Raw genomic sequence first — 72,089 nt, forward strand, 5'->3', positions numbered from 1 at the left:
CAGAAATTTGGAATAGGGTTAAACTTTATAGATTAGGTACAAATATTAAATTGCAACCCTGGGGCTTGGATAAGGGTGAATGGGTATTTGTCATTAGTCATCATTTAAAATGAGAAAACACAGTAGATTGACAATAAATGGCTTCACCCAACCACTAACCATGAGTGTAGAAAAAGTTTTGGTGTTTTCATTCGCATTCTCCGAAAAAGGCCAAGAAAGCAAAAAATTCTGCCGAGGTATGTAAATTTTTGAGCACAACTGTATCTATCAATCTATCTATCTATTATATATATATATATACTAGCTGAAGAGCCCGGCGCTGCCCGGGCATAGTAACTAACTGTGGTTAGTTATAGAAAATTATAATTATCCTCCATCCCATAGTCCCGTGCCCATATACCCATCATACATATCCACGATCCCATAGGCCCATGCCCATATACCCATCATACATATTCTCCATCCCATAGTCCCATGCCCATATACCCATCATACATATCCACGATCCCATAGGCCCATGCCCATATACCAATCACACATCCTTCATCTCATAGTCCCATGCCCATATACCCATCATACATATCCTCCATCCCATAGTCCCGTGCCCATATACCCATCATACATATCCGCCATCTCATAGTCCCGTGCCCATATACCCGTCATACATATCCTACATCCTATAGTCCAGTGCCCATATACCCATCACTAGAGTTGAGCGAAACGGGTCGAAAAAATTCAAAAGTCGCCGACTTTTGGCAAAGTCGGGTTTCATGAAACGAAACCCGACCCTAGGATGAGGTCGGCCACGAGGTCGGCGACTTACGCGCCAAAGTCGCATTTCAAAAGTTTGTTTTGCGCTCTTTTTCAGCCAATCAGGATCCACGGACACTGTGGGCAACGTGATGACATAGGCACGGGTCACCACCATTTTTCAGAAGGGCATGCAAGTGATTGGCTTGCTTTGGGGGGCGTCACAGGTGGTATAAAAGGGCGTGCACGCCGACCGCCATGTTACTCATGCTGATCTCAGAATAGGGAGAGCTGCTGCTGCTGCTGATTTTGTAGGGAGAGCGTTAGGCAGGGAAGAAGACACCAAAAACTGCTTCTGCTGCTAGCGATTTTGCCTGTACAACACACCAGTCACTGTGCAGTGCAAGGGGAGGCTATATAGTGGTGTATCAGTGGTGTTGGTTGTTGGGCTGCCTTCTAAGGCTTCCTGACATTCCTGCATTGCTGTTTACCCACTGCTCCGCAAACTGCTTTTTTAAAAGCAATCACAATTTTTTTTTTTGTCCTGCTGAGAAGAAGAACAAAAAACTGCTTCTGCTGCTAGCGATTTTGCCTGTACAACACACCAGTCACTGTGCAGTGCAAGGGGAGGCTATATAGTGGTGTATCAGTGGTGTTGGTTGTTGGGCTGCCTTCTAAGGCTTCCTGACATTCCTGCATTGCTGTTTACCCACTGCTCCGCAAACTGCTTTTTTAAAAGCAATCACAATTTTTTTTTTTGTCCTGCTGAGGTACTGAGCGTGCATTTTTTCACACCATACAGCGGTGTACGCTCCTCACACAGTACCGTGTAACGGCTGTTATCACAGCCACAGTGAAGCTATCAGTGAGTCACTCTGTGAGAATAAGTCGAGGACATGTTCCGTTCTTACAGACGTGCACTCTAGGGAGATTCCAATTCTGCCCAATTCTACATACACCTTGTAGTTTGTGATACACTAGCCAATTTCTGCCTGTGATATAGCGCTCAGATATTCAGTGGGCCTCACACAATCCATAAGTGTCCAGTGTCCACAAGTGTGTGCAGAAATTCAAAATCTCCCTTATCCTCTAGTCACTTTGGTCACAGCTCTGCCATCGAGCCTGTGACAGAGCGCTCAGATACTAGTCAGTGGGCCTCACACAATCCATAAGTGTCCACAAGTGTGTGCAGAAATTCAAAATCTCCCTTATCCTCTAGTCACTTTGGTCACAGCTCTGCCATGGAGCCTGTGACAGAGCGCTCAGATACTAGTCAGTGGGCCTCACACAATCCATAAGTGTCCACAAGTGTGTGCAGAAATTCAAAATCTCCCTTATCCTCTAGTCACTTTGGTCACAGCTCTGCCATCGAGCCTGTGACAGAGCGCTCAGATACTAGTCAGTGGGCCTCACACAATCCATAAGTGTCCACAAGTGTGTGCAGAAATTCAAAATCTCCCTTATCCTCTAGTCACTTTGGTCACAGCTCTGCCATCGAGCCTGTGACAGAGCGCTCAGATACTAGTCAGTGGGCCTCACACAATCCATAAGTGTCCACAAGTGTGTGCAGAAATTCAAAATCTCCCTTATCCTCTAGTCACTTTGGTCACAGCTCTGCCATCGAGCCTGTGACAGAGCGCTCAGATACTAGTCAGTGGGCCTCACACAATCCATAAGTCTCCACAAGTGTGTGCAGAAATTCAAAATCTCCCTTATCCTCTAGTCACTTTGGTCACAGCTCTGCCATCGAGCCTGTGACAGAGCGCTCAGATACTAGTCAGTGGGCCTCACACAATCCATAAGTGTCCACAAGTGAGTGCAGAAATACAAAATCTCCCTTATCCTCTAGTCACTTTGGTCACAGCTCTGCCATCGAGCCTGTGACAGAGCGCTCAGATACTAGTCAGTGGGCCTCACACAATCCATAAGTGTCCACAAGTGTGTGCAGAAATTCAAAATCTCCCTTATCCTCTAGTCACTTTGGTCACAGCTCTGCCATCGAGCCTGTGACAGAGCGCTCAGATACTAGTCAGTGGGCCTCACACAATCCATAAGTGTCCACAAGTGTGTGCAGAAATTCAAAATCTCCCTTATCCTCTAGTCACTTTGGTCACAGCTCTGCCATCGAGCCTGTGACAGAGCGCTCAGATACTAGTCAGTGGGCCTCACACAATCCATAAGTGTCCACAAGTGTGTGCAGAAATTCAAAATCTCCCTTATCCTCTAGTCACTTTGGTCACAGCTCTGCCATCGAGCCTGTGACAGAGCGCTCAGATACTAGTCAGTGGGCCTCACACAATCCATAAGTGTCCACAAGTGTGTGCAGAAATTCAAAATCTCCCTTATCCTCTAGTCACTTTGGTCACAGCTCTGCCTTCGAGCCTGTGACAGAGCGCTCAGATACTAGTCAGTGGGCCTCACACAATCCATAAGTGTCCACAAGTGTGTGCAGAAATTCAAAATCTCCCTTATCCTCTAGTCACTTTGGTCACAGCTGTGCCATCGAGCCTGTGACAGAGCGCTCAGATACTAGTCAGTGGGCCTCACACAATCCAAAAGTGTCCAGTGTCCACAAGTGTCTGCAGAAATTCAAAATCTCCCCTGTCCTATAGACACCTTGTACCTTGTTTTACATTACTATATAGTTTGTTGGATTTTGTCTACATTTCTACCAAAAATGAGGAAGGCTGGTGGAAGAGGCCGTGGAATTGGGCGGGGGTTGGCAGCTGGTAATGATGGTGTTGGTGGTGGATCTGATGGTAGTGGCAAGAGCAAAATAGGACCGAATGCAGGAGGTGTTGAGCCTGCGTCATCGTCTGGCTACATAAGGCCTCGAACGCTTAGTTTTCTAGGAGTTGGCAAACCGCTTTTAAAGCCAGAGCATCAGGAAAAAGTTTTGTCTTACATTGCTGACTCAGCCTCCAGCTCTATCGCCTCCTCTTCTTCAGTTGTGAAAAGTAAAAGCACTGAGTCGTCATTGGAGGCTCATGTTCATGAACCACACCTTTCCTTGTGTCCTTCACCCCAACCAAGATTGAAGGATGATGCAGGCCATACTACTGATTACTCCATGGAGCTGTTTTCACATACCATGCCTGGATTATCAAGTGAAATGGTGAATTACCCAGGCCAAGATGAATCTGACATGGAGTGCACTGATGCACAGCCGCTGATGGATGATTCTGCTGGTACATTCACTCAGAGCACTACATTGTCCTCGCAGTGTACAGAGCCAGATTCTGACCCTGATGAGACTCAGGTGCCCCTTCCCGCACACTATACCACCATACACGGTGACACAGAGGAAGGTGCACATGACATAGAAGAGGAGGTGATGGATGACCCAGTTGTTGACCCAGATTGGCATCCATTGGGGGAAGAGGGTGCTGCTTCCAATAGCTCAGATGAGGAGCATCCACAGCAGACATCGACATCGCAACAGCTGTTATCTGGCAGGCCCGGAGCACTCCAAAGACAGGTTCCAAACATCAAAAGAGTTGCTGGACAGCTTGTCCAGAGGGTCAAAAGATCACAGCGTGCTAGGCCGCAAAATGTCTGCCAAAGTAGGAAGAGTGCAGTGTGGCACTTTTTTGAACAAAATCCTCATGATCAGGCCAAGGTTATCTGTAAGAAGTGCGCAAAGACCTTTAGCCGAGGGAAAAATCTGAAAAATTTGAATACCAGTTGCATGCTTAGACATTTAACCAGCATGCACTTGCAAGCGTGGACACAACACCAAACCTCAAGTGCCACATGTGCAACTGATCACAACGAAGGTAGTCAGCAACGCTACATTGTTTCCCCCACTGTAAGCCCACCGGTTAGCACAGCAGCAAATGTTGAGGTGTCGGTGCAATGCCACAGCAGTCAGGGAATCCCACTGTTATATCAACGAAAGACTGATTCTAGGCCATCAGAAAGAACACCAACTCCATCACCATCATCAACCCTCTCTCAGTCCGCCCTGTCCACCGCTACTTCCACCATATGCAGCTCTCAAGTCCAGCTCACCCTCCCAGAGACTATGAGTAGGTCAAGAAAGTACTCAGTCTCTCATCCGCGTACACTGGGTTTGAACGCCCACATTGCCAAACTAATCTCGTTTGAGATGATGCCCTTTCGGTTGGTGGAAAGCGCAGCTTTCCGCGAACTCATGGCCTATGCAGTACCACGCTATGACCTACCCAGTCGCCACTTCTTCTCTCTCAAAGCCATCCCAGCCCTCCACCATCATGTGAAAGACCGCATTGTCCATGCACTCAAGCAGTCAGTGAGCGGAAAGGTGCACCTCACAACTGATGCATGGTCCAGTCGGCATGGCCAGGGCCGTTACGTGTCCATCACTGCGCATTGGGTTAATGTGGTGGATGCAGGGTCCACAGGGGACAGCGGTGGTGGGACAGTGCTGCCTAGCCCACGGTATAGGAAACAGTTGGCTGTAGGCGTTCGACCCTCCTCCTCCTCCTCCTCCTCCAGAAGCGAAAGCTCGTCCACAGAGCGCAGTCGTACGAGCACTCCATCTGCAGCTGCCACTGTTGCACACGATGTGTCCCCCTATCGAGCAGCTAGTGGAAAGCGTCAGCAGGCTGTGTTGCAGATGATGTGTTTGGGCGACAGACACACCGCCGAGGTACTGGCAGAGTACTTGAAGCGACAAACTGAGTCATGGCTGGGCAGTGTACATCTTGAGGCAGGCAAGGTAGTTAGTGATAACGGCCGTAATTTTGTGGCAGCCATAGCCCTTTCAAAACTCAGCCACATACCTTGCTTGGCTCCCACCTTGAACCTGGTGGTGCAGTGCTTCCTCAAAAATTATCCGGAGTTAACAGCCCTGCTCCAGAAGGTGCGAAGACTGTGCGCGCACATCCGCCGGTCGCCTGTACACTCCGTTCGTATGCAGAAGCTGCAGCGATTGCTCCACCTTCCCAACCACCGCCTCATTATCGACATTGCAACAAGGTGGAACTCCACCCTGCACATGGTGGAGCGGCTGTGCGAGCAGAGGCAGGCCATAATGCATTTGTGGGAGGATACACGGCCAGGCACTTTGAGAGCAGACATGGAGTTGACAGGTGTGCAGTGGTCGAAGCTGAAAGACCTCTGTAAAGTCCTTCAGTGTTTTGAGGAATGCACACGGCTGGTAAGCGCAGACGACGCCATCCTAAGCATGAGCATCCCACTTATGCGTCTGCTCATGCAAACTTTGACGCACCTTAAGGAGCAGGCGTCTGCAGCCAATGTTGATGAGGAGGAAGAGGAGGAGGGAATCCTTGATGACATTCAGCCATTGTCTGCTCAGGGACCTCTCCTGGACTAGGTGGAGGAAGAAGAGGAGGAGGAGGATGATGATGGGGATGATTACTTAGGGGAGGAGGATGCATCTCGTGGGGCAAGTGAAAATGTTGGCGTGGCAAGGTCTGGTACAGGGTTTGTGCGTGACTGGAGGGATGTGGATTTGCCAGAAAGTGCTCCTCCAACCAGCACTCGCAGTGCATCATTGACACCGGGAACATTGGCCCACATGTCAGATTATGCCTTGCGGATCCTAAAAAGGGACCCCCGCATTGCCAAAATGATGAACGATGACGACTACTGGTTGGCCAGCATCCTGGATCCACGCTATAAAGGCAAATTACAAAACATCATGCCACAGGAGAACCTTGACCTAATATTGGCTAATAAACAAGCAACTCTGGTAAATCGGTTGCTTGAGGCATTCCCAGCACACAGCAGCGGTGATGGTTCTCACACGAGCCATACGGGCCAGGGGCAGCTTGGCAGAGGTGTTCGTGGTGCACACAGCAGAAGTGGCGTTGGAGACAGGGGTTTCATGACAATGTTGTGGACTGATTTTTCAAATACCGCTCACACAACTGGTAATACTGCATTGATGGAAATTGACAGGAGACAGCAGTTGTCAACTATGGTTACAAACTACTTTTCCTCCCATATCGATGTTCTCCCACACAGGTCATTCCCCTTTGACTATTGGGCCGCTAAACTGGACACCTGGCCTGAATTGGCCCAATATGCCTTACAGGAGCTCGCTTGCCCAGCTGCAAGTGTGCTATCGGAAAGAGTCTTCAGTGCAGCTGGATCAATCCTGACAGAAAAAAGGACCCGTCTGTCAACCCAAAATGTGGATGATCTAACCTTCATTAAAATGAACCATGCATGGGTTTCCAAGAATTTTATCCCACCTTCCCCTGATGACACATAGGGTGACAGAAAAATGGCTTGCTTTGGTCCACCTCTTCCTGGGACTTCACCTATTTCGCCTTTTGCATCAGCTGAATGTCCAACATCAACATATGCCACTTTCTAAAACTCCCTAACTGTGCTGCCTCCCCCCCATGGCCGGGGTCACCACCTAGCGCACGACACCGTGCGAGTGCCGTTGCCCTGGACATGTGGGTAGGCCGACTCTTGGGCGCGGGCACTGGCACAGGGTCCCTCATAGTGCAATCAAGTGTCTCTGACGGTGGTGGTGCACACCCGCCGTCAGACACACCGCTGTACTATGAGGGGTCCAGTGCCAGTACCGACGCCCACGAGTGGGCCCCCCTTGCTTGGGCAGGGCCCCAGCATTTGCAATCTTTACCTCTCCCTGCTCCTCCGCTGTGTAATCTGGGCCGTCAAATCCATACTGTGCCTGACACCGTCTGAGCCTGCCTCCTAATGTATAGACATATATTTTGAATGTGTATGCTATCCATACATGTTATCTGGGGATACGGTACCCTTTCTAACCTTTGTGCAATCACGTGCAATCCATACTGGGCCTAACACCGTCTGAGCCTGCCTCCTGATGTATAGACATATATTTTGAATGTGTACGCTATCCATACATGTTATCCGGGGGTACGGTACCCTTTCTAACCTTTGTGCAATCACGTGCAATCCATACTGGGCCTAACACCGTCTGAGCCTGCCTTCTGATGTATAGACATATATTTTGAATGTGTACGCTATCCATACATGTTATCCGGGGATACAGTACCCTTTCTAACCTTTGTGCAATCACGTGCAATCCATACTGGGCCTAACACCGACTGAGCCTGCCTCCTGATGTATAGACATATATTTTGAATGTGTACGCTATCCATACATGTTATCTGGGGATACGGTACCCTTTCTAACCTTTGTGCAATCACGTGCAATCCATACTGGGCCTAACACCGTCTGAGCCTGCCTCCTGATGTATAGACATATATTTTGAATGTGTACGCTATCCATACATGTTATCCGGGGATACGGTACCCTTTCTAACCTTTGTGCAATCACGTGCAATCCATACTGGGCCTAACACCATCTGAGCCTGCCTCCTGATGTATAGACATATATTTTGAATGTGTACGCTATCCATACATGTTATCTGGGGATACGGTACCCTTTCTCACCTTTGTGCAATCACGTGTAATCCATACTGGGCGTGAGAACGGCTGGCGAGCTGTTAAGCAAGCTACAGCACCTGTGGTTTGCACACGTAAGTTTTTAATTTTTTCAGGAATGACGGTTAGGCCTAATTCCGGAACTGCGGTTGACCTGCACTTACTGGGAAATCATCGTTCGCGGGTAATAATTGTAATCAGTGATCCCCATCACTAACGTTGTTCAGCGGGTTATCTGCACCTGTAAGCGACAAACGGTGGCATTTTCAGTGTAGCGCACATGCAGCCACGGACATGTAAGGGCATGACACACCAGTTATTGGCCAATCTCATGTGCCAGAACCTCACGTGTCCCTCTAGTAAGCCGGACTCGGACCGCGGGGCATGACGAAGTCTCGTTCGTTAACGGAATTAAGCTTGCAATGTGTGCATCTGTTCTGTAGCTGGCATGGTTGAGGTTTCCCAGGTGGAGTCGAATTTAACCGTAGGCTCCACTCCTGGTGGTGCCCTTCTGGACATTCCTTTAAGGTTCAGCTTTGCAACCATACTGCCCACGTAAAACAAACACTTTGCCTTCATGAACGCTGTTTGGAGGGTCATGACTCATGGGAATAACGCCGCCCAATCAGTTAACCTGCTAGAGAGATCCTTCGTTGCTCCCAAGCATGACATCACACTCCCTAGGAGGAAGGTAATGCCACTGTGGCGACCGTACTCCTGGGGGCGACACAAGTGCACTGATGCCAAGCCACTGCTCGATGAATCTGCTTGTACTTTGACCCAGACCACTACATTCCCCTCGCACGCTACACGGCCTGAATCTGACCCTGATGAAACTCAGGTTACCCTTCCCATATACAGTTCCATCTTACACGGTGACAAAGAGGAAGCTGCAGATGAAAGTGCAGGTTCGGCCCACCCGCCATCAGACACACCACCGTACTATCAGGGGCCAGGTGCCAGTGCCGTCGCCAACGAGTGGGCCCCCCCTGCTTGCTCAGGATCACAGCACTTGCAAGGTTGAAATACTGTGCAGTGAGATGGAAGATGGGGACGACGAGGAGTCCAGACTAGTCCAGGGATTCCCTAGCGAGGAGACTTATTTGATTGTTTTCAATGTTGGGACATCAATTTTTGGGGAGCACTATACTCTGGAGAATGATAGATGGGGCCCACCATACACTGGAACATTCCAAAGGTGGACATCAGACACTGGAGCAGCATTTACAGGGCCCATTATACACTAGAGCATTAGAAATGGGGCCCATTATGTTTGGAGCATTATTTGGGCCCATAAGACAGTGGAGCTTCATCCATGGGGACCAACATATACTGTAGCATTATGTGGAGCTCATCATATACTGTTTCAAACATTATATGGGACCAATGATTCTGTATGGAGAAATAGATGGGCCTCGTCATGAGATGTAAAAAGTGAAGTATTTTTCATTGTACTATACCGCTATTTCTCTGCCGTATCGGAGCATGATGAGTTTTGGTATGTGTTAAAGGGGCGCTCTTTCGCCCAGGGCACATGAAAACCTGGAGCCAGCCCTCCCCCCCCACAACTTTAGCCAAATAACCCCCATTTTTCAGTGCGTAACTTGTATTATGAAGTTAATTAAGGTTGACAAGCTTAAGTAAGAAGAATTGATGCTTTTGGCATTCAAATGGGCACTGTAGGTGTGTTTCCTGTCCTCCTCTCACTGCCGACTTTTATTCCCCATTGACTTACATTGGGTTTCGTGTTTCGGGACGACCCCGACTTTTCCCTATAATCGGACATCTTGCTCGACCCGACTTTTGGAAAAGTCGGGTTTCACGAAACGAAACTCGACCCTAAAAAACCAAAACTCGCTCAACTCTACCCATCACACATCCTCCATCCCATAGTCCCGTGCCCATATACATATCCGCCATCCCATAGTCCCGTGCCCATATACCCATCAAACATATCCTCTATCCCATAGTCCAGTGCCCATATACCCATCACACATCCTCCATCCCATAGTCCCGTGCCCTTATACATATCCACCATCCCATAGTCCCATGCCCATATACCCATCATACATATCCTCCATCCCATAGTCCAGTGCCCATATACCCATCACACATCCTCCATCCCATAGTCCCGTTCCCATATACCCATCATACATATCCTCCATCCCATAGCCCGGTGCCCATATACTCATCACACATCCTCCATTCCATAGTCAACCATTATGACATCATAATGAGCGGCGGCAGGGCTTGCAACCTTTGATGACATCGGCGTCGCCATGGCAACCATTGTGACATCATAATGAGGGGCGGGGCTTGATACGCACACACTGCTTCCCCAGTATGCAAATAGGGGCATTGTGACATCACAATGAGGGGCGGGGCTTGACGCGCACACACTTTTCCCCCCAGTATGTAGATAGGGGCAAAATTGTTTGGTGAATTGGAACACGCTGGGTTAAAATTTCGCCTCACAAAATAGCTTAGGACGCTCTCGGGGTCCAGATGTGTGACTGTGCCAAATTTTTTGGCTGTAGCTGCGACGGTGCGGATGCCTATCCCGGACATACACACATACATACACACATACATACATACATACACACTTTGAGCTTTATATATTAGATATATATATACAGTATATATATATCTAACTATCTATCTAGAATTCCAAAAATCAGAGGCAGCACACCATTCCTAGTGAGAATAGAGCTATTTTATTTAGTCCATCATGGGGACGTTTCGGTTCAAAAAGATCTGAACCTTTTTGGATGTGAAAAAGGTTCACTAGGAACGGTGTGCTGCCTGTGATTTTTGGATTTCTACAATTGAGGTTTGGTACTTGCCTGGGGGGCTCTGCACCCGGATTTTTCTTTCTTTTGTGCTGTTTTTTCTCTTTTTTTCTAACTATCTATCAATGTGTGTTTTAAAGAATATTTCCCTTGAAAACAATGTGTAAGTGGCATAGAAAATTTGTCTATGTAAAGACTCACTACTGTGACTCCAGCGCTTTACAATGTTTTTTGCTGTGTTTTGCTGTATTTTCGCATATGCTTTTGAATGCGTGTTTTGCATGCTTTATTATACAGCAATGAAGGCTTTTTTGAGCTAAATAAAGATATTTAGAAAAAAGTTTTGTGATGCAATTTTTTAGTTCAACACATTCTTTTCATTCTGATGCAGTAGCATCAGGGTAATGGGACTAGGGCTTAGTGTCAGCAGCTGTCATTGACACCAAGCCGTAGATTTAGTAATGAAAAGCTGTCAGCCAGACACCCTCATTACTAAACCAGTAAGTAAACACATGCACGCTCACACACTGTAACCAGCTTATGTAGGAGCATTAAGAGAATGAACCTACATAAGATGTAACCAAGCAGCAACTGTTAATTTTTACAAAAAAGTGAAAAAAAATGTATTGGTTCCCATGTAATTTTCATAACCAGCAGAAGGAAAGCCGATGGCTGAGGGCTGATGTTAATATGCTGGGAAGAAGCCAATAGCCATAAAGTTTTCCAGGCTATTATTATCAGCTCACAGCTGTTTGCTTAGGCTTTACTGGCTAGTTAACAGGAGGACTCCTCAAAAAGACTGACATAGGGTCCCCCTATAAAATCTGACTAGCAAAGAATAGGTAGACAGCTGCATGCTGATAATAATAGCTTAGAAGGGGCCATGGATACTGACCCCCTCCCAGACTAAAAATATCAGCTCTCAGCTGCCACAGAAAAGGTGCATCTGAAAGGTGCACCAAATCTGGCACTTAGCCTCACTCTTCCCACTTGCCCTGTAGTGGTTGAAGGGGTTGATGTCATCTTTGTATTGTCAGGTGACAACAAGCCCACAGGTTAGTAATGGGGAGGCGTCTATAAGATGCCCCTATTACTTACCTCATAATGATATAAAAACACACACAGAATAAAGTTCTTTAATTGAAATAATGACACAGTCCTTTATTGAATCTAAATTAAACCATACCCACCAAACGCTTCATCCACTGAAGCCATCACCTCCTTTAACTAAAATAATATTAGTCACATGTGTGCCAAGAAGATAGTAATCCATAATGTCCCATGATGATCTTGATGACTTTGAGAGCCATCACTGATGTGACTCCTCTCAAGGACAGCTGGCTACACACTAACACAGAAGGTAATCGCTCCTGCAGTGTATAGCATTGAGCTGCAGTGAGAAAGTTCCTCGGAGTTCTTCTCATGTGGCCTCTTTCACAGCAGCTCAGCGCTATACATTGTGGGAGCGATGACGCTCCTGTCATTGTATCGCCAGCCTGAAGTTCGGTTGAAGCTAATCTGCTTAGATGACTAACAGCACACTGCCATAGAGTTGTCGAAAGGTTTAATAGATCAGACAGATCTATAGCTGTCAGCTCTGAACCTGCAATCAGGCATTGTCATGTGTGACACTTGCCCAGGTATTATGCTTGGCCAACGTGCTCAACTTAGTTCAGCGGTTTCTAAAAACCTTCCCAGATCTGCCTGAGCTACTTATGAAAGTATGCTGGGTGTGTGACCATTTCCTCTTATCAGCTGCAAATTACACCTCACAGACTGGTGTGCGATGTCACCATGCATTAGAACTCAATGTTACACGTGTTGGAAAGGATTTGTGAGCAGCAGACAGCAGTATTTGAATATCATCTGCAACATACCCATCAGTATTCCAGTCAGCCTCCGCAGGTTGTCTGACATCTGTGCAGGTCTCCATTTCTTTGAGAGCTCAATTAAGATGATGGTGAGTGGGGATGATGCCATAATCAGCTTAGCCATCCTGCTTCTCTGTCTACTGAGATGCTCACTGCTCACAATTAAACAGGAGGCTTTGCAGGTGGAGCAAGTTGAGATGGAACAAAAAAACTATACAGGTTGAGGATACACAGCCTAGCCTCATCTCATCTTCTCAACGCAAGTTTCATGATTGTAGTGTGAACATAAAAATGGATATTTTGAGTCCATATTGAAATATACAGAATGCATTCAGACCATGACAGAGCAGCAATGCTAGTCAAACATTTACAGATAGACAATTCTCATAGCGACACTATCTTGATAACTGTTTACTTCTCTGTCTGAAAGCTTTTACTGCACAAATAGTTCTATGCTTTTCTTTGTTTGTTGCTTGTTTTTTTTATTGTAAAACATGGAGGTTTATTTAACCTCTGTCTGCTGTGGACTTATGTAATCCTTCAGAGCTTTTATAATGTTTGGGTGTATTGCCCATTGTCTGATGCTTGCCTGTATCTCTCATTTATCTTATTCCAAAACCTGGCCACTAGAGAGCAAGGGTTGAACCAGAGTTACACATAGTGTAAATCACTATATAAGGCCAGAGAAATATAACTAAGATAGAAGTAGAAAGTTTGGTACCTGTACTTATACATGTACAGTAGAGTTGAGCGAAACGGGTCGGTCAAATTCATAAGTCGCCGAAATTTGCTGAAGTCGGGTTTCATGAAACGAAACCCGACCATAGCGTGAGGTTGGCCACGAGGTCGGCGACCAGAGCGCCAAAGTCGCGTTTCAAATGATGCTTCCAGCTCCCTTTTTCAGCCAATGATGGAGGTCGCACACTGTGGGCAACGCGATGACATGGGTAGCGGTCACCCCCATCTTTGAGAAGGGCATGCAAGTGATTGGCTGGCTTTGTGTGGCGTCACAGGGGCTATAAAAGGGCGTGCACGCCGACAGCCATCTTACTTCTGCCGATCTTAGCATAGGGAGAGCTGCTACTGCTGATTCTGTAGGGAGAGCGTTAGGCAGAGAAGAACAAAAAAAACTGCTTCTGCTGTTAGCGATTTCCACTGTACAACACAACACTTTGTGTGCAGTGACAGGGGAGGCTATATTTTTTGTGAATCAGCTCTGTTGGTTATTAGGCTGCCTTATAAGGCTCCCTGATAACTGCATTGCTGTTTGCACACTGCTGTGCAAACTGCTTTTTTAAAAGCAAAAATACTTTTCTTCCTCTTTTCTGCACAGTTACCAAATGTTAAATTTTCCACACTTTTGTGTGCAGCAGTCCTGCTTATTAGGCTGCCTGCTGCCATACTTGGACTGAGAGCATCATGGTCAGCCTCCTAAAATCTCTAGGGAGATTCAAATTCTCCCCAATACTATATACACCTTGTACTTTGTCATACTGTGGGGAGGTTGACTTGACAGAGGCACTCAGATCAAGAAAGAGGGTGCCATATTGAGAGTGACCATTAGAGGGCAGTGGGGAGCTTGTAAAGGGTAGTTATATAACTGCCATGAGAGAGGTTATGTAACTGCCAGAGGTCAAGGACACTCTCATTGGTCAGAGGAGACTGTCAGGTGACAGTGGGCGGGGCTACGTAGGCTGTAAGTATAAAGACTGAGGTAAGCTTCTAGAAGCTTGAGTCAGCCAGGGGAGTTCGCTAGTAACGAGGGTCTGCTGCTCAGTGGAGAGCCCTCAGAGAGCACCAGACGGTAGAGACGGTCACGGGGGGTGACCCAGGAACACAGGAGCATCAGACGGAGACAGTCTGAGCAGAATAGGTACCGGTGTACTCTGATCGGGGAAACGCTGTGGTGGAAGTGCCTAGGCCAGCCACAGTGAGGAGAACCACAGAGGACACCATGATGGTGACACAGAACAAGTACTGGTACCCAGGTCTATGTGAGAAGAAAATTGTCAAAGTTCTGTCATGAACTGTGGAGGTCGTCAGGAGGGTGTGAATAAAATATGGACCTGTTGAACACGCTTTCCTATCTCAGTCTCCAGTCTGTCTACGTCAAGAGGTGGGTCACCCCCCCACCCTGTTGGATCAGCACCACCTAAGCACAGCACACCTTCCCCGCCTATCAGCATCATCACCAGCATCATTTCCAATTTGCCTTCCCTGGGCCACCGCCCCTACAATACACCAGCCAATTTCAGCCTGTTAAACTGAGGTGTAATCTACAGTGGGCCTGAGATAATAGTTCAGCCTCCTAAAATCTCTAGGGAGCTTCCAATTCTCCCCAATACTACTGTATATACACCTTGTACTTTGTCATACACCAGCCAATTTCAGCCTGTTAAATTGAGGTGTAATCTATAGTGGACCTGAGATAATAGTTCAGCTTCCTAAAATCTCTAGGGAGCTTCCAATTCTCCCCAATACTATGTACACCTTGTACTTTGTCATATACCAGCCAATTTCAGCCTGTTAAATTGAGGTGTAATCTACATTGGGCCTGAGATAATAGTTCAGCCTCCTAAAATCTCTAGGGAGATTCAAATTCTCCACAATACTATATACACCTTATACTTTGTCATACACCAGCCAATTTCAGCCTGTTAAATTGAGGTGTAATCTATATTGGGCCTGAGATAATAGTTCAGCCTCCTAAAATCTCTAGGGAGATTCAAATTCTCCACAATGCTATATACACCTTGTACCTTGTTTTACAGTACCATATAGCTGGTGGTATTTTGGGTACATTTTTCCAAAAATGAGGAAGTATGGTGAAAGAGGCCATGGAAGTGGGCGGGGGTTGCCAGCTGGTATTGATGGTGGTGGGGGTGGTGGTACATCTGCTGGTAGTGGCAAAAGCACAATAGCACCTAAGGCAGGAGGTGTTGAGCCTGCATCATTGTCTGGCTCCACAAGGCCTCGAAGGCTCCCTTTTATGGGAGTAGGTAAACCGCTTTTAAAGCCGGAGCTTCAGGAACAAGTTTTGGCTTACATTGCTGACACAGCCTCCAGCTCTATCGCCTACTCTTCTGAAGTTTAAAAAAAAAAAGCATTGAGTCTTCAGTGGAGTCTCCTGGTCAGGACCAACAACTTTCCTTGTGTCCTTCACCCCTACCAAAAGTGAAGGATGTGGCAGGCCACACTACAGATTACTCCATGGAGCTGTTTTCACATACCATGCCTGGGTTATCAAGTCAAATCGTGAATTCCCCAGTCCAAGATGAATCGGACATGGAGTGCACTGATGCACAGTCACTGCTAGATTTTTCGGCTGGTACATTCACTCAGAGCACTACATTGTCCTCGCAGTGTACTGAGCCAGAATCTCACCCTGATGAAACTCAGGTGCCCCTTCCCGCATACTATACCACCATACTCGGTGACACAGAGGAAGGTGCACATGAAATTGAAGAGGAGGTGATGGATGACCCAGTTGTTGACCCAGATTGGCATCCATTGGGGGAAGAGGTTATCGCTGCCAATAGCTCAGAAGAGGAGGAGGATCCGCAGCAGGCATCGACATCGCAACAGCTGTTATCTGGCAGGCCCGTAGCAGTCCAAAAATGTTTTACAAAAACCAAAAGAGTTGCAGAACAGCTTGGCCAGACGGTCAAATTAGCACAGCGTGCAATGCCTCAAAATGTCTTCCATAGTAGGAAGAGTGCAGTGTGGCACTTTTTGAACAAAATCTTAATGATCAGGCAAAGGTTATCTGTAAGAAGTGCGCAAAGACCTTTAGCCGAGGGAAAAATCTGAGAAATTTGAATACCAATTGCCTGCTTAGACATTTAACCACCATGCACTTGCAAGCGTGGACAGACTACCAAACCTCACGTACCACATGTGCACCTGCTCCGAATGAAGGTAGTCAGCAACACTACATCGGTCCCCCCACTGTAAGCCCACTGGTTAGCACACCACCACCAGCAAATGTTGAGGTGTCGTCACAAGGCCAAAGCAGTCAGGGAATCACAATTTTATTGCTACAAAAGACTGAATCTAGGCCATCACAAGACCACCAACACCATCACCAACCTTCTCTCAGTCCACCATGTCCACCGCTAGTTCCAACATATGCAGCTCTCAAGTCCAGCTCACGACAAACTCACATTTAGCGGCCAGTGTCAGGCAGCTGCTGCAAAGGCAAATAAAATAATGGGATGCATTAAAAGAGGCATAGATGCTCATGAGGAGAACATAATTTTACCTCTATATAAGTCACTAGTGCAACCACACTTAGAATACTGTGTACAGTTCTGGTCTCCGGTGTATAAGAAAGACATAGCTGAACTGGAGCGGGTGCAGAGAAGAGCGACCAAGGTTATTAGGGAACTAGGGGGTCTGCAACACCAAGACAGGTTATTACACTTGGGGTTATTTAGTTTGGAGAATCGAAGGCTTAGGGGTGATCTTATTACAATGTATAAATATATGCGGGGACAATACCAAGACCTTTCTAATGATCTTTTTACTCTTAGACCTGTGACGGGGACAAGGGGGCATCCTCTACGTCTGCAGGAAAGAAGGTTTAAGCATACTCACAGATGCGGATTCTTTACTGTAAGAGCAGTGAGACTATGGAACTCTCTGCCATATGATGTTGTAATGAGTGATTCCCTACTAAAATTTAAGAAGGGACTGGATGCCTTTCATGAAAAGTATAATATTACAGGGTATATACACTAGTTTCCTTAAAATTGCGTTGATCCAGGGAGCTAGTCTGATTGCCGTATGTGGAGTCGGGAAGGAATTTTTTTCCCCAGTGTGAAGCTTACTGTTTGCCACATGGGTTTTTTTTGCCTTCCTCTGGATCAACATGTTAGGGCAAGTTAGGATAGGAAATTGGTTGAACTAGATGGACTTAAAGTCTCCCTTCAACCTTAATAACTATGTTACTATGTTACCCTACCAGAGACTCTCAGTAGGACAAGAAAGTACTCTTCCTCTCATCCGTGTCCACAGTGTTTGAACACCCACATTGCCAAACTAATCTCGTTAGAGATAATGCCCTACCAGTTGGTTGAAAGCGAAGCCTTCCGCGAGCTCATGGAATACGCAGTACCACGCTATGACCTACCCAGTCGGCACTTCTTTTCTCGAAAAGCCATCCCAGCCCTCCACCTGCATGTGAAAGACTGCATTGTCCATGCACTCAAGCAATCAGTGAGTGGAAAGGTGCACCTCACAACAGATGCATGGTCCAGTATGCATGGCCAGGGCCGTTACATGTCCATCACTGCGCACTGGGTTAATGTGGCTCCACAGGGGACAGCGGCATTGGGACAGTGCTGCCTAGCCCACGGTATAGGAAACAGTTAGCTGTAGGCATTCGACCCTCCTCCTTCTCCAGAAGTGAAAGCTTGTCCACAGAGCGCAGTCGCACGAGCACTCCATCTGCAGCTGCCAGTGTTGCATACAAGGTGTCACACTATCGAACAGCTAGTGGTAAGCGTCAGCAGGCTGTTTTGAAGATGATGTGTTTGGGCGACAACAGACACACCGCGGAGGTACTGGCCGACTACTTGCAGCGACAAGCTGAGTCATGGCTGGGCAGTCTACATGAGGCAGGCAAGCTAGTTAGTGATAACGGCCAGAATTTTGTGGCAGCCATAGCCCTTTCAAAACTCAGAAACATACCTTGCCTGGCTCACACCTTGAACCTGGTGGTGCAGTGCTTCCTCAATAATTATCCGGAGTTAACAGCCCTGCTCTATAAGGTGTGAAGACTGTGCCCTCACATCCGCCGGTTGCCCGTACACTCCAGTCGTATGCAGAAGCTGCAGCTATTGCTCCACCTTCATAAGCACCGCTTAATTATCGACGTTGCAACAAGGTGGAACTCCACCCTGCACATGGTTCAGAGGCTGTGCGAACAGAGGCAGGCTGTAATGCATTTGTGGGAGGATACACGGGCAGGCAGTTTGAGGGCAGACATGGAGTTGTCTGGTGTGCAGTGTTCAAAGCTGAAAGACCTCTGTAAAGTCCTTCAGTGTTTTGAGGAATGCACGCGGCTGGTAAGCACAGACGATGCCATCATAAGCATGAGCATCCCACTTATACGTCTGTTCATGCAAACTTTGATGCACATTAATGAGCAGGCGTCTGCAGCCGAGGAGGAAGAGGAGGAGGGAAGCTTTGATGACAGCCATTGTCTGCTCAGGGAACTCTCCTGGACGAGGTGGAGGAAGAAGAGGAAGAGGAGGAGGAGGAAGATGGGGATGATTATTTAGGGGAGGAGGATGCTTCTCAGGGGGCAAGAGAAAATGTTGGCGTGGCAAGGTCAGGTACAGGGTTTGTGCGTGACTGGAGGCATGTTGATTTGCCAGAAAGTGCTCCTCCACCCAGCACTCGCAGTGCATCATTGACACCTGGAACATTGGCCCACATGTGTGATTATGCCTTGCAGATCCTAAAAAGGGACCCCCACATTGCCAAAATGATGAACGATGAGGACTACTAGTTGGCCAGCATCCTGGATCCACGCTATAAAGGCAAATTCCAAAACATCATGCCACTGGAGAACCTAGAGCTAATATTGGCTAACAAACAAGCAACTCTGGTAAACCGTTTGTTTGAGGCATTCCCAGCACACAGGGGCGGCGATGTTTTTCCAACAAGCCATAGGGGGCAACATGGAAAAGGTGTTCGTGGTGCAAACAGCCGAAGTAGCGTTGGACACAGGGGTTTCTTGACCATGTTGTGGACTGATTTTTCAAGTACCGCTCACACGACTGGTAATACTGCATCGATTGAAAGTGACAGGAGACAGACTTCTCCCATATCAATGTTCTCCCTCACAGGTCATTCCCCTTTGACTATCGGGCCTGTAAACTCTACACCTGGCCTGAATTGGCACAATATGCCTTACAGGAGCTCGCTTGCCCTGCTGCTAGTGTGCTATCCGAAAGAGTCTTCAGTGCTGCTGGATCAATCCTGACAGAAAAAAGGACGTTTCTGTTGACCAAAAATGTTGATGATCTAACCTTCATTGAAATGAACCATGCATGGGTTTCAAAGGATTTTGTCCCACCTTCCCTTCCTGACATGTAGGTTGCCAGAAAAATGGCTCGCTTTTGTCCTCCTCTTCCTCGGACTTTTCCAATTCCTCCATTTTCAGCTGCTGAATGTCCAACATCAACATATGCCATTTTTTCAACCTCCCTAACTGGGCTGCCTCCCCCCAGGGCTGGGGTCAGCACCTGGTGCACGCACCCGTGCAAGTGCCGTTGCCCTGGACAGGTGGGTGGTTCCACTCTTGGGCGACAGCACTGGCACAGGGTCCCTCATAGTACAATCAAGTGTCTCTGACGGGGGTGCACACCCGCCGTCAGACACACTGGTGTGCTATGAGGGGCCCTGTGTCAGTAACGCCGCCCACAAGTGGGCCCCCCCTACTTGCTCAGGGCCCCAGCACTTGCAATACTTACCTCTCCCTGCTCCACCGCTGTGTAGTATGGGCTGTTAAATCCTTCACTGGGACTGCCAATACAAATTTGGTGAACTGATAGATGATGGTTAAGATGTAGCTATGCCCTGTTCTGCTGGGCTCTATCTTCAGATGATCAATGGCTTCCATTTGTTATGGATGTCAACTCACAATGAGATGCAGTGGTGGTTTATCATCAGCTTTCACGGTTTTCCTACTCACAGATGTGTGACATTCCTGCCCACATTTTTAAATGTGTCCTCTCATGCCAATCCAATAGAATCGCCTACGGCCAAAGTTACTTGACAGATCATGATAGGCAGTGAGGACAATGTCTACATCTCTCCCTGTGATCACAATTTGATGGAGATGAGTAACAGTGATGGGATCCACGGTACTGCGATACAGCAAACTTTTCTTCACAAGAACTGTTTTCAGTCTTCACAGACAAAGTAATTGAGGTTCAGCATCCCCTCTGAGAATTCTCCTGGGAGTTTTTCCCATGATTAGTAATTCCAAAATTTCTGCAGTCACTTGACTTTCCGTCTGTACTGGTATCCATCTCGTTTCCTCTTGCGGAGAGTCTGGACTGTCTTACTGAGACTGAAATATATATGAAGATTGAAAAATGCCCCAACAGTGTATACTGGTGTACGCTTCGAATACATTACCCTTTGTCTACTTTTTAGATTCTTGTCTAATCCATCCTGAGGCTGTGAGTGTCTTTGTCGGACAATGGAAATATACACGGAGATTTTTAATGTTTAACCTATGCTATATATACCTGGTATCCAGTGATACTGTACCCTTTCTCAACTCTCTACAATCTTGTCGAATCCATACTGGACCTGAGACCGTCTGAGTCTGCCTCATGATATATAGACATAGATTTTTAATGTGTAAACTATGCTACATATATACCTGTTATCCGGTGATACTGTACCCTTTCTCAACTTTCTACAATCTTGTCGAATCCATACTGGGCCTGAGACCGTCTGAGTCTGCCTCATGATATATAGACATAGATTTTTAATGTGTAAACTATGCTACATATATACCTGTTATCCGGTGATACTGTACCCTTTCTCAACTTTCTACAATCTTGTCGAATTCATACTGGGCCTGAGACCGTCTGAGTCTGCCTCCTGATTAGAGATGAGCGGTGTTCGAGTTGACCTGTTTGCCAAGTTCAAATTCAAGCTGTTTTGGGCGGTGTTCGAGCCGTTCGTCGAACTTGAACACTTTGCCTAAAATTCGGCTGTTCGAGGTTCCGTTCGAGAACGGTTCGTTCACCAAAAGCGTAACTTTATTTTCACATTATTAATGGTTTTCAATGTTAATAGACAGTTTCATGGCATAGTAGCGGTGTCTGGTAGCCAGCGGTGTAGTGCACCTGTCAAGGAGCTACACCGTGTGTGTTTCTAATAATTTTTTACCGCATCTTGTCCAGAAAATCCTTTTGGGCCTTGTAGCACTGTCTGCTACTCAGCAGAGGAGCCCACCCGTGAACCAAGCTGAGCCGCCTGTTTATGTAAGAACCATTTTTTAACTCCATTTAGCCCAGTGAATACTTTGGGCCTAGTACCTGTGTCTACTGCTCAGCAGAGGAGCCCACCCGTGAACCTAGCTATGCCGCCTGTTTATGTAAGCACTGTCTGCTACTCAGCAGAGATGCCCACCCGTGAACCAAGCTATGCCACCTGTTTATGTAAGAACTGCGTGCTGCTCAGCAGAGGAGCCCAGCTGTTAAGCAAGCTACAGCACCTGTGGTTTGGACACTTAATTTTTTCACGTTCTTTCTGGAATGCCGGTTAGGCCTAATTCCGGAATTCCTGTTGACCTGCACTTACTGGGAAATCCTCGTTCGCGGGGAAGAATTGGAATCCCAGATCCCCATCACTAATGGGGTTCAGCGGGTTATCCGCACCTGTAAGCGACACATGCTGGTCTTTCAGTGTAGCCCGCATGCAGCCCCGGACATGTAAGGGCATGACAGGCCTGTTATTGCTCGATCTCGCGTGCCAGAGCCTCGCGTGTCCCTCTAGTAAGCTGGACGCGGACCGCGGGGGCATGCCGGAGTCTCGTTCGTTAACGGAATTAAGTTGACAAATCGCTAGCACAGCTAAATACGGCCATGCACCACCACCCACAGAATCGACAAAGTTTGCAATCTCTCCATCTTTTCCGTGGCTGGCATGGTTGAGGTTGCTCGTGTGGAGTCCAATTAAGCCGCAGGCTCCACTCCTTGTGGTAGTGCCCTTCTGGACATTCCTTTAAGGTTCAGCTTTGCAACCATACTGCCCCTGGAAACCAAACACTTTGCCTTCATGGACGCTGTTCGGAGGGTCGTGGGAATAACGCCACCCGATCGGCAGTTGGCATAATTTATGGTGGGAAGTCCGACGGTATATGATTGTCTTCGATTTTAGAACTTTAGATTTTTTTTATTTTAGATTTTTATTCCAGCCTTTCTTGACTTTATATGGCATGACATGCCTAGATCTGTGTCTCCTCCTCCTCCTTTTACTCCTCCACCTCTTTTCTATATGTAGTTGCCCTTTTCCATATGTTATTTTTGTATTCTGAGCATTTTGTCTGCTTTGGGACACCTTTAAAGGTGTTTTGTAATTGTTTTCTATGTGTTTGTATGTGTTTGTGTTTGCCTGCCATTGTTTTCAATGGTGTTCGTCTGTGTTCGTCGAACATTCGACGAATATTCGAAGAAATTGCCTCCTGTTCGACGAACCAAAACGAACTCGAACACTAGCGGGGTGGCTCAACTCTACTCCTGATATATAGACGTACATTTTTAATGTTTAAACTATGCTATATATACCTGGTATCTGGTGATACTGTACCCTTTCTGCCAGGAAGCCCTCCTCCACCCACCACTCTAAGTGTATCATTGACACCTGGAACATTGGCCCACATGTGTGATTATTTCTTGCGGATCTTCTTTTTATATTGTGGTGTGATCCATCCTGAGCGTGTGAGAGACTGTGGGTTTCTCCTGCAATTTATATGTAGATTTAAAAATTACCCCAACACTGTATACAGCTCTACGCTTGTGATACATTACCCATTTGCTGCTTTTTATATTCTGGTCTAATCCAAACTGACCAAGTGAGAGTTTGTTTCTGACTGTGGAAATAAATACTGAGATTGACAATGACCTCTACACTGTGTACAGCTGTACTCTTCAGATCCATTACCATTTTACGGCTTTTTATATTGTGTTGTAATCCATACTGAGCCTGCGAGCATCTGTGTCTGCCTTCTGAAATAGATACGGAGATTTAGAATGTTTAAACTATACTATATATACCTGCTATGTGATGATACTGTAACCTTTTTCTACTTTTTATATTCTTGTCTAATCCATACTGAGCCTGTGAGCGTCTCTGCCTGACTGATGGAATATATAGGGAGATTGACAATTATCCTTTGACTGTATAGAGCGTCTCTGTGTGACTCTGTGTGACTCATGAAATATATAGGGAGATTGACAATTATCCTTTGACTGTATAGAGCTGTACGCTTCTGATACAGTACCATATATCTGATGTTATTTTGGGTACATTTTCTCTAAAATTTGGAAGTATGGAGGAAGAGGGCGCGGACATGGGCGTGGGAGGGCCAGCTGGTACTGATGGTGGTGGTGCATCTGCTGGTAGTGGCAAAAGCACAATAGCAGCTAAGGCGGGAGGTGTTGAGCCTGCGTCATGGTCTGGCTCCGGAATGCCTGGAAGGCTACCTTTTCTGGGAGTAGGTTAACCGCTTTAAAGCCGGAGCATCAGGTTTTGGCTTACATTGCCAAAACAGACTCCAGCAAATATGCCCTCCTCTTCTGAAGTTTCAAAAAATAAAAGCACTGAGTCATCAAGTGCTGGCTCCTGGTCAGGAAGAACCCCTTTCCTTGTGTCCTTCACCCCCACCAAAAGTGAATGATGCAGCAGGCCACACTTCACATTAGTCCATGTAGCTCTTTCTATCATACCATGCCTGGGTTATCAAGTCAAATCGTGAATTCCCTAGTCCAAGATGAATCTGACATGGAGTGTGGGTGGCCAGCCAGGGCAGTGGGGTTAATCGGTACCGGGCCGGTGTCTCAGAGGGATGTGTCACGGTGGTGGTGACACGTTCCGTGGCCCTGGGCGTCCATGCAAAGGGGTGAATAACGTTTATAGGTGAATGATACGAGATGCCACCTGTGGTTTCTGATCAGATTGACCAGCGCTGCAGTGTCGCTTCTCTGGGACAGATGTTGTGGTGCAGCTAAGATGTAGAAGCCCTGCACAGGTAGGGCCGTAGTCACAGGGCAGATGAAAGAGTTGGTAGATGGTGTGCAGTTCAGGATGTAGCAGAGCCGTGCGCCAGGCGCAGGAGAAAGATGACAGACACAGTGGTGCAGTTCCTTTACCTGTACTTGGTAAGTGCCGTACAGGACCCAGAGTACAGATGAAGAAGGAGTTGGTCAGCCTGGAAGCAAATTAGGAATTCTCTCTCTGCAGATAGGTAGTGTGGCCTCCGTTCTAGCGTTTATCAGAGGTACTCACAGTACTGAGTTCACTGAAGTTCCTCCTGTTGACTCTCTTTTGAAACTTTCTCGTATGGCAGGCAGCCGTTGCCTTTTCTTTCTAGCTCACACAAGTCACTGCTGGGGCCTCCGAGCCTTAGTTAGGAACAGAGCATTTACAGCTGCTACTTCCTCCGGTTTCTGCTGCAGGACCGTCAGTGTCCCTATAAACTCGGAGACCGGAATCCGGACCATGCGCTCCAGCTAGGAGTGAGCCTTAACTCTGCTCATCCTCCAGCTCCCCTTCTCACTTCCACACACTTTCCCTTCCCTTCACAGACTGCCCTAACTTCCCTCCTCCCGACCACAGAGAGCAGCTCCTCAGCAGTCAGGTTCAGAGCTCTCCCTGCTGGCCTGGAGTGGGAACTGTGTTGTGTGTTGGTTTAACTGCTAGAGAGATCCTTCATTGCTCCCAAGCATGACATCACACTCCCTATGAGGAAGGTAATGTCACTGTGGCGACCGTACTCCTGGGGGTGCCACAAGTGCACTGATGCCCTGCCACTGATAGATGATTCTGCTCGTACATTGACCCAGACCACTGCACAGCCAGAATCTGACCCTGATGAAACTCAGGTTCCGCTTCCCGCATACTATACCACCTTACACGGTGACAAAGAGGAAGATGCAGATGAAAGTGCAGGTTCCTTGAGCAGGTGGGGGGGCATACTCATGGGCGACGGCACTGGCACAGGGCTCCTCATAGTACGCAAAAGTGTCTCTGCCAGTGGGAGGCCCCACCCGCCGTCAGACACACCACCGTACTATGAGGGGCCCTGTGCCATTGCCGTCGCCAATGAGTGGGCCCCCCCTGCTTGCTCAGGATCACAGCACTTGCAAAGTTGAAATACTTACCTCTCTCTGCTCCACCGCTGTGATGTCTTCCGCGTTTCTTGACAGAGACATTATGGTCAGAGAGCTCGATGACATCACGCCTGTATGCCCTCTGCCTAAACAGTCCAAGTGCAGAGAGATGGAAGATGGGGACGACGAGGAGGCCAGACTAGTACAGGGATTCCCTAGCGAGGAGACTTATTTAATTGTTTTAAAGGTTGGGAGCAATTTTTGGGGAGCACTATACTCTGGAGAATGATATATGGGGCCCACCATGCACTGCAGCATTCCAAAGGTGGACATCAGACACTGGAGCAGCATTTACAGGGCCCATTGTACGCTGGAGCATTAGAAATGGGGCCCATTATATATGGAGCATTATTTGGGCCAATAAAGACAGTGAAGCTTCATCCATGGGAACCAACATACACTGTAGCATTATGTGGAGTTCATCATGTACTGTATGGAACATTATATGGGACCAATGATTCTGTATGGAGAAATATATGGGCCTCATTACTCTGTATAGCGCACTATGTGGTGGCCATAATACTGTATGGAGTAATATACTGTCCGTTTTTGGAGCTATTGGAGAATGCAAAATGGATATCAGTCATGTGATGTATGAAGTGAAGTATTTTTCATTGTACTATACCGCTATTTCTCTGCCGTATCAGAGGATCATGAATTGTAGCATGTGTTAAAGGAGCCCATTCACACTCTTTAGCTCTGGGCCCATGAAAATCTGGAGCCAGCACTACCCCCCCACAACTTTAGCCAAATAAACCTGTAAGGTACACCTGGGGTGGACCCGCTAGACCATGGCAACGAACCTCCCGGGGGCGAGCTGACCAGGTGGACCACCCCCTATACAGGGAGCGTTTGGGGCAAGCCCGCGGGTAACTATTACCACGGCAGCTGGTACCCTGGAGAGTAACGACAGACAGACAGCTAGAGCCGAGTTGGGGGTACAGGACTGACGGTACCGGCCTGGAGACACAGGACAGGCGGGCACGGCTGGGAGACACAGGACAGGCGGGCACGGCTGGGAGACACAGGACAGGCGGGCACGGCTGGGATTACACAGGACAGGTGGGCACGGCTTGGAGACACAGGACAGGCGGGCACGGCTGGGAGACACAGGACAGGTGGGCACGGCTGGGAGACACAGGACCTAGGAGAGAGGAAAAATGGAGAGGTGAACGAACAACGGATGGACAGGACGCGATAGCGTGCATAGAGGGCGGCTAGAATCACTAGGGAAAAGCAGTGATACTCAGGCACCGCTGGCAGGAAGAGGCGGCCAGATATAGGGGCTAGTAGGAGACTTCCGGGTCGTGACCTAAAGTGGAGGAGGAGCAGGCGCGCGTCCTCAGGAGGAGGAGGAGGAGGAGGAGCGCGCGTGCCCAGGCACAGTATGTGCGCGCGCCCGCCGAGCAGGAGGGGCGGGGGCGTGCACCCGGCGCGGTCCGGAAGACCGGACGAAGGGGACCGCCGGACAGAGAAGAGGAGCCGGGGAGGACCGAGGACGCCGGCGCAGAGGGAAGCAGGATGCCGGAGGAAGGGTAAGCTGCGGCCGGGAGGAGGCAGAGAGAGGAGCGCGCGGCAGCCGCCGCGTGACAGTACCCCCCTCCTTACGCTCCCCCCTCCGCAGTCCGGAAAAGAATTTGGCCAAGATTCGAGGGGCCTGGATGTTCACTTGGGGCTCCCAGGACCTCTCCTCGGGACCAAAGCCCTTCCAATCAACCAAGAAAGAGGTTCTCCCCTTTTGCTTCCTCATGGCCAAAATATCTTTAACCTCAAATACATCGTCTGCGGAGACAGGCGGAGGTGAGTGAGGGGCCTTAGAAAGGAAACGATTGAAGACGACTGGTTTTAGCAAGGACACATGAAAGGCATTAGGGATACGGAGAGAGGCAGGAAGCCGTAGTTTATAGGAGACATCATTAATACGGGACAAGATCTCAAAAGGTCCAATATAACGGGGACCCAGTTTATGGGAAGGGACCTTGAGGCGAATAAACTTGGAGGCCAGCCAAACTTTATCACCAGGGTGATATGGCGGAGCATCCAGGCGTCTTTTGTCGGCGTGTCTCTTAACTCTGTTACGTACCAACTCGAGAGCGGTCTTGGTCTCCTGCCAGATCCTGGAGAATTCCCCGGTCAGAAGGTCAGCCGCCGGTACACCCGAGGCAGGAGGAACCGGTAGAGGTACACCAGGATGTTGTCCATAGACGATAAAGAAAGGGGACTTGCCTGAAGACTCGCTGGCGTGGTTATTATAGGCGAACTCAGCCCACGGGAGAAGTTCAGCCCAGTCGTTCTGGTGGACATTGGAAAAATGCCGGAGGTAGTTCACCAAGCACTGATTTGTCCGTTTGGCCTGACCGTTGGACTGGGGGTGGTAAGATGAGGAGAAGTCGAGAGTGACATCCATTGATCTGCATAGGGCTCTCCAGAAGCGAGAGGTAAATTGGACTCCTCTGTCAGAAACAATATGTTGGGGCAGTCCATGAAGACGGAAGATGTGCTGAACAAAGATCTTCGCCAAGGCTGGGGCTGATGGTAAGCCGGAAAGGGGAACGAAGTGTGCCATCTTAGAAAACCTATCAACCACCACTAGGACGACTGTACAGTTGGCAGAGTGGGGTAGGTCCGTAATAAAGTCCATGGCAATGTGTTGCCAGGGGGACGAGGGTATAGGAAGCGGGTGTAGAAGCCCAGAAGGCAGCTGCCTAGGCACCTTGATCTTGGCACAGGAGAGACAGGAGGCGACGAAATCCCGGACATCCTGTGGAAGAGTCGGCCACCAGTAGTAGCGGGATACCAGGTGAAGTGTCTTCTTAATCCCGAGATGGCCAGCCAGCTTGGAAGCATGTCCCCAGTGAAGGATTCGTCCTCGGTCCTTCTCCGGCACAAAAGTCTTGCCAGGTGGAGGTGAGAGAAGAGAGAGTGGTGCCACCGTGATGAGCCGGGATGGATCCAAGATATGCGTGGGTTCTTCTTCGACATCTGCGGGAAGGAAGGACCTGGACAAGTCGTCAGCTTTGAGGTTCTTGTTGCCTGGGCGAAAATGTAGATCAAAATCGAATCGAGCGAAGAACAGAGACCACCTGGCCTGGCGTGGGTTGAGTCTCTGCGCAGACCGAAGGTAAGCTAGATTCTTATGATCTGTGAAGATTGTGAAGGGATGTGCGGCGCCCTCCAATAAGTATCTCCACTCTTCTAGAGCTAACTTGATGGCCAGCAGTTCTCGGTCCCCTATGGAATAATTCCGCTCTGAGGTGGAAAAGGACTTGGAAAAGAAGCCGCACGTGACGAGTTTACCGGAAGAAGATTTTTGAGACAAAACCACTTCGAGGACGAACGGTTTGTTGACCTCAGGACGATGGAGTACGGAAGCCGTGGTAAAAGCTCGTTTTAGAGATAGGAAGGCCTCCTCTGCTTCAGGGGTCCAGACGTGCGGGTTGGCTCCTTTACGAATCAAAGATGAGATAGAGCCGGCCAATGAGGAAAAACGAGGGATGAACTGCCGATAATAATTTGCGAAGCCGAGAAATCGCTGAACGGCTTTCACCCCTTGGGGACGTGGCCAGTTGAGCACGGCAGACACCTTCACCGGATCCATACGCAGGCCGAAGTCGGAGATGATATATCCCAAAAATGGAAGGGAGGACTGTTCAAAGACGCACTTCTCCAATTTGGCGTACAGGCGATTCTCCCTCAATCGGAACAGCACTCGGCGGACATCTCTTCTGTGGGTGGACAGATCGGGAGAGAAGATCAGGATATCGTCAAGGTATACAACCACACTGGAGTACAGAAGGTCTCGGAAGATGTTGTTCACGAATTCTTGAAAAACTGCGGGAGCGTTGCACAACCCGAAGGGCATGACGAGGTACTCGTAGTGTCCATCCCTGGTGTTGAAGGCGGTCTTCCATTCATCTCCGGAGCGAATACGGACGAGATTATAGGCTCCACGGAGATCCAATTTAGAGAAGATTCGCGCACCTTGCAGCCGGTCGAACAGCTCGGGGATGAGAGGCAGAGGATATCTGTTCTTGATGGTAATCTGGTTAAGACCTCGATAGTCAATACAGGGGCGGAGAGACCCGTCCTTTTTCTTAACAAAAAAGAAGCCAGCCCCAGCGGGAGAAGAAGTCTTTCGGATGAAGCCTTTGGCCAAATTCTCTTGTACATATTCAGACATGGCCTGGGACTCGAGTGGACTCAACGGATAGATTCGCCCCCGGGGCGGAGTCGAGCCGGGTACAAGCTCGATGGGGCAATCATATTGCCGGTGCGGTGGAAGAGCCTCTGCCTCTTTCTTATCAAAGACATCTGAAAAAGCCCAATAGGCCGAGGGCAAATCCGCAGGACCCGAGACAGGAGACGAGCATTTGAGGGGTTGTACTGGACGAAGACATCTAGTCTGGCAAACGCAGCCCCAGCGAAGGATGTCTCCGGTCCGCCAATCTAGGACAGGTTCATGCATCCTCAACCACGGAAGGCCCAGGAGCAAGGTGTGGGATAGAGACGGCAGCACGAAGAAGGTTATTCTCTCACGGTGCAGGACCCCGATCTGTAATTCCAGCTCTTCAGTGACCAACGTTACGGTCTCGCACAAGGGAATCCCGCCGACTGAGGCTAACTGCCGGGGAACCTCCAAGGACCTAACAGGTATCCCCAATCTCTTCACCGCCTCGAGTTGGATGAAATTACCAGCAGCCCCTGAGTCAATATAGGCTAGCTCCGAGAAACGTTTGGATCCCTGGATAAACAAAACAGGAAGGGTCAAAGGTAGAGAGGTGTCGAAGGCACCTAGGGAGGCCTCTCTTACCTGTCCTAGGCGGAGGAGTTTCCCGGCCTCACAGGGCAGGAACGTAGAAGGTGGGAGGCACTGCCACAATAGAGACAGAGACCATGAGTGAGTCTCTCCTGGCGGCGTAGCTCTGCGGGCCTGAGTCGGTCAACCTGCATGGGTTCAGGGGCTGACGCCAAGGTGGAAGGCCGAGCGCGGGGAGGACTGCGCATCGGAGGAGAGAACCGAGTGGGTCTTCTCTCCCTGACGGCCTCGCGGGAACGCTCTCGGAAACGCAGGTCAATTCGCGTTGCCAGCGAGATGAGATCTTCCAAAGACGTAGGTGTATCCCTGCCTGCCAACTCATCTTTGATTCGGGGCGACAAGCCACGCCAAAAAGCCCCTACTAAAGCCTCATTGTTCCATCCTAGTTCAGAAGACAACGTACGGAACTGGATGGCGTACTGTCCCACAGAGAGAGCACCCTGGCGAAGGCAAAATAAGGACTCGGTAGCGGAGACCAGACGCCCGGGCTCATCAAAGACCTTGCGGAATGTCTCCAAGAAGGTTGCGAGCTGGGAGACTATCGGGTCATCTCGCTCCCACAAAGGATTCACCCAAGCCAATGCCTCACCCTCTAAGTGGGAAATCATAAAGGCCACCTTGGCCCGGTCGGAGGGATACTGCAGGGGTGCCAGCTCGAAGTGCAACTGACACTGGTTAATGAACCCCCGACAGAGCTTGGGATCCCCACTATAGCGTGGGGGTTTAGCCAAGCGGGGCGAGGACTGGGAAGCTGCCGCAGGCACAGGGACAGCGGCCGCCGTCTGTAGAGCTAGAAGGCGGTTATCTACAGAGGCTATGTAGTTTAAAATATGGGCCTGGGTGTCGCGCTGCTGAGCAAGCTCCTGCTGTAAGCCGGAGATTTGGGAGGCAATCCCCGGATCGGAGGTTAGCAGAGATGAAAGTCTGGACTCCATAGACTTGAGGAACGACATGATCCTCGCCTGATTCTCACGAAGGAACAAAAGTTCCTTTTGGGTCGGGGTCGGGGTACCAGCGGAATCCATGGCCTGAGTATTCTGTAAGGTACACCTGGGGTGGACCCGCTAGACCGTGGCAACGAACCTCCCGGGGGCAAGCTGACCAGGTGGACCACCCCCTATACAGGGAGCGTTTGGGGCAAGCCCGCGGGTAACTATTACCACGGCAGCTGGTACCCTGGAGAGTAATGACAGACAGACAGCTAGAGCCGAGTTGGGGGTACAGGACTGACGGTACCGGCCTGGAGACACAGGACAGGTGGGCACGGCTGGGAGACACAGGACAGGCGGGCACGGCTGGGAGACACAGGACAGGCGGGCACGGCTGGGAGACACAGGACAGGCGGGCACGGCTTGGAGACACAGGACAGGCGGGCACGGCTGGGAGACACAGGACAGGTGGGCACGGCTGGGAGACACAGGACCTAGGAGAGAGGAAAAATGGAGAGGTGAACGAACAACGGATGGACAGGACGCGATAGCGTGCATAGAGGGCGGCCAGAATCACTAGGGAAAAGCAGTGATACTCAGGCACCGCTGGCAGGAAGAGGCGGCCAGATATAGGGGCTAGTAGGAGACTTCCGGGTCGTGACCTAAAGTGGAGGAGGAGCAGGCGCGCGTCCTCAGGAGGAGGAGGAGGAGGAGGAGCGCGCGTGCCCAGGCACAGTATGTGCGCGCGCCCGCCGAGCAGGAGGGGCGGGGGCGTGCACCCGGCGCGGTCCGGAAGACCGGATGAAGGGGACCGCCGGACAGAGAAGAGGAGCCGGGGAGGACCGAGGACGCCGGCGCAGAGGGAAGCAGGATGCCGGAGGAAGGGTAAGCTGCGGCCGGGAGGAGGCAGAGAGAGGAGCGCGCGGCAGCCGCCGCGTGACAAAACCCCAGTTTTCAATGCCTAACTATTATTATAAAGTAAATTAAGGTTGACAAGCTTAAGTAATAAGAATTGATGTTTTTGGCATTAAAATGGGCACTGTAGGTGTGTTTCCTATCCTCCACTCACTGCCGACTTTTCTTCCCCATTGACTTGCATTGGGTTTCGTGTTTCAGTCAGCCTTCGACTTTTCATGATAATCGGCCGATTTCGTTCGACCCGACTTTTGCGAAAGTCGGGTTTCATGAAACCCGACTCGACCCGAGAAAAGGCAAAGTCGATCATCTCTAATGTACACTGTTGTGATACCTGAATAAGTGGGGATGCCCATGCAGTGCTGTGAATTTCCCAGGCGTTCAGTTCTCTATCTTGTTGGTTGCTTCTCTGGTATTCCAGATGGATGATGTTTAAAAGCTCCTTGGTGATGATGTGAGTATATGTACTTAATCTTTAAATGTACTTATCCTTTGTATGTTAAAATATAGAAAAGTGCATGCAATCACACTATTCATTTAATTTAGTACTTTGAAATAAAATTGTGTTATATCACAAACAGTGGCCTACTTTAAAGCCGCAACTGAACCTTAGTGGTTAAAACTTGGCAATACAATGATAATGAAGAAGAGGAGGAGGAACAAGAGCTGGTTGCCTGCACTACAGACAGCACTACCCACACTATCTTCGTCCTGTTCATCATGGATGGCCTGAAGACAAGGAGGAGAAGGACGAGAAGGAGAAGATGGACAGTTATCCTGTTGGTGGGAAGAGGGAAGTCTTGGCTGTTGAGAGTCTGGCACAAAAGGCTGAGTTTATGTTTCCCTGCCTTTCCCATGACCCTTGCATTGTATGCGTTTTGGCCAACACTAATTACTGGTTGGTCACCCTTCTAAACCCATACTACAAGGAAAAATTTACATCTCTCCTTCCCAAGGTGGAGAGGTCTAATAAAATTTTGCGGCATCAGAAGGCCCTAGTTGAAGAATTATTGAAAAAATTTCCATCTGTCAACATTGGCAGCAGAGCTCACAGTACCTTGGACCCCTGAGAAGTAGAGACAAGAGAGACAAACACCAGATGCAGCATATGTAGGGGAGCACTCGCAAAGGTCTGGGAGAGTTTTCTCAGACCCTCCCATTTCCAAATCCCTGATATGTGGGGTTCTCTGTCAAGGAGGGGAAAATTTTGGAAGCTGCTGAAGGAGTACCTATCCAACTGTACCAGTGTCCTCCTTGATTCCTCTGTGCCTTACAATTATTGGATAACAAAACTAGACACTGGCAGAAACTGTCTCTCTATACCTGTACTGGCCTGCTCTGCTACTAATAAAGCTGGTATCACAGGTTTACCACAACAGAGAGGAGCCAGTATACCCCAGGGTCTGATTTCTCCTACTCCTGAACTGATTAAAAGCACTTCACCTTCATATTATATGGTACAAGTTTCTTTTTTCAACTGAAAATTCTGACAGGCTGACTCTTATCATTATAAACAAGTACTAGTTGGCCCAGACTTCTCAACACCACCGGATGACAGCAGCTGAACATAAATTCAAATCCAGTATTTTTTTTTCTGGTCCATTCCCATGCACCCCTTCCCACCCAAACATGAGTATATGCTTTAGGATTTTGTCTTTTTTGAGTCGTTGTCCTTCACCTCCACCACTATATCAACGCGGTGATCATGCTACCATCGCTATAATTTTTTAAGGACGTTTATGATGTCCACATTAAGAATTTTGAGAGCCCAGCCTCAAACAATCTTTGATATATACAGTATGTATATCTCTATGTATATCACAAAGGGGTAAATGTTTTTCAGCCAATGCATGCGCATTAACAGACTTGGATATTATCCACTCCTTAATAATGGGAAAGAATATTTTCTGATGCACTCCACTACATTTGTTCAAAGGGGTACTGGAGTATTTCCTTCTAATTTTTGGCATCCCTTGCCCTTAAACAGTCTAGGAGACCCACTCCTTATTAATGGGAAAAAATGCTTTTCTGAGGCTCCACCATCTAGTTGAGTGAACATTTTTGGAAACCAAAAGAGCCGGTGGGTTGTATTAGTATATGATCCAGTGACTTGTTGTGGGCTGTCAGGTGGTTGTCACATAAGGAGTTCTCACACTGCATATAAGATTTCACAGGCGGGAGAGGAGACTTTGTGCAGTAAATACAGAAGATCCTGGTCTCCTCCATATCAGACTGAGTAAAACACTCCACTAAATTCCCCAGCAAGAATGATGAAATAACAGTTGTTGATGTTGCTACGATAAACTAATAGCTTTTTTCAGGGCAAATTGAAATAAATTCTATTCTCTAATAATACCACTCTTAAGTGCAATTATTGTAGAGTGAGCTGTCCAAGTAAGGATAGCATATTAAAGGCATCCAGTTAGGGATTATTGTCTTAAAATTGTTATCCTTACTGATGCAACCTAGTTTGAATCCTGGACTTAAGAGGAGAGCAGAATTAGATAACTGAGCCACTAAAGGCATGTGACATGTACCAAATACATTGAATACTATGGGGCAGAGTGAATATACTGTAAATGTACCCACAAACAAAAGTGCAATATATTCCTATTTAAACTGAATGTATAATATGATATCTACAGTATAAATTACACTCTATAATTCAAATATTAGTATCCAATTCTGATCCTAATGGACATATTGGACAAGACTGCAATTTAGTATGGTAGCTATCAATTTTGATAAAGGATAATAATAAAGATTACATTTTCATTTCCAGGTTTAAGAGAAATTGCATAAAAAATTGCATCTCTTATTTCATTTTTTCCTATCACCCCTTTAGAAAACTACAAATTTAAAGGTAAAGAAACTTTTTAGTGAAAAAAAACATTTTTTTTTGCTTTAACAGTCCATTTCTTGATATAGTAGCCTAATGCCCTCCCCATCCCAAGATTAGGAGACAGTGCATTGGTTTGAATGTGGTTCTGCTGATTGCCTCACCTCATCCGAGAATAAAAAAGCTCTAACCTTCCCATTTAACAAGTGGCAAAATGATGTGGTGACATTCTGGGCTGTGTAACAACTGGGTCACTTTTTATAATAGCATTCTCAGAATCACTGGGATATGTAGAAGCATTGCAGAGTTATAATCACATAAAGTGACACATCATATTTTAAAAATGGGGATTGGTTATTAAGGTCCCAATTTGTCTCCATACCAAAATGATTGATTTGAAGACATTTTACCCTATTTTACATAGAGATATTCTATTTGTAATACATTCATTGATATGATCCAAACAAAGATTGCATGTTTTTTTCCCAAATATTAAAAATCTAACATTTTCAGGTATATGACCTTTTAAAGCACACGTATTTATGGTGGAATTTTCACTGAACCCCTGACATTTGTAACAAATATATGTTCACATTTTGCTTAGAACACATTTACCGTTCTTCTTTCTCGTCAATATCTGTTTTAAACACAATCACATGAAATATAATTATTATTGATTAAAGGAGAGTAGTCATTTTAAAATACACAAAACATTAAACAATAGTTTCAGTTCAGCAATCTGATTACAGAGCATATTGATTGAAATGCTTATTGGTAATGAGACTTTTGGAGAAGTGAGACCTTTGAAAAAGGGCTTATCACTAGCTACATAATACACTTGTAGGTGTATTTACTGGCACAAATGATGTAAAGAAGCTAACATATTTTTTCCATAAGCCCACAATGTCTGTCTGCTATCTCAGCCTTCTTCTCTGCTCGCTTTCTCAAACTGAACATGGACAAAACAGAATTTATCATCGTTCCCCCATCTCACTCTACCCCTCCACCAGACCTATCCATCAATGTCAATGGCTGCTTTCTTTCCCCAGTCCCGCACGTTCGGTGCCTTGGAGTGATCCTCGACTCTGTGCTCTCTTTCAAATCACATATCCAAGCCCTCGCCTCCTCCTGCTGCCTCAAACTCAAAAATATTTCCTGGATCCGTGCACTCCTCAACCATGAAACCACAAAAACACTAGTCATGCTCTTATCATCTCCCGCCTCGACTACTGCAACCTCCTACTCTCTGGCCTCCCCTCTAGCATTCTGGCTCCGCTCTAGTCCATCCTACACTCTGCTGCACGATTAATCCACCTGTCTCCCCGCTATTCCCCAGCCTCCCCCCTATGCCAAGCCCTTCACTGGCTTCCTATTGCCCAGAGGCTCCAATTCAAAACCCTAACCATGGCATACAAAGCCATCCATAACTTGTCTCCTCCATACATCTGTGACATGGTCTCTAGGTACCTACCCGCACGCAATCTTCGATCATCTCAAGATCTCCTTCTCTACTCCCCCTTATCTCTTCTTCCCACAACCGCATACAATACTTCTCCCTTGCTTCCCCCATACTCTGGAACTCCCTGCCGCAACACATCAGACTCTCACCATCAACGGAAACCTTCAAGAAGAACCTGAAGACCCACCTGTTCCGACAAGCCTACAGCCTGCAATGATCCTCGGTCTACTGAACCACCGCACAACCTGCTCTACCCTCTCCTACTGTATCCTCACCCATCCCTGTAGACTGTGAGCCCTCGCGGGCAGGGTCCCCTCTCCTTATGTACTTGTGTGTCCTTTGTCTTACACATGTTTATTATACTTGTCTATATTTCCCCTTTTTACATGTAAAGCGCCATGGAATAAATGGCGCTATATAAATGCATAATAATAATAGTAATAAGCTGTTCAGCTGCTAGTTACTAAAGTAATAAAATACATATTAAACACAATCTCTGCACTTATGAAAATGATGGTAAGAAAAATGCATTGGCCTTGTACAACTTGATTATATTGTCAGTTGTACAATATAAAGCCACTTTCAAACGCTCATTTTTGTCATGTCTGTATATGGACACAAGCACACCCATTGTAATCAGTTTTGTTGCGCACATGTCAGGTTTTTCACAAACTTGGAGACATGTCCTTTTTTTCTGGCGCCACGGACAAAATGTATGTCTCACACGTGCACACTGATGACATCCGTGTGACATCTGTGCGATTGAATTGAATGCTCCACCGGTTGGAGAAAGTTGCACCGTTAGCACTTTTCCCAGCTGCTGGTTGCTGACTACAACTGCGATCATGCTCACCTGGTCTCCCTGCGATCAGCCAGACAAGGCAACACTGATGAGAATTGTAGTCAGCACCCGCTGTCTGTGAATAGCACGTTCAAAATAAATAAATTAGAAAAAAAGTTGTGGAGTCATCATTATTTTTAAAGGGAATCTGTCACCCTTTCTTTGGACTATGAGCTGCCGACATCGATATCAGGGGCTTATCTACAGCATTCTGTAATACTGTAGATAAGCCTCTGATGTAACCTGAAAGATAAGAAAAATGAGTTAGATTATACTCACCGGGAGGCAGTCCGTTCTTGGTCCGATGGGTGTTGCGGTCCGGCGCCTCCCATCTTCATACGATGCCATCCTCTTCTTTCCTTCCTGTTGAGGGCAGAGCAGAATACTGCAGTGTGCAGGCGCCGGACCTCTCCCGGCACCTGTGCGCTGCAGGACTCTGCTCTGCCCTCAACAGGGCAGAGCAGTGCACCTGCGTCGGAGCCACAACAGGAAGGGAAGAAAAGGACTGCATCGTATGAAGATGGGAGGTGCCAGTCCGGACAGCAACACCCATCAGACTGGACCAAATGCCGGGGTGAGTATAATCTAAGGTCCCCTTTACATTTAGCTATGCACCAGCGATTCCAACCACGATATGACCCGGTCAGGATCACTGGTGTATCGCTAAATGGTCGCTAGTGAGCTGCCAAACAGGCAGATCACAACAGTGTCGCAGCAGCAGTCGTTACTTACCTGTCAGACACGGTGATGATGACGTCCTCCGCCCGCGTCCACGCGTTGCTCGTCGGCGCCAGCAGGAAGCCCATCAGGAAGCCGCCACCGAGAAATGGACCAGGACGATCTCGCGTGATCACCGATAACCAGCGGGTGAGCCGGTCAGAGGTAAGTATCACATGTAGCGATATCGCTTGAAATATCGCTGCTGCGTCACAAAATTGGTGACTCTTTAGCAATATTGCTAGCGATATCGCTATGTGTAAAGCCCCCTTAACTCTTTTTTCTTATCTTTCAGGTTACATCGGGGGCTTATCTACAGCATTATAGAATGCTGTAGATAAGCCCCTGATGTCAATGCCGGCAGCTCTTAGTCCAAAAAAAGGGTGACAGATTCCCTTTAATATCCAGCTGTGGGAAGTCAGAAAGCTCGGTTCTGGTGGTAATATTTTGGGAAGGGTCCAATACTCATAAAGATGCCCAGCCTATTAATATCAGCTTACAGCTGTGTGAGTAGCCTTTACTGGTTATTAAAAAGGAGGGCCCCTAAAAGATGATGCGTGGTCTCACCTATTTTTAATAACCAGCAAATGCTAAACAGACAGTTGCAGGCTGATCTTACTAGGCTGAAAAGGGACTTTAGCCTCCCAGACTAATAACACCTGTCTTCAGCCACCTCAGAAATGGTACATCCATTAGATTCTGGTGCTTGGCTTTAGCTCTTCCCACTTGCTTTGGTGCATTGGCAAGCGGGGTAATGGTTTTGAGGTTAATGTCAGCTTTGTAATGTCAGCTGTCATCAAGCCTAGAGGTTAGTAATGGAGAGGCGTCATTACTAACCTTATAGTCAAAAGTAATAAATACACGTTTTTCTATTTATTACCATACACACAAGTGAGCAGTAAGGTTATCACAGTTCATAGACCAGTTCACACAGAGATTACCATGAGAACCACTGCTGGTGCCCAGCAGTAACCTTAATTGCCTCACCACTCATCACTGCAGTTGCGTTCTCACGCTAGCCTCAGTGTGTTCTGGTAGCCATACTGAGCAGTCACATTACTGGGGTCACCTGTCAGTACAGCATCTGGTTGCAGCAGAGTTTGGGATTGTCGTGGAACGTTAGATGTATTTTACAATAGAACCCTTTTTTAATTTTTTGTTTGTATTGTAATAAATGGTAAAAGAGGGTCGGGAAATTATTTTTACAATTAAAGGACTTTACTCTGTGTATGCTTATTAATTTGGACTTTGGGGTTAGTAATGCCAGCTGACAACTCCAAAACCATAACCCCGCTTGCCAATGCCGCAGGGAAAGCAGGAAGAGCTGATGCTAAGCATCTGAATTGGTGCATCTAATGCATGCACCATTTCTGTGTCAGCTGAGGGCTAGTATTATTAGCTTGAGAGGCAACCAATATGGCCACTTCCCAGCCTATTAAGATCATCATGCAGCTGTCTGTTTAGCCTTTGCTTGTTATTAAAAATAGGGGGTCCCCACATCATTTTTTGGGGGTCCCCCTTTTTAACAACCAGTAAAGGCTATACAGAAAGTTGCAAGCTGACACTAATAGGCTGAGAACCTTTACTGATATTGGCCCCTACCCAGAATAATAACATCAGCCTCCAGCTTTCTGCTTTCCCTCAGATGGTTAATAAAATAAAGGGGACCCACCCCATTTTTTTCAGTTATTTATTTAATCAATAAATACAGAAAATAAGCACACAAAGCACTGAATATACATGACACTGACATATTTCTATCTATTCATCTGTCTATCTTTCTGTCTGTATGTCTATCGATATACCATGTTCCTCATTGGTATCTACAGTATCTGTATCTTTGAACATCTTTAATACATAACTCTCTTTAATTTCTTTGCTGCACTTCATTACATATATGTCACACTGATATCACACTAATAATACATGCACACATGGATATGGTCAGCACGCGAACACACGAATGTCACATGTATGTCACATATGTACATACGGATGGCACATAGACACAGACCACCCACGGATCTCACCAGTACTGATTTTTCCAGTGCCAGAATCAACAGGATTTATGAAAGAGGCCTAAGAGCCGATTTTGGCTGGCTAGCTAGTGCTTAGAGGCATAAAATGGATCCAGATTTAGCAAAGTGCTTTCCAATGGACATTGGCAAAATAAAGAATATTAACGGAACACGCATTTTCTGCATTTAAGTCTCATATCCAGATAGATGATAGACAGATGCAAAATGGTAATTACAAAAATAGTTTATTAACTCATTACATGTGTGCAACATTGAAGCCATTGTAACCAGGTCCAAAATCAAGCATCCATCCACAATTCCTGATTGTGACTTACATTGCACTAAAGCACAAATACTAAACCATTTTTAGAACCCTATCTTTAAATCAGTCTCATGGGTTCATTGTTGTAGTATAATGAAGCATTATGGTGGCTCAGTGGTTACCACTGTCACTTTGCAGTACTTGGGATCTGGGTTCAAATCCTGCAAAAAACAAAATCAGAAAAGTTAGTATGGATTGCTTTCCTCCAAAACTCCAAAGACTGGTAGGGAATTTAGATTTTGATTCCCATTGGGGACTATGATAGTAAGCTACTGTAGAATGTAATGACACTATACAAGTGAGTAAAAAAAATAGCCAGAAAGCCTCTTTGCATTTCAGATAAAATTGTTATGATTAACTCCTTTCTGAGATTTGGCATAATAATATGTAAAGAAATGGGAAAAGGGAAATGGATTTGTGCTCACCAAAAATAGTCCTGTTAGCCGGTCATGCCTATGGATCAAATGGCTGATCACCATGTGTAGCAAATGTAAGAAGAGAAGAAAGATCCGGCACTGAAGACTTGATAAAATCCACAGGAAACTTTATTCACATATTTTCATAATAAAAACAGAAAGGGGAAGAAGACCCAAACGCCTTACGCGTTTCGAACCCCACAACAGGTTCTTCTTCAGAGGCAATAATACATCCCTGTGCCCTGGGCCTTATCGGCCAGGGACGGATTATTATGTAATCGAGATTGCTCACAGGTTCTGTGAGGACGATCACCGCTGGATGTCAGCTGATTCTGACACCGGACACCCGGCACTAAATGCACCCGGCACTAAGTGCCACGAGCCATCAAAGGGATGACATCTCCTCTACCCTTGGATTGGAGATCCGGCGGAGTAATGTGGGGTCCTGAGGGTCCTGATCCTGGCCATGGTGACCCAATGTCGTCATGATGACATCCGGGTCACCAGAGCTAAGAAAGTTGCTTGATCATGTGCAATGCATGGTCAGCAACTTTCTCTGTCAGTGCAGAGCTGACAGTTTGCAAAGCATAAGGATGTTGTTGCATCATCATGCTATGCAAGGAATCAGCCAGCAAACAAAGATAGTCCTATATGGGACAAAGTAAAAAAATTAAAAAATAAATAAAAACATTTATTTTATATAATTGTAAACTATTTAAAAAATCAACAATAATAAAAAAATCTAAAGATATTGTATCTATAAATAAATATTTCTATGGAAAAAAAATATAAACAGTAAAAGTACACATATTTTGATATCGCCATGTCCGCAATGACCCCACCTATAAAACTGTCCCACTAGTTAACTCCTTTAGTGAAAACCAGAAAAAAATAAACAAAATACAAGGCATTAAAGAATGCTTTGACATCATTCCACCGATCAAAAAGTGGAATAAAACGCGATCAAAAAGACGGCTATAAATAAACATGATACAGCTGAAAACTTCTTCTTGTCCCAGAAAAAAAACAAGCCATACAGCTACGTCAGCAGAATAAAAAAGGTATAGCTCTCAGAATAATGCAGTGCAAAATAATTATTTTTTTTTTATAAAATAGTATTGAATGGGTAAAACACGAAAAAATATAAATGTGGTATCGCTGCAATCGTACTGACCCAAAGAATAAAGCTGCCTTATGAATTTTAAAACACATGGAACAGCATAGCCCCCCTGCAAAAATAAATCCAGAATTGCTGGTTTTTGTTCATTCTGCCTCCCAACAATCAGAATAGAAAGTCATTAAAAAATGTCATGTGCCCCAAAATGGTACCAATAAAAACATCAACTCATCTTGAAAAAAACAAGCCCTCACATGACTTTGCATGGCAAAATATAGAAAAATTATAGCTCTCAAAATATGGTGGTGCAAAAATTATTTTTTGCAATAAAAAGCATCTTTTAGTGTGAGATTTCTGCGATCCAGGAGGCAAATAGTGCTCCATTCCTCTCATGTCTCTCCGCATGGCTTAGTAATACTGTACAGCCACATATGGGGTATTGCCACTTTCAGTAGAAATTGTGGGACAAATGTTGGTGCCATTTTTACCACTTCTTGTGTGAAAATGTAATGTCTGGGCTAAAACAAAATTTTGGCGGTAAAAATGTAGTTCACTGCCCAATGGTATAAAATTCTATGACACCCCTGTGGTGTCAATATGATCACTACACCCCAAGATGAATTTGCTGATAGGTGCAGTTTATAAAATGGGGTTGCCTATGGGGGTTCTGCTGTTCTGTTACCTCATGGGCTCTCTCAGTGGGTCATGGCACCTGCAAACCATAATAGTAAAATCTGGCACTCATTATATATACCATATATGTTTGAGTAAAAACTGACCCGAGTATAAGCTGAGGCACCCAATTTTGCCACGGAAAACTGGGTAAGCTCATTAATTGGAGTATAAGCCGGGTGTGCATTGTCCCCTCTTCCCTGTCCTGCTAAGTGTGGCTCCCCACATCCTTTCCTGCTATGTGTGACTACTCCTGTCCTGTCCTGCTATGTGTGACTCCCCCATCCTGTCCTGCTATGTGTGGCTCCCCCTGTTGTATGCATGGCTCACACCCCCCTGCATGGCCACCCACCCGTATGGCTCACAACCCTTCAGCATGGCACACAACCCCCCAGCATGGCTCAAAACCCCCCAGCATGGTTCACAACCCCCCAGCATGGCTCACAACCCCCTCATAGCTCACAATCCCCCAGCATAGCACCCCCCTGCAATGTATTTATGTCCTGTGCCGGCAGCTCTTCATTGTTCCTGTGCTCAGCAGTCACGTGGTACCACTCTTTAAAGTAATGAATATACGCTCCACACCTATGGGAGTGCAGACACGTGCATATTCATTACCTTAATGAGCGGTACCATGTGACACTGAACACAGGAAGAAGCTGCTAGCTTTGGGACAGAGATACAGGGATGGAGATGCAGTGACGGAGGGTGAGTATAGATGTCTTCTGGAAGCTCCCTCCCCCTCCCTGCCAACTTTCTGGACAAAAAAAGTGCTGAAAATCTCGGCTTACACACAAGTATATATGGTATACTGTTTATTAGATATATAAATAAATTATTTTCGGAAAAAATGAGGTGGGATTCCCCAAAATTTTAATAACCAGCAGAGGGAAATTGGATAGCTGGGGGCTGATGTTTATAGCCATGAAGGGGGTAATACAGGTAAGGCTAGGCAGAAAGCTATGGGTTTATATTAATAGGCTAGGAAGGGGCCTTGGATATTGGCCCCGTCACAGACTAAAACCATCAGCTCTTAGCCACCCCAGAAAAGACGCATTAAAAAGATGGGCTAATTCTGGTGCTTAGCTTCACACTTCTTTGTTGCCCTAGTGCATTTGCAAGAATGGTGATAGTTGGAAGGGTTGATATCAGCTTTGCTTTGTCAACTGAAATCAAGTCCAGGGATTAGTAATGGACAAACACTTATAAGATGCCCCTATTAATAACCCCAAAGTCATATTTAAAATTAAAAAAACACCCTGAATAAAGTCCTTCATTTTTAATAATGACACTGACAATTGTTTTTTTTATTTAAAAATAAAAAAGCAAACTTATACTCACCTCAACTCTCAATCCACAGAAGCCAATATCCCCTGCAAAAGGAATAAAATAATAAACAACCATATCCCTCACCTGTTTATAGTCAAGTTGTATAAAAACACATACACACAGAATAAAGTCCTTTAATTGAAAGAATGACACAGACTCCTTTACTAAATCTTAATTAAATCATACATATCACATCGCCCATTCCAGTCACGCCATTGATCCCTGCAAGAGAATTAAAAAAACAAACAATAGTCCTCATCAGTCTTCTGAGAAGATGATAATCCACTTGTCCCATGACTGGTCTACCTCTGCTACATCTAGATGGCAGGCTGCATTGTTGCATGATGTGACCATACAGTCTGCCATCCAGCAGAGACACTGAGCTGCCCATGCTCGATTAGCTCAGTGACACGTGGTGATGTGCTAAGGTTGAGCAGAGCTCATATCCAATGAACTACTTTCACTTCACTGATTGAATGTGCACCTGTATACGAATGCATTGGTCCCCATCAGCCTCCTGTGACATGATTTTGGGGGACCAATAGGTTCATATGTAAGATGGAAGACCCATAGTAGACTGAGATTTTCATTATACAGTATATTGCAATATATGGTATTGCAGTTTATAGTATAAGCGATTAAACAAATACAAATACCAAAAATCCCCCAAAAGGATTAACAAATAATGTAAAAAATAAAGAAAAAGTTTTTTATAAATAAAAAAGTGAAAAAAATATAAAAGTTCAAATCACCACATTTTTCCCCGTCAAAAAGGAAAAACAAAAGCATATTTATTGTTGCTGTATTCGTAAAAGTCAGATCTATTAAGTTATGGAACAAATTAATCCGATAGGTAAATGCCATAGATAAAAAAAATCAAAATCAAAACACCAGAATTGTGTTTCTTTGGTCACCTCACATCCTTATAAAAAAGTAATTGATGTATTGTCAATGGAAAAATAAAAAAAATATGGCTCCTGAAAGAAAGTGAGGGGAAAACTAAAAAAACAAAAACAAAATGTTAGGCGCCAGGATTCTCCCGCTGCACAGGATAGATCCCAACCCTCGTCTGGTGCAGCAGTCTCCCAATCAGGCTCAGCCGCTGGGATGACTGCTCAACACAGACTCCTGACCCAGCGCCTTGCCCAAGCTCATGCTGCATGTGTAGTTACTGCTGGCCCTCCAGCTAAGTCTATGGTGACTACTGGTATACACGTGCAGCGTTGGGCTCTAGAGCCTAAGCTCGGATTTCACCCTACTGAACATGTCCATGATGTGGCGCCTTCTCATTGGTGCTCGGACGTCAGCTGCTCTGGTGATGTGTCAGCTTCAGATTGGTCCACAAGCAATGTCCTGTGTGTCCGGATATGAGCCTAGTGTATAAAAGGCTTTCAGTGGCGCACTCAGGTGCGCTAGTATCTTGCTTATTTGCCGTGTGTTTGTGTGTAGGTGGGACAGCTACCACCCTGTGTGCACGTGTGCCTCTAATAGCACTGCGAATGTGTTTCTAGTCAGGCACTGTAGGGTGGGAACTCCCTCCTGAACTTAGCATCTGCATGGGGCGTCCTCAGGCGTGAGCTTAAAAGTCACCAGAGTACAGCAACACCAGAGTGAGAGTAGCAGTCCGAGGAGAATGTGCTCCCTGTATCCCTGGACTTATACCCTCATTCTGGTGGTGCTGTAATTTGTTACCTCTGTACCACAGCAATCTGCCTGATGAAGGTCTATATTTGAGACTGAAACGTTGCTTAATTTTGGATTGCTACCGTTAAATAAACCATATGTTCTACTTTCAAGAGTGCCAGATTTTATTTATTTTAATTCTCAAGCAGCTGCCGCAACCTCAGCCAGGTTTAAATCCTGGTGAGATGGCATCAGTTTAGCATATCAATTTGCTCAATGGGCAGGAGAAGAGACAAGACATGGCAGGAGGAGTGGAACAATTCAGCTCTTGATGCTATAAACTGGACAGGTGAGAACAATGGGAATAAATATTAGGGTGAGTGCTGCATTAAAAATATACAAGTTTTAAAATCTGTTTTATGACATACTGTAGTATCCTTTTTACAGGACAATAGGGTTCATGCCACAGATATTTCTTTTTTACAGTCTTTGTATCCTTGTGTCATACATCGTCCACTTAACACCTGCACCAGGCATGCAACACTCTAAATTTTGTCTGTGATATTGCTTTAAGATAAACTGGAGATAAAACTCATCATATAAATAATAATTCACAAAAGATCATATGTGTTGCAGGAAAAAAAGTCACATTCCACTTCTTGGTTAATGACATCTCAGAATATGTGCCTCCTGAAAAAAACCAGATGCTGTGTGCAAGGCCATTATTACAGCAGTGTCATGATCTGGATAATATATCTGCCAGAATGTGGTTAATGTAGTGTGCATACAATAAATGAAGCTGGATGGCAGTCAGAGAAAGAAAACATAAAATATATCTGTTAACTCATCTACACATCCCATCAATATATCAGAAAGAATGAAACTCACAAACCTCAGTAAAATACATCATTATGGGTTGTGAGATTGATAAATAATACATTGTCCTCTCCTTTCCTTTCTTGCTTTTAAAAGAAGTTTATTAGAGATCACAGATAAGTGATTCTGTTTATTTGACTTTACCTTAACATTGGCAGCTAATTTAGAAATCACAATGATATAGTTATTATTTTTAGGTTACACATATACCAAATATTAACCCCTTAAGGATAGAGTCACTTTGTAGATTTTTTTAAATCTGACCATTTTATGAGATAATAACTAGTGATGAGCGACCACCGTAATATTCATAATCGCTATACTCGTAACGAGTACTTTGTAAAAATCATGTACTCACTCCGAATGGTGAGTGCAATGCAAGTAGATGGGAAATGCGAGTAGTTTTCTGCGGGACCCTACATAGGGGTCTGGAGGCCTGAGGAAAATGCTGAAATGGATGGGAAAGTGATGAAGCAGAATGGGAAGATCCTGGAAAATGTGCCTGTATGCATTTCTGACTCACATATGGTTTCTGGGAATAAGTTTGTCACAGTATTACGCCACTTTTAGAGATACACAAGAACAACTACCAAACCTAGATTTCTAATGAATATGTATCCCCTATCTCAGTCACAATGTAGGATAACCTGTCACAAGGGCCTCCAATGACAAATATTAGTTTGGTAGGACCAATCTACATTCAAGATTTGCCCACGGCACAATGTGTATAGGGTTTGTAAAACTTAGCCCTATGGGCTGAGTCATAGTTGACACAGGAAGCCACGATCCCAAGGGCCTCCAAACACAAATAGTAGTTAGGATGGAGTAGAAATACTGTCCTGGTTTGTCCACAGCACAATGTGCATAGGGTTTGTAAAAATTAGGTCTATGGGCTGAGTCATGGTTGACGAAGGAAAGAAATGGGTTTTTATGGGAAGGGGTTGACATTAACAGCCGTAGCATGAATCAGCATGTTTGGTGAATTTAGGTTGGCTTGCTATCATCTGGAGGAATTGCAAACTGTGGAGATATCCAGTCCTTGTTGAATTTAATCAGAGTAATTATGTCTACATTTTCCATGGAGAGGCGTGCGCGCCTATCAGTGATGATTGACCCAGAGAAACTGAAAACACGCTCTGACATCACATTAGCAGCCAGGCAGGCCAGCACCTCCAACGTGTATAAGGAGAGGTCAGGCCAAGTGTTCAGCTTGGACACCCAATAATTAAAGGGAACTGAAGTGTCAGAAAGGACACACATATGGTCACTTAAGTACCCCTTGACCATGTTCTGCAACTTCTCCCTCCTTGGCAGTTTTACAGGCACAGATAACCCTTGCTGTTGTGCTGGTTTATTGAAAATTGCCCAATTTGTGCACAGTTCCCCCCCACCTCTGTTGGACCTGGTGTTTGTGTCTCTCCCCATTATCCCTTGGTGTTGAAAACAGCTGCTATCTCTGCCGCCAGCATTATCTGAGGGTGATGTTTTCAGGAACTGATGTACCATGGCCCTCTCGAATGGATCTATTGTAAAACTCTTTGGTGACTCCAAAAAGAGAGAAGGAAATTTCTCCTTGTACTGTGGATCGAGAAAGGTGGCCAACCAGTATTGGTTGTTGGATAAAATGTGTATCACGAGAGGGTCTTGCCACAGACACACATGAACTGTGCCATATGAGCCAAGCTGCAAAAAGGCAAATATTCTGTGTCCACAACAGAAGGAACAATACCCTATTCACTTGCTGACTCGCCTCCTCCTCCACCTCCTTCTCTCCAGCCCATCCAGGCTGCACAGACATGAAACTTGGGTTGCGTGTACCCTCTGTAGCATTAGGAGTCCCCTTGGTAGCACAGAAAAACAAGTCATCTCCCTCCTCATCCTCTTCATCTTCCTCCTCATCACCAAATGATGCCTCAGAATATTGGCTGGGCTGGGTAATATCACCAATTGTGAAATCTGGCTCCATACCAACATGCTGGGCACTCCAAGCTTCCTCTTTGAGATTATGCAGTGATTGTTTCAATACACACAGCTGCACAGTACTCAAAGTTCTTAAGAATCTCACAAATGTCAGCGATCCACACCCACTCAACAGTGGTTATGTGTGGTGGCTGACTCTCAGTCTGACGGGCATGATGAAGCTGGTATTCAACTACTGCCCTCTGCTGCTCACTAATCCTCACCAACATATGATAGGTTGAGTTTCACCACGTGGGCAGGTCACAAATGATTCAGTGACTTAGCAAATTCAAGCACTTTTGAAGCGCTGTAATACCAGCAAAAGCAGTAGAGGAATGGCAGAATTGGGCACTAATATGGCGCACCTTCTCAAGTAGGTACAAAAAGGCATGGTAACTTTTCAGAAATTTCTAAACAACTAGGTTCAGCATTTGAGCCATGCATGGCACGTGTCCCAGCTTGACGACCTTTAAAGCCGCCACCAGGTTATGCCCATTGTTGCAGATGACCAGGCCGGGTTGGAGGTGCAGCGGGGAGAGCCACTGATCGGTCTGTTGTTTTAAAGCTTGCCACAGCTCTGATAATGTTTTGACTACTGTTTTGCATAGGGCACTAAACACCTTTTTCAGTGGACTAATGTGAACAGCAGAAGGCAGACTGTGACCACAAAAACAGCAGAGAAAATGGCCTGGTGCGTGCTTGGTAGCAGGCAATAGGAAATGTTTGGACTACTTCTTTGCATAGGGCACTAACCCAAAAACAGCGGTGAAAATAGATTGGTGCTTTAAAGAAAAAAGGCTTCACAAAATGCTAGCACTCTGTGTGTTGGAAAAATATTGCTTTGCCTTTAACAAGAGCTGTTTTAAGATGGACACTGGAAAAACACTTTAACCTCTCCCTACCTAATGCACAATCTCTCCCTGCCTGTACTCTGACTTTGCTGAGCTATTTTTTGGTGGTATTTAAACTGTCTCTGCTTGAGTATCTCTCTCTCCCTACTCTACACTGACCTAGTATACACTGCAGGTAGCCGTGAAAAAGGCTTTTGTGTTATCAAGAGGCCTAAGGACTCTCCCTAGCAGCTGAGTGATCTCTCCCCATGCTTGTAGATGCAATGTGTGCAAAATGGTGGCGGCAGGGCTTAAATAGACTCTATGACGCTGGGCGGCCAGCCAGTCACAGTAATAATACAACCAAGATGTCTGCGGCATTACTGTGATTGGTTAAGAAGCTCAGCATGTTTAGTGGCTGCAAAGGAGGTGCCAAAATTACAGGGCGGGACATCCGAATATAGCGAAGTAAGTACACAAATACTGGCAATGTAACGAGTAACCCGAATATCGTACTATCCGTGCTAATAGTGAATAGTAATGAATATACTCGCTCATCACTAATAATAGCTGTGGAACGTGTCAATGGATCCCAGTGATTGTGAGTGTGTGTTTTCTCGTGACATATTGTACATTCTTGATAATGGTTAAAATTTTTCGATATGACTTGCATTTATTTGTGAAAATATCTACAAACTTTTAATTCTTATGCCCTTAAATCAGAGCGTTATATCACACAAAATAGTTAGCAAATAACATTTCTCATGTGTCTAGCTTACAGCAGCATAATCTTTAAGGCATAATTTTTTTGTTATGAAGGTAAAAGAGTTAAACGTTGATCGAGAATTTCTCATATCTCAACAAAACTTACAAAAACATTCAAAAAACTACACCTCTGAAAACCACATTCAAGTTTATTAACCCTTCAAGTGCTTTACATGAATTAATGCAACGTAGAAGGAAAAAGATTAACATTTTACTGATTTTTCACAAAAATTTTACTTTAGCCCCAAATGTTTTATTTTCACAAAAGTAACAGGAGTAAATGAATATCAAAATATCTTCTGTAATTTCACCTTAGTAAGCGAATACCCCATATGATTTTTTTAACTCAAAAATGGCTGCAATTGAGAGTGGACGCCAAGTCGCATTTGGAGAGCCCCTGATGTGAATTATCTGTAAAACACCCCATATCTGACATCATATTGGAAACTAGATCCATCAAGGAATGTATATACATTGGTGTTGAGCACCTTGAACCCCTTGGTGCTTGACAGAAGCTCATAATGTTGAGCAGTGAAAGTAAAAAAAAAATCACATTTATCCCACTAAAATTTTCTATTAGCCCTAGTTTTCTAATTTTCTTATTTTCATGAGGTTAATAGGAGAAAATGCACTATTCAATTTTTTGTGCTATTTCTCCCAAGTGTGTCAATACCCCATATAAAGTTGAAAACTACTTTTGAAGCATAGAGAAACCCTCAGAAGGGAAGAAGCGCCATATTGGAGTTCAGATTTTGCTGGAAAGGTTTGAGGGTGCCATATCACATTGGCAGAGCTTCTGAGGTGCCAAAACAGCATAAACCCCACTTAAGTGATGTTATTTTAGAAACTATACCTCTCAATAAATTCATCTAGGGTTGCAGTGTGCATGTTAAAACTCTATGTGCCTAACAGAAATGTATACCACTGGGTTCCCCAAGCTCAAAAGGGAAGGCGCGCTAGTAGTTATAGGGCAGATTTTACTGTTATGGTTTGCGGGTGAGTTCCAGAGGTGCCAGAACAGCAGAAACTACCATAAATGACCCAGTGTTACAAACTACACCTCTCAATAAATTCATCAAAGGGTTCAGTGATCGTACTGACACCTAAAGGGTGTCACAGAACTTTATACCATTGGTATTGTGAAAAAAATAATTACATTTTTGGGACAAAAATGTTGTTTTAGCCCCCCCCCAGGTGTTACATTTTCACACTTGGTAATAAATAAAAATGGAACCTAAATGTGTCACACAATTTTTGCTGAATGTGGCAATAACCTATAATGTATCTGTACAGTACTACTTAGCCGCACTGCAAGACTCGAGAGGATGGAGCGCTATTTGCCTCCTGAAGAACAGATTTTTCCAGAATAGTTTACGGATTCCATATACTGAGCCCCTAACTACGAGAAGGGCAGACTACCTCTCTCAAGGGACCCCATTTTGGAAATAACCCCTGCCAAACCTGTAAATGCTGAATATGGTTTAGGCACACTATGGGGCTTAGCAGGGAGGGGGGCATTTGGATTTTGCTGACTTTTTGGGGACAAGGGCAAAGAGATACAGTACTTTTCCAGAATTTTTGCATTACCAGCAACGTGGAAGACCCCTATATTTACATTGACAGATGATGGTCCTCATTGGGGGATTTTTTGGCAGATTTATTTGAGGTTTTTGTGGGGAGCATTTTACGTAATATTTTGGCTCACAGTTATTCTGTATTGTACTCTGAGCACTTACATAGGGGTTTCCATCTAAATCTCCAAATGATGTGATACAGATGAAACTTCTGAGGGATCCACTCACTATAATGAGGCAGAAGAGTTACTCTGGACTCCATCTGGCTTCTGTTCAGCAGTGCCCTTCTTTTCAGAGGTGCACTTTTATGCACGTCTGAAAAGATGGATACCGCCGGATCATCCTCTCATTATAGAAAATCGTCCACCAGGGGTTCTGTATTAATCACGTATGTTAGATATTTACATGGATACCCTGGTGTAATCGCTTAGTGTACAGAGCCAGATAAATGTGAAAAAAACACTGTAATCTTTGGGATGCAGAATGAACAAATCAACAACAGGTCAAGAATTAGTTATATTTTTTTTACACCATTCCTCTTGCTGTATAACTGATAAGATAACTTTATTCTTCTGCTGGGTGTGATTAAAGCAATACCAAATTGATAATGTTTTTTATGTTTGGGTGCTATCACACACAAAACAACTCTTATTTTTGCAAAAAAATTTGCATCGCTATATTTTGAGAACTTTAATTTTCCCATATTTCTGCCACCAGGACATATGAGGGCTTGTTTTTTTGAGTAGACATTTTTATTGGTACCATTTTTGGGCATATATTTTTTTATTGCTTCCTATTCCAAATTTTGGGAGGCAAAGTAAATACAAATGAATTAATAGTGATGAGTGAGTATACTCGTTGATCAGGTTTTCCAAGCATGCTTAGTTGATCTCCGAGTATTTTGGCGTGTTCGTAGATTTATTTTTTTCGCCGCAGCTGCATGATTTGAGACTGCTACACAGCCTGAATACATGTGGGGGTGGTCTGTTTGTTAAGGAATTCAACAAAATTTTAAATTACTACCGGTATACCATTGTAATTTTTTTCTAGGCGTGTCTATAGACCTCTTTATTACCTTCCTGCTCTGGAGTGGCTCTTATCCATGCTGGTGGATTTTCTTGATTGAACCATTGAGAACTCTGTTTTAATAGTGTTGTATGGTAGTGAGCCGAAATAATCAGTATTCCCATTCCTCCATTCAATTTCTTTTTATACAAGGCTTAATTATTTAGTATAGTTTGGAGATTTGTCAATTGAATAGTTGAAAACGGGAGGGGTAAGCACCTCAGGACGTACAGTACCTTCAGGAGTATAAATATTTTGACCGTGAAATTCCTACCCCACCATGATAGGTCCCTGTCTCTAAAAATAGAGCAGTCTTTTTCAACGACTTCTGTTAATCTTTTTATATTGTCTTGTACGGGATGAGATAGATTTAACTGAATTTACTTGTTGGTTGCTAAGGTTAAGGGGGAGAATGTTGGATTTGCTTTCGCTAATTTTGAAATTAGAGCAGGCCGAAAATTTTTTCAATTCGTCTAAGGCTTCTGGGGATATGTCAAAAGCAATAATAAAGGATTTTGGGGATATGTCAAAAGTAAAAGAAAAGTCAAAGATGCCATAGGATTTTTACAGGATGAAAATGATGAAATGGTAAGACAGGATGTTGAGAAGGCTGAACTTTTAAATTCCTATTTTGCATCTGTTTTCTCTCAGAAAGGAAATGTAACATCAACTGTTATTCACTGTCCTATTAAGGGAATAGAAGAATCCAGGATATCTATAAACAGAAAGATAGTGAGGAAACACTTAGCTAGCCTAAATGAATTCAAGTCTCCAGGTCCAGATGAATTACACCCCAGAGTACTGAAGGAGATAGCAGAAGAAATTTTTGAACCCCTCTCTATAATCTTTGAAAATTCTTGGAGAACAGGAGAAGTGCCAGAAGACTGGAGAAAAGCAAATGTTGTTCCTATCTTCAAAAAGGGGAAGAAGGTGGACCCAGGTAACTATAGGCCGGTGAGTCTGACTTCTATACCAGGAAAGATCTTTGAACAAATTATTAAACAACATGTATGTCAATACCTGGATAAGAATGAAGTGATTAAACAGAGTCAGCATGGGTTTGTAACTAATAAGTCATGTCAGACTAACTTAATTTCCTTCTATGACGGTATCACTGATTGGGTGGATCAAGGAAATGCTGTAGATATAGTATATCTTGACTTCAGCAAAGCATTTGACAAAGTCTCTCATACAATCCTTATTGAAAAAATGATTAAGTATGGAATGGACAAGGCAACTGTTAGGTGGATTCATAACTGGCTTAGTGATCGGACCCAAAGAGTGGTCGTAAATGGCTGCACATCCAGTTGGAAGAATGTCTCAAGTGGGGTACCACAGGGCTCTGTCCTGGGCCCTGTATTGTTCAACATCTTTATCAACGATTTAGATGAAGGAATTGAGGGTAAACTGATTAAATTTGCTGATGACACAAAGCTAGGAGGGATAGCTAATACTAGAGAAGAGAGAGAGAGGATTCAAAAAGATTTAAATAAACTGGAGAAGTGGGCAGCAACTAACAGAATGGTTTTTAACAGGGAGAAATGCAAAGTACTACATCTGGGCAATAAAAATGGAAAAAGCATATATAGAATGGGAGGAATAGGGCTAAGTGACAGCACATGTGAAAAAGACTTGGGTATACTAATAGCAAAAAAGGCAAATGCAATTCTAGGATGTATTAACAGAAGCATACAGTCTAGATCACGTGAAGTCATTATTTCCCTCTACTCATCTTTGGTCAGACCTCATCTGGAATATTGTGTCCAGTTTTGGGCACCACATTTTAAAAAAGACATCAACAAACTGGAGCAAGTTCAGAAAAGAGCGACCAGAATGGTGACCGGTCTGCAAACCCTGTCTTATGAGGAAAGGTTGCAGGATTTGGGAATGTTTAGTTTGCAAAAGAGAAGACTGAGAGGAGACTTAATAGCTGTCTACAAATATCTAAAGGGCTATCACATTGTAGAAGGATCAACTTTATTCTCATTTGCACAAGGAAAGACTAGAAGCAATGGGATGAAACTGAATGGGAGGAGACACAGATTAGATATTAGAAAAAACTTTTTGACAGTTAGAGTGATCAATGAGTGGAACAGGCTGCCACGAGAAGTGGTGACTTCTCCTTCAATGGAAGTCTTCAAACAGAGGCTGGACAGACATCTGACTGGGATGATTTAGCGAATCCTGCTTTGAGCAGGGGGTTGGACCAGATGGCCCAGGAGGTCCCTTCCAACTCTACGATTCTATGATTCTATGAATAGAATTATCAGGGTCCGTGAGGGTCAGAATAACGTCATCAGCAAATAAATTTAGTTTGTGCTGACGATTTTTTGTTATCAGCCCTTTTATCTTATCGCTTTGCCTGATGTGTTCGGCCATTGGCTCCATCGCTAAAATAAACAAAAGGGGGGATAATGGGCAGCCTTGTCTGGTGCCATTCGTAATTGGAAAGACTTCAGAAACGTGGTTGCTGGACACAATCTTAGCTATTGGGTTTGAGTACAAGGCCATTATTGAGGTAATTAAATTATTATTAAAACCAAATTTACGTAAGGTTTGTTCAAGGAAGACCCATCCCAGGCGGTCAAAGATCTTTTCCGCATCCAAAGAAATAAAGGCCGTAGGAGTTTTTGTAAGAGCAACCATTCTCAATGAATTGATGACCCTTCTCGTAGCATCTGGTGGTTGTCTTCCCCTAGCAAACCCCATCTGATCGTTTCCAATTAGGGAAGGCAAAAATTGTACTCAGTCTGCTAGCAATTATTTTCGAATATATTTTTAGGTCCGTATTTATTAAGGAAATGGGCCTATAACTACCTACTTTTTCCGGATCTCCTTTTGGCTTTGGAATGAGTGTTATTGACGCTTCCAGCATTTCTGTTGGAAATGAATCATGTTTTGCTGCCCAATTGAAGGTATCTGCTAGATGAGGGGAGAGTAAATTGTTAAATGCTTTGTAATAAGCATTCTCGAAGCCATCAGAACCTGGTGATTTTAGTAGAGGAAGTCGTTTTATGGTGTCTTCAATCTCATTTTTAGAGAATGGGGAAGTTAGGAAATTGAGGTCATCTGGCGAAAGAGTTGGGAGGTTAATTGATGCTAAATATGATTCAATATCTGTCTTTGATGGTTGGGGATGTTGTGGGTTTAATTTTAGATTATATAACTTTTGATAATATTTAGAAAATTCTTGGACTATATCCTGTGGGTGAGAAAGAATGGAGTTGTTATCGGTAATTAATCTGCTTATTCTGTTATGAATTGGCTTCTTTTTTATGCGATTTGTCATGTACCTTGTTGCTTTATTGAGGGAAGTATAGTATTTATAACGTGAAGATTTGATGGCAGCATCATATGAACAGAAGAGTAGATTTCTAAGATGTTGTCGGAGGTTTAGTAGCTCTGTTTGTATGAAGGTAGAGGGTGATAGGGGTTTTAATTGAGCTTTTTCCTTGTCTCTAATCATGTCCTGTATTTCTTTAACCTTGGTTCTATTTTCTTTTTTTACTTTGGATGATATGCCGATAATCACTCCTCTGAGGACTGCCTTATGGGCACACCATCTTGTGAATGGGGTGGTGGAGTCAGGGCCATTTTCCTTAAAATAATTCTTTATGGACTTTTCGATTGAATTTTTATGGATAGGATCGTGAATTAAATTGGAATTGCATTTCCATAATTGTCTATTGTTCAGTAGGGGACCTAACGTTAGTTCTCCTGTGACTGGAGCATGGTCGGATATTGATCTATCTCCTATAGATACCTTGTTAAACTTTTGAAGAGAAAAAATGTCAGCGATTATCAGATCTATGCTTGAGGCAGTCTGGTGGACATCTGAAAAATAACTGAACTCTATTGATGAGGTGTTTATGCACCTGAATACGTCATAGAGTTCATTTCTGAAAAGCCAGTCGTTCTAGTTACAGGCTTCAGTTCTTGTTTGCGAGGAGGCGTCCACCAGCCTGTCGGGAACCACATTGAAGTCTCCTAGCATCAGTAGCACACCTTTTCTCACCAATGACGGTTTTCTCTGCAACTTATTGAGGAACCTAATTTGTTGACGGTTCGAGGTGTAAATATTTACTATGGTGGATAACTGGTCATTTATATTACATACCAGGATGTGGTATCTGCCCATGTCGTCTTTATACTCCTCTAGGAATTCAACTGGAACCGAATTTTTAATAATTGTAAGGACTCCTGCCTTCTTCTTCTTGTTATTAGATTCATATATATGGGGGAACCCATTGTCGTGAAAAAATGGATGGTTACCATCCAGAAACTTCGTCTCCTGGATGCAAATAATGTCAGCCTTTGACTTCTTAAGCTCTCTCCAGAGTTGGAACCTCTTATGGGGGCTATTTAGCCCTCTTACATTGTACGTGATAAGTTTGATACTCATCTATACAGCTATCACAAGTATGTGACAAAGATATCAGCCAGATAGCTGAGTGTCAAAGTGTCGATATGACCAATCACTCAAGAACTTGTCCTGTAGGAAATTTAATAACCTTAATAAACAACAACCAACTTCAAGCACGGAGTGCACCAAACAGTATACTTATAGCATAAACAATGAATTTAGGTACTTACAGTACAGTAGTCTCGAACCAGAAGAACTGTGTAAAGCTCTCCAATAGGTGCCTTGCTCAAAAGAAAGGTACTTCTAACCTAATGGGGGTATAATACGTGGTTGGGAATTTTTGGGTAGAACCTCATTGTTGAGGTAAAGCAAGCCAGGTGTGCTTGATGTAAGCAAAACCTATGTAAGTGAGTAAACTATTCATCTATTGTCCCTGGAGTGGGAAGGCTCAGCCAGAGATCTCAGGAAGTTTGCCCCTTCTTCCGGGGAGAATATTGGTATGGCTTTACCCCTGAAGTGGATTAGTAACTTAAGGGGAAAACCCCATGTGTAATGGATCTCTTTATCCCTAAGGGCTGCAGTGATTTTGTGGAAGGACCTCCGTAGATCCAATGTTTCCTTGGATAAATCTGCAAAAGTCTTTAGACCTTGAAAGGGTTCTGGGAAGGTCTTCTCTGACTTTAGGTATTGCTGAAATTTCTCTTTTGTTTTAAAGAAATGAATCCGAAGGATTGTATCCCTAGGAGATTCAATTGGGATCCCTTATGGACGTGGCAGCCTATGGATTCTATCTATTATCAATTCAGATTCCGTGAGTGATGGTATAGCTTTTTGAAAAATGGATTTTACATGGGCAGCTAGATTTTCTTGTGCAATGTCCTCAGGTATGCCAGTTTCGTTCTAAGTTTTTGCATTTCTGAGGACAGGTATTCAATGTCAACTGTAGAGTCTGTGGCTTTGTGTTCTAGTCTTACAATTCGTTTTTCTTGTTCTGCAAGTGTCATTTCGAATTTGGCCAATGCTCTATCCATTTTGTTTTCATGTTTATTAAAACGAAGCTCAAATTTCTTATCAATATTATCCATTAGTTTATTTAGGAGATGTTCAATGCTATCAATAGAGAGGGTTTGACCAGCTTTGGACGCAGAGAGAGGAGGGAAATTAGAGTTATGGTCTTGTTGGGGAGTGTCCAGTCTAGGCTAATTTTTAGCTGGACTAATATTAGGGGAGTAATCGCTTGAATCCTCATCCTCTTCTGAGGCTTCTCTAGATAAGGCAGAGTGTTTCTCTACCCAAGACCCTGGGGTCTGTCTTTTGGAATTGAGTGATAAGTCCATCTCATTGGATAGTAGATTCTTTTTAGAGTGGGTGGTTTCAGACCTATTTTGACTCGGGAGTTTAGATCCCAAAAGAATCTCGTCTCTTTTTAGCGGAGACCTAGATTTGAGTGGACTAAGGACCTTAGCTTGGTCGTTTGAATGGTAATTTTTTCTACATGGTTTGTGGGAAGATGAGGTATTAGACTTTATGAGTGACCTGGAATTTTTCATTTTGTGCAAGTTAAGTAAAAGTCGTGTACTCCCCTCTAAATTTTAACAAAATTACCTCTTTGTCTTGGGTTACTTGTCTTGGCTGGATTGATGGCAGAACAAGAAGAGAAGTGATACCTGCAGTACAATTCTACAGAGTGATAACAATATGAGGAAATATACTAGAATAAAATTCGGGTTAGAAAACACTAGAATCACTAAAGGTTACCAGAATTATTCACATCATATACGGATGTAGCAGTTACTGGAATCAATCACGGAATATACTAGAATTAATGTAAATTCCACAGGAAAGTCAATATTGATCCACAAAGTAGCTGAGTTGACCCAAGAGGTGTATAAATGAAACTTTCAGTATAATAGTTCAGGCTACTAGGTGCAACAACTTAAGTGCTTTAATCTCAGAGACACTAGGATTAGGTCCAGAAGGGATGCCAATGCAAAATTTGGGGTCTCTTCTAAGGCTGTAGTAGGTTCTTTATTTATCGTTGAGATCGCAGCTGCGAACTAAAATAGGATCCCAAATGATGTCGCAACAGAGATCACCAGGCGCTGTTAGGCTAATGTAAGTAGGTCCTTATCACAGTTGAACCTAGCGTCGCTCGGAACAATGAGGTCCTAAGAACAAGTTGTGACCCAGGAGCAGTCACCTGTGAATCAATTTACTGTTAAAGCATATGTAAACAGCTTAGGAGTTGCAGGGGATGTAGGTGCTGTGATTGGAGGTCGCAACTTTGATGCAGAAAGAGATCCCTTATATGGGACTGAAGACTGTAAATTGTATATACTCTGTGGGCCTCTCCACCACTGCTACAGGAGGATGGAGAAGTCCCCGCAGCTCCAGAAGGGACGAGCAGGCTGCGTGAGTTATAGAGACGCAGCTGGGTCGCCGGGGAGAACAAGGGCCGGCTGCGGTAGAGTTGGGAGGGGTTTATCTCGCACTGGAGGTGCCGCAGCTGCGACCACAGAGCCCCGCACGGCAAAGCTCCGGGAGCTGATGGAGGTAGTCAAACCGCTGGAGAAGTCGCCCAAGGGGGTGGCAAGGGGTGAAGTCGGTGAGCGCTATACTCACAATCACACCCCGTTCTCTCAAAGGAGCCACAGTCTGAGTCGCCATCCCAGTTCCTGAGAAGGGGTCACAGCTGAGATGTCACTCGTCCTCTTCACCACTGAATCGTTGTAGAACTGCTGTGAGGGTCTGTTGTCCCTGTCTTCCGACGCAGGGTCACAGCTGCGATCTGCGACTGGCGGCGGCCTAATTCTCTCTTTTTGTGGCTTTCTCCTTCTGTTGGAGCCCAGATGAAGATTAGGGCGGTCCTGGGGGTTGCAGATGGGTGCCTCATCAGTGACGCCTTGCAGAATTTGAGGGGTCCTTAAGGTAGAAATCCTGTGGTGTAAGTACTGGCAGGCCCAGAAGTGAGGTCTGGTGAGGATGTGGGCCTCTATACCTATCTTCTCTCAAAAGTTGATTTAGATGATAACTTTTGGAGCTAAAAGTATCCTCATAGTGCCAGAAGGACTCTGAGAGATATTTGGAGACAGGATGACTTGCTGAAGTTGAGTTAAAAGTCGGATTTTGAAGTGTCCCTTCAGAGCTCCCAAGAAACCTGTCTCACATGTCTGTGAGCTAGGCCACGCCCCCTTGTATTCAATTTTTCATCCATATATTATAATGTGGTCTGTGGTACATTTCAGTGTTACATAACAGTCCAAGAAAGCCTTGAAATATCTGATACTCCTTGAGAAAGCCACTAGGCGAAATATGCACTGGAGTCATAGGAGCCACAGAGTATGGATCACTGGTACATTTTATTCTATTATTTCTTTCCCCTTTTTATCTATGCCTTTTTCATAATGCATGTTTGCTATATTCATTTATAACTACTCTAAAGGCTATTTACATGGGGTTTGAATATGTATGATCATGTTATGTAGCTTTTGCACCCATTACAATTATTTGTGTGCTGTGGTTTCTGTATATTTTGTCATTTGGTTTCCCCTTTTTATGTCCTTTATATTTTAATATTATGATCAAATAAAAATTTTTTATTTTATATACATCTTTTCTTATTTGGTTTATTCACTAATTTTGAGTAGGTATGATTATTGTTCTTCAGTAAATATCCATATTCATGTTATAATGATATTGTGAGTCAGTCTCACTTAGGCGTTCTACTGTATTCAATGCAGGAAATATATATATCTTTGTACCGTATTAGCCAGTAGACAGAATAATATTCAGAATTGAGAGTCTTCAGTGGTTGATACCATTTAATGGCTAACTGAAAAGATGGTAACAAATTACAAGCTTTCGTGACTACTCAGGTCTCTTCATCAGGCATTGACTAATACAAAATCTGAAGAATCACATATTTATGCACAACAAGATGGTACCAAGATGGTATGTTGTGCATAAATATGTGATTCTTCAGATTTTGTATTAGTCAATGCCTGATGAAGAGACCTGAGTAGTCTCGAAACCTTGCAATTTGTTACCATCTTTTCAGTTAGCCATTAAAAGGTATCAACCACTGAAGACTCAATTCTGAATATTCTTCTACTGTATTCAATTAATCGTCCATGTACTATTATGAGGTTTGTGATATATATTGGTGTAACATAACGGTAACAAAAAATTGAAATGTTTTATTACTCATCCATATACTATTACATGGTTTGTGGCACATTTCTTTGTTATATAATAGTCCAAAAAAGCATTAAAATAAATTTTTGTATTCAATTACTCATCCATATACTATTATGTGACCTGGCACATTTCAGTGTTACATACCAATCCTAAAAAGAGTTAAAACATTTTTTTATATTTAAGTACTCATCCATATATTATTGCGCGGTCTGTGGATTATTTCTGTTTTATATAACACTCAAAAAAACCCTTGAAATATTTTTCTGTATTCAATTATTCGAACGTGGTCTCTGCTACATTTTGGTGTTATATAACAGTCCAAAATAGCGTTAAAACAATTTTTGTATTAAACTAGTCATCCATATACGATTACATGGTCTGTGGAACATTTCAATGTTGCATAAAACTCCAAAAAAGCCTTGATAATGCTTTCTTTATTCAATTACTCATCCATATACAGTTATGTGTTCTGTGGTACATTTCGTTACTACATAACAGTCCAAAAAAGCATTGAAACATTATTCTTTATTCAGTTACTCATCCATAGAGTATTCCATGCTATTGAGCACATTTGTATGACACATACTTCAAAAAAAGCTTTTAAATTGTTTTCTAGATTCACCTTCTTATCAGTAGAGTATTCCTTGCTCTATGGAACATTTCTGTGGTATATAACACTCAGAAAAATGTTGAAAATGCTTTCTTTATTTACCTACTCATTCATACATCATTATGTGCTCTAGGGTACATTTATGTGACATATAACTAGAGATGAGCGAATATTTCAATGTTCAGTTCGGATTACGATCACTGAATTTTCAATATTCGCCAATTAATTTATCGAATATTTGCTAAACATAACCGAATGCCATTCAGCTCAATGGGAGGCAAAAACAAATGCATGTACAAAACCTTAAAAAGGCCACAAATGTTTCCAAAACACATCAAATGAGGGGTATACACCAGGAAAGTGACCTCAACTCTCCCACAGTACTAATTGTAGCACGGCACTGGAGCAATCAGTCAGGGATGAGGTATTGGAGTCTGGGACAGCATTTACAGCTTTCAACTGAACATCACAGTAAGATGAGGTAGGTGAGGGATCGGTGTAGGCCGCTTGTGCTGGGAGCCCTGATACCACATGCAACCCCTCTACCTGCTTTCATGCTGAGCCACATTCAGGTGGCACACATATCTGTTTTCTAGACTACCATTGTCAGAAGAATTTAAGGACAGTAAGATGGGTAGTTGAGTTCAAGGAAGTGGAGGCCCGATGATCTTGGAGGCCTATTGCTACTGGCAAGACACATGACGAAGACCTAACTTTGAGTCTGCACATTTACAAAAATTAGTGGTAGACACCAACAAAGTGGCATCAATTGCAGTAAAGTAGAATTAGTATAGCGGGGACCAACACCTCTTCCATTACAGCCAACCCAGCAGATGGAGACTGGAACATGAAAGGTGGTGGAATCACTGTTCCATATCCCTCTGAAAGCCTGGAAGGGGCTTAAGTAGGTGGCCTACCAAATCCCTACTTGGACAAGTGTCAGCAGGTGAAAACTGCGACTCAAGGAGGTACAAAGAGGTGGCACCAGGTGATACTCCATGGCTGACCTACAGAATGTGGCAGCTGACCCCCTTCAGCAGGTAAGCTGTTATGGCCCAAAAGAGGGATGAAAAATGCAGGTAGGCATTGTAGGGACTCTGGAACTAAGGGTGATGATGGGAATGGCTGAGGAACAGAAAAGCACTGGCAGGTGGGGGCTGGACCAGGTGTTAGACAGATGGGCCTGGCAGGTGTGATCTGGACCAACTGATGGACAGAAGAGAGCAGACAGGTACGAGCAGACAGGCACAGACAGTTAAGAACAGATGGGTACAGAGTAGACGAGCAGACAGGCAGACCTGGGGAACCTGACAACTAGCAAGCATGCAAGGCAAACTAACAAAATAGCTCAGGCACCTCCATATTGGAGGAGAAGCCTAAAATAAAAGGTTTCACCCAGATATAGGTTAGGAATACTTTAGGTTGATGCAGGTAGTTCCTTTAAGAGGGAGGCAGCGGGCGCGTGCGCCCTCTAAACATAGTTCCCAGTCCTACAACTGAACCTTGATGGACACCGACACATAGGGGACAAGATGAGGAGGTGGTGTGTGAGTGGGGGACACAATGTCTTGCCTGATAGGTACTAGGAGATCCAACAAAGAGCCAAGTCAGTAATATCAACAGATCAGGAAGTTTGTAGTAAGAGGGAATGGTCTACTGTGTCAAAGACACATGCCACGTCCAGGAGAAGGAGGACAAACTCACATTGCTTTCATTTGGCAGTTCGTTGGTGGAATGGTGCTGTCTGAAGTCAGATTGTAAGAGTTCAAAGAGGGAGCAAGAGGAGAGGTGGGAGGACAGTTCAAAATGGGCATGCTGTTCCAGTAGTTTGGAGGCATAGGAGAGAAATGATGTGGGGAGATAGGTAGAAACAGAGGATGGGTCATGGGTGGGCTTTTTGAGGATGGGTGTGATTGAGGAATGTTTCAATCAGGATGTTAGACACCAGTTGCTAGTGACAGGTTGAACAGGTGGGCTATGATTATGATGAAGACTGTGGTAAAGTTTGGAATGAGATGGAACATTATTGTGTCAAGTTCACTGGTGGTAAGGCAAAGTATTCAGCTGAGATGAGAGGAAGGGGGAACTGGTGGACACAGAGAAGAATTGAAAGTGCTGAATAGCTGTTTAGGGTTGTGAGACTGGTATGATATGAGGGATGAAAAGTCAGTTTGTTTTGCTGCAGTCAGAATTTGTGCAGCATTTTTACAACTTCTGTTACTGGACGGGCAACTCCGCTCCTTTTCTTTGGGAGGTATGCTATGCAGATGAGGGTCAGAAAGAACATGTGCTTCAGTAGATGGCAAGCTCTTCATCAAGTGACCTCTGTTCCTCTTCCTCCACCTTAACATCATGCATGACCTGGTAGATGCACGATCAACATGCGTTAATCTGGGAATGTCATTGTGCTAAAATGCTGACTAGCAGGTCTCGCCAACCACCATCCACCCCATCAACCATATCTTCTGATTCTACCTCCTCCTTTACAGTGGCATGTGTTGTCACACAGGTCTCCAGACGCAGAACTTCCACTTATTTTCTCTCTACCGTTGGGGTGAGTGAGAGCCCATCAGCTGATACAGAAGTGGACATGCCTGCTGTTTTTGACTGATCTTAGATACCAAGCACACCCAATCTTTCTCAATCCACCATAACATCCCCGCCTGCACCTCTCTCACAGTCCAGCAACTTGTCATGTTCACCCTACTCCACCCTGTGTCGGCACAGCAGCAAACCCTCATCTGTGCAGTTGTGCTCACATAAAAGATTTTTTACTCCTACACATGGTAAAGTTAACAGCTTGAATTTTACCATCTTCAATCTAATAATAATAATAACCTTTATTTATATATCACAAACACATTCCACATAGCTGTTCGAGGCAAAAAGACAAAAGTTACCAAGTTTAAGATAATTAAACAATTAAAGGAAAAATAATGACCACCCTGCTCTTCAGAGATTACAATCCACAGTAAGGTGGGGGTGACACCAATTACAGGTGCTTATTTACAATGATTGTACAACCATCTTGAGGAAATGGGGGTAGATTAAGGCTGCATGATCCTCTTGGTACGGTTGAGTTTGATGGTGAATTATGTTCAAAGAAGTAGAAAATATGAAATATATATATATAATTTTGATTAGGGAAGTGATAGGCCGCTCTAAACAGATGCGTTTTTAGGGAGCACCTAAAAATGTCTAAGTTGTGGTTATACTCCTAATTTCATGGGGAACAAAGGGTAAGAGATGAGTCATCCAGGTAGGAGATTGAACTGGACTGGACAAAGTCCAGATCAGGGGTGTTACCATCTTTGCGTGTCTCAGAGTTTGAAAGTTGTGAGAGGCCACGAGAATTGGCTAGAGATAGAAGCTGGGATGCAGTTGAGGAGGTGGAGCTGTTGAAGTCTCCCAGAATAAAGGTTGTCAATGTTTAGGACATGAAGTGTGACCGTAACACATAAAAGAGGTCAAGGAAGTGGGTGGGTGAGTCTGTGGGTAGGTGTATGACTGCTACTGTAAGGAAGAGGGGAAGGAATACCCTGATGGTATGAACCTCAAAAGAAGAATGGCATCCAATCAGCCTGCAATTATTTATTGGGTTTAACCCCTTCACCCCCAAGGGTGGTTTGCACGTTCATGACCAGGCCAATTTTTACAGTTCTGACCATTGTCCCTTTATGAGGTCATAACTCTGGAACGCTTCCATGGATCCCGGTGATTCTGACAATGTTTTCTCGTGACATATTGTACTTCATGTTAGTGGTAAAATTTCATTCAAATAACTTGCGTTTATTTGTGAAAAAAATGGAAATTTGGCGAAAATTTTGAAAATTTCGCAATTTTCCAACTTTGAATTTTTATGCCCTTTAATCACAGAGATATGGCACACAAAAAACTTGATAAGTAACATTTCCCACATGTTTAATTTACATCAGCACAATTTTGGAACCAAAATTTTTTTTTGTTAGGAAGTTATAAGGGTTAAAAATTGACCAGCGATTTCTCATTTTTGCAACACCATTTTACAGTCATATGTAAAAGTTTGGGCACCCCTATTAATGTTAACCTTTTTTCTTTATAACAATTTTGGTTTTTGCAACAGGTATTTCAGTTTCATATATCTAATAACTGATGGACTCAGTTATATTTCTGGATTCAAATGAGGTTTATTGTACTAACAGAAAATGTGCAATCTGCATTTAAACAAAATTTGACCGGTGCAAAAGTATGGGCACCCTTATCATTTTCATGATTTGAACACTCCTAACTACTTTTTACTGACTTTCTGAAGTACTAAATTGGTTTTGTAACCTCATTGAGCTTTGAACTTCATAGCCAGGTGTATCAAATCATGAGAAAAGGTATTTAAAGTGGCCACTTGCAAGTAGTTCTCCTATTTGATTCTCCTATGAAGAGTGGCATCATGGGCTCCTCAAAACAACTCTCAAATGATCTGAAAACAAAGATTATTCAACATAGCTTTTCAGGGGGAAGGATACAAAAAGTTGTCTCAGAGATTTAACCTGTCAGTTTCCACTGTGAGGATCATAGTAAGGAAATGGAAGAACACAGGTACAGTTCTTGTTAAGCCCAGAAGTGGCAGGCCAAGAAAAATATCAGAAAGGCAGAGAAGAAGAATGGTGAGAACAGTCAAGGACAATCCACAGACCACCTCCAAAGACCTGCAGCATCATCTTGCTGCAGATGGTGTCACTGTGCATCGGTCAACAATACAGCGCACTTTGCACAAGGAGAAGCTGTATGGGAGAGTGATGCGAAAGAAGCCGTTTCTGCAAGCACGCCACAAACAGAGTCGCCTGAGGTATGCAAAAGCACATTTGGAAAAGCCAGTTACATTTTGGAAGAAGGTCCTGTGAACTGGTGAAACAAAGATTGAGTTGTTTGGTCATACAAAAAGGCGTTATGCATGCGCTGTATTGTTGCCCTATGCACAGTGACACCATCTGCAGCAAGATGATGCTGCAGGTCTTTGGAGGTGGTCTGTGGATTGTCCTTGACTGTTCTCACCATTCTTCTTCTCTGCCTTTCTGATATTTTTCTTGGCCTGCCACTTCTGGGCTTAACAAGAACTGTACCTGTGTTCTTCCATTTCCTTACTATGTTCCTCACAGTGGAAACTGACAGGTTAAATCTCTGAGACAACTTTTTGTATCCTTCCCCTGAAAAGCTATGTTGAATAATATTTGTTTTCAGATCATTTGAGAGTTGTTTTGAGGAGCCCATGATGCCACTCTTCATAGGAGAATCAAATAGGAGAACTTCTTGCAAGTGGCCACTTTAAATACCTTTTCTCATGATTTGATACACCTGGCTATGAAGTTCAAAGCTCAATGAGGTTACAAAACCAATTTAGTGCTTCAGGAAGTCAGTAAAAAGTAGTTAGGAGTAGAGTTGAGCGACTTTTGTTTTTTTAGGGTCGCGTTTCGTTTCGTGAAACCCGACTTTTCCAAAAGTCGGGTCGAGCAAGATCGTCCGATTATAGGGAAAAGTCGGGGTCGTCCCGAAACACGAAACCCAATGTAAGTCAATGGGGAATAAAAGTCGGCAGTGAGAGGAGGACAGGAAACACACCTACAGTGCCCATTTGAATGCCAAAAGCATCAATTCTTCTTACTTAAGCTTGTCAACCTTAATTAACTTCATAATACAAGTTACGCACTGAAAAATGGGGGTTATTTGGCTAAAGTTGTGGGGGGGGGAGGGCTGGCTGCAGGTTTTCTTGTGCCCTGGGCGAAAGAGCGCCCCTTTAACACATACCACAACTCATCATGCTCCGATACGGCAGATAAATAGCGGTATAGTACAATGAAAAATACCTCACTTTTTACATATCATGACGAGGCCCATCTATTTCTCGATACAGAATCATTGGTCCCATATAATGTTTGAAACAGTATATGATGAGCTCCACATAATGCTACAGTATATGTTGGTCCCCATGGATGAAGCTCCACTGTCTTATTTGCCCAAATAATGCTCCAAACATAATGGGCCCCATTTCTAATGCTCTAGTGTATAATGGGCCCTGTAAATGCTGCTCCAGTGTCTGATGTCCACCTTTGGAATGTTCCAGTGTATGGTGGGCCCCATCTATCATTCTCCAGAGTATAGTGCTCCCCAAAAATTGCTGTCCCAACATTGAAAACAATCAAATAAGTCTCCTCGCTAGGGAATCCCTGTACTTGTCTGGACAGGTGCTGTAGCTTGCTTAACAGCTCGCCAGCCGTTCTCACGCCCAGTATGGATTGCACGTGATTGCACAAAGGTTAGAAAGGGTACCGTATCCCTGGATAACATGTATGGATAGCGTACACATTCAAAATATATGTCTCAGGAGGCAGGCTCAGACGGTGTTAGGCCCAGTATGGATTGCACGTGATTGCACAAAGGTTAGAAAGGGTACCGTATCCCCGGATAACATGTATGGATAGCGTACACATTCAAAATATATGTCTATACAGCATGAGGCAGGCTCAGACGGTGTTAGGCCCAGTATGGATTGCACGTGATTGCACAAAGGTTAGAAAGGGTACCGTATCCCTGGATAACATGTATGGATAGCGTACACATTCAAAATATATGGGAGGCAGGCTCAGACGGTGTTAGGCCCAGTATGGATTGCACGTGATTTCACAAAGGTTAGAAAGGGTACCGTATCCCTGGATAACATGTATGGATAGCGTACACATTCAAAATATATGTCTATACAGCATGAGGCAGGCTCAGACGGTGTTAGGCCCAGTATGGATTGCACGTGATTGCACAAAGGTTAGAAAGGGTACCGTATCTCTGGATAACATGTATGGATAGCGTACACATTCAAAATATATGTCTATACAGCATGAGGCAGGCTCAGACGGTGTTAGGCCCAGTATGGATTGCACGTGATTGCACAAAGGTTAGAAAGGGTACCGTATCCCTGGATAACATGTATGGATACCGTACACATTCAAAATATATGTCTATACAGCATGAGGCAGGCTCAGACGGTGTTAGGCCCAGTATGGATTGCACGTGATTGCACAAAGGTTAGAAAGGGTACCGTATCCCTGGATAACATGTATGGATAGCGTACACATTCAAAATATATGTCTATACAGCATGAGGCAGGCTCAGACGGTGTTAGGCCCAGTATGGATTGCACGTGATTGCACAAAGGTTAGAAAGGGTACCGTATCAATGGATAACATGTATGGATAGCGTACACATTCAAAATATATGTCTCAGGAGGCAGGCTCAGACGGTGTTAGGCCCAGTATGGATTTGACGGCCCAGATTACACAGCGGAGGAGCAGGGAGAGGTAAAGATTGCAAATGCTGGGGCCCTGCCCAAGCAAGGGGGGCCCACTCGTGGGCGTCGGTACTGGCACTGGGCCCCTCATAGTACAGCAGTGTGTCTGACGGCGGGTGTGCACCACCACCGTCAGAGACACTTGATTGCACTATGAGGGACCCTGTGCCAGTGCCCGCGCCCAAGAGTCGGCCTACCCACCTGTCCAGGGCAACGGCACCTGCACGGTGTCGTGCGCTAGGTGTTGACCCCGGCCATGGGGGGGAGGCAGCACAGTTAGGGAGTTTTAGAAAGTGGCATATGTTGATGTTGGACATTCAGCTGATGCAAAAGGCGAAATAAGTGAAGTACCAGGAAGAGGTGGACCAAAGCAAGCCATTTTTCTGTCACCCTATGTGTCATCAGGGGAAGGTGGGACAAAATCCTTGGAAACCCATGCGTGGTTCATTTTAATGAAGGTTAGATCATCCACATTTTGGGCTGACAGACGGGTCCTTTTTTCTGTCAGGATTGATCCAGCTGCACTGAAGACTCTTTCCGATAGCACACTTGCAGCTGGGCAAGCGAGCTCCTGTAAGGCATATTGGGCCAATTCAGGCCAGGTGTCCAGTTTAGCGGCCCAATAGTCAAAGGGGAATGACCTGTGTGGGAGAACATCGATATGGGAGGAAAAGTAGTTTGTAACCATAGTTGACAACTGCTGTCTCCTGTCACTTTCCATCGATGCAGTATTACCAGTTGTGTGAGCGGTATTTGAAAAATAAGTCCACAACATTGTCATGAAACCCCTGTCTCCAACGCCACTTCTGCTGTGTGCACCACGAACACCTCTGCCAAGCTGCCCCCGGCCCGTACGGCTCGTGTGAGAACCATCACCGCTGCTGTGTGCTGGGAATGCCTCAAGCAACCGATTTACCAGAGTTGCTTGTTTATTAGCCAATATTAGGTCAAGGTTCTCCTGTGGCATGATGTTTTGTAATTTGCCTTTATAGCGTGGATCCAGGATGCTGGCCAACCAGTAGTCGTCATCGTTCATCATTTTGGCAATGCGGGGGTCCCTTTTTAGGATCCGCAAGGCATAATCTGACATGTGGGCCAATGTTCCCGGTGTCAATGATGCACTGCGAGTGCTGGGTGAAGGAGCACTTTCTGGCAAATCCACATCCCTCCAGTCACGCACAAACCCTGTACCAGACCTTGCCACGCCAACATTTTCACTTGCCCCATGAGATGCATCCTCCTCCCCTAAGTAATCATCCCCATCATCCTCCTCCTCCTCCTCTTCTTCCTCCACCTCGTCCAGGAGAGGTCCCTGAGCAGACAATGGCTGAATGTCATCAAGGATTCCCTCCTCCTCTTCCTCCTCATCAACATTGGCTGCAGACGCCTGCTCCTTAAGGTGCGTCAAAGTTTGCATGAGCAGACGCATAAGTGGGATGCTCATGCTTAGGATGGCGTCGTCTGCGCTTACCAGCCGTGTGCATTCCTCAAAACACTGAAGGACTTTACAAAGGTCTTTCAGCTTCGACCACTGCACGCCTGTCAACTCCATGTCTGCTCTCAAAGTGCCTGGCCGTGTATCCTCCCACAAATGCATTATGGCCTGCCTCTGCTCGCACAGCCGCTCCACCATGTGCAGGGTGGAGTTCCACCTTGTTGCAATGTCGATAATGAGGCGGTGGTTGGGAAGGTGGAGCAATCGCTGCAGCTTCTGCATACGAACGGAGTGTACAGGCGACCGGCGGATGTGCGCGCACAGTCTTCGCACCTTCTGGTGCAGGGCTGTTAACTCCGGATAATTTTTGAGGAAGCACTGCACCACCAGGTTGAAGGTTTGAGCCAAGCAAGGTATGTGGCTGAGTTTTGAAAGGGCTATGGCTGCCACAAAATTACGGCCGTTATCACTAACTACCTTGCTTGCCTCAAGATGTACACTGCCCAGCCATGACTCAGTTTGTCGCTTCAAGTACTCGGCCAGCACCTCGGCGGTGTGTCTGTCGCCCAAACACATCATCTGCAACACAGCCTGCTGACGCTTTCCACTAGCTGCTCGATAGGGGGACACATCGTGTGCAACAGTGGCAGCTGCAGATGGAGTGCTCGTACGACTGCGCTCTGTGAACGAGCTTTCGCTTCTGGAGGAGGAGGAGGAGGAGGAGGGTCGAACGCCTACAGCCAACTGTTTCCTATACCGTGGGCTAGGCAGCACTGTCCCACCACCGCTGTCCCCTGTGGACCCTGCATCCACCACATTAACCCAGTGCGCAGTGATGGACACGTAACGGCCCTGGCCATGCCGACTGGACCATGCATCAGTTGTGAGGTGCACCTTTCCGCTCACTGACTGCTTGAGTGCATGGACAATGCGGTCTTTCACATGATGGTGGAGGGCTGGGATGGCTTTGCGAGAGAAGAAGTGGCGACTGGGTAGGTCATAGCGTGGTACTGCATAGGCCATGAGTTCGCGGAAAGCTGTGCTTTCCACCAACCGAAAGGGCATCATCTCAAACGAGATTAGTTTGGCAATGTGGGCGTTCAAACCCAGTGTACGCGGATGAGAGACTGAGTACTTTCTTGACCTACTCATAGTGTCTGGGAGGGTGAGCTGGACTTGAGAGCTGCATATGGTGGAAGTAGCGGTGGACAGGGCGGACTGAGAGAGGGTTGATGATGGTGATGGAGTTGGTGTTCTTTCTGATGGCCTAGAATCAGTCTTTCATTGATATAACAGTGGGATTCCCTGACTGCTGTGGTCTTGCAACGACACCTCAACATTTGCTGCTGTGCTAACCGGTGGGCTT

This window comes from Dendrobates tinctorius, unplaced genomic scaffold (assembly GCF_039654945.1).
Source record: "Dendrobates tinctorius isolate UK_male_01 unplaced genomic scaffold, ASM3965494v1 ptg000044l, whole genome shotgun sequence".
In the NCBI taxonomy this organism is placed as follows: Eukaryota; Metazoa; Chordata; class Amphibia; order Anura; family Dendrobatidae; genus Dendrobates; species Dendrobates tinctorius.